Source organism: Bos grunniens, chromosome 18, assembly GCF_055505025.1.
Source record: "Bos grunniens cultivar Pamir isolate PY7600 chromosome 18, Bosgru_T2T1.0, whole genome shotgun sequence".
NCBI lineage: Eukaryota > Metazoa > Chordata > Mammalia > Artiodactyla > Bovidae > Bos > Bos grunniens.
The window spans coordinates 17974423-18046321 of NC_141182.1; the positions used below are offsets into that span (position 1 = coordinate 17974423).

The 71899-nt window shown below is 47.2% G+C and overlaps 1 protein-coding gene across 1 annotated transcript; it reads left to right on the forward strand.

The window, feature by feature from the left end:
* The first annotated feature begins 11456 nt into the window (after nucleotides 1–11456).
* Nucleotides 11457–28330, forward strand: C18H16orf78 (chromosome 18 C16orf78 homolog). The gene is made up of 5 exons (XM_086349485.1): nucleotides 11457–11713; nucleotides 15795–15923; nucleotides 16439–16583; nucleotides 25089–25341; nucleotides 28039–28330. Exons 1-5 carry the CDS (start codon nucleotides 11564–11566, stop codon nucleotides 28184–28186), a joined length of 825 nt encoding a protein of 274 aa, XP_086205611.1. The 5' UTR covers nucleotides 11457–11563; the 3' UTR covers nucleotides 28187–28330.
* Nucleotides 28331–71899: the final 43569 nt, after the last annotated feature.

Here is a 71899-nt window from a genome sequence, read left to right on the forward strand (position 1 = left end):
CAGGACCACTTTATCCTAACCAGGCTGAAACCGCCCCCATCTGGAATCAGCTGCCCATCATATGCAATCAGCCACCTCCTGTCCACCCGCTGGGCCAGGCCTCCAGGCTGGCTTTCCTTGCAGGGAGGGGGGGGTGTAGAGAGGAATGAGCCCTGAGCTGTCCTTCTGGGCAGCAGGACAAGCCCCCAGAGCCCAGGCCAAACCCGTCCTCCTTGCTGATTCTTGCCTCAGTGCCCCTGTAGAGGAGGAAGATGGGGAGACTATGGCCTGGCTGCTTCCCTTGCATTGGGCCCCTTGGTCTTGCCCTTAAGGGTCTTGCCCATTATTCTTGGGATCAGTGTTACTACACCACTCCCACCTTTGGCTATCATAGACCCATGTATTTGTCCACTGCATACACGTGGCTATCATGTATTAAGCACCTACTGTATGCCTGGAAGTAAGCACTTTACTCAGATAGTTGATCAAATGCTTACAGTTACTGGAGCAGGAATTATAATTGGCTTTATTTTATAGAAGAGAAAACTTAGACCAGAGAGTTTAAATGATTTGCCCAAGAACACACAGCTTGCACATGGTGGATTCCCCTACAGAGTCTATACTCTTAATTATGATGCTATAATATGACACTCTCTTATGCCCCAACTTTCTGCAAATTTTCAAAACCCTTGATTGTGCCATGAGCTCCTCCCAAATCCCCATGATCAAGGTGAGGTTGAGGTTAATGCTATTTTACAGATGAGGAAACCAGGGTCTATGGAGAATCAGCCTCCCTGTGGTCATGCACTCAGGAAGCCTCAGAAAAGAGAAGGGACGTAGTCAACCCCCTGACACCCAGCCCAGCCTCTCTGGGAATCCCTCATCACAGGGGTCTCCTGTGCCCTCCTAGTCCCCTGGGGGAACACAAGACCTGAGTCTCAGAGAATATGCTACTTGTTCCCAGCCCCTCAACCCTTCCCCTCTCTCCTCCCAGACAGAGCAGTGGAGTTTGGAGGTGTCATTACCAATAAGATCTGGAAGAACCCTTAGCCTCAGTCATCCCAGGAAGCCCTTGGGGATCAATCTGTTACTTAATACAGACCTGGAAGGAGGGTGGGCTTGAGAGTGTGATCAGACAGGTGGGACCCCAGCCCTACTACAGACCAATCAGACAGCCTAGGGCCCAGACCACTTCAGGTCTTCAAATCTTGGGCTCTACACCTATGGAATTGGATAAGAATCCTTACTTATCCAGATCAAGGATGTGTGTGTGCATGTATGCTCAGTTGCTTCAGTCATGTCCAACTCTTTGTGACCCCTACAGACCATAGCCCATCAGCCTCCTCTGTCCATGCGGGATTCTCCAGGCAAGAATACTGGAGTGGGTTGCCATGCCCTCCTCCAGGGGATCTTCCTGACTCAGGGATTAAACCCACATCTCCAGGGTCTCCTGCATTACAGGCAGATTCTTCACCACTGAGCCGATAGGAGGAAATACGTTTGTTTTTTTGTGACTTTGTAAAATGTTTATTTAGAATTACTGCCTAGGTCAGGGGCCACAAACTCACGTGTCATCAGGAGACAAACAGATCAGGTAAGTGGGTGAAGTTGACCAGGTAGGAGCTGTGGCCATAGATGGCACATACCTCCATCTCAAGGGGAAAAGATGCCAGCCCAGTCGTACCAGATCACCATTTATTAAACAAATCAGAAATCTGATTTTTTTAATGAAATGCCCTGATTTCTAAAACACTTTGCAGACTGAATAACAAACCTCTGTGGACCAAATGTCACTTGCACCGGTTTGTAACTCCTAATGGAGTCCTAGTTGCTAGAAGAGCAAAGAGGCCAAACAGCAAGCCCAAGGTCGCACAGCCAACCTGGCAGAGCCAGGCGAGCCTCAGCCCGCCCTGTGGCTCCCCAACCAGTCCGCTCTCCCCAGTTCCATGCTGCGTGGTGGTTTTCAGCACCCTCTGAGCCATCCAGCCTGAGGTCTGTGCCCCTGGGAAGCAGTGAACTCCTGGGAGCCCTGCAGAGCAAAGGAAGGACACTCCCAGGACAAAGGACACTGCAGGGTTCTGAGTATGTACATCATAGCACATCCATCCTGAGGCCTAATTGAGACATTTGCTTGGAGTGTCCTCAAAAACTAGGGCAGATGTGGCGCTCTGAGAGTCAGAGCCACCCGCCGCGGACACCCCGCCGAGACAGGGAACTGATGGCTGTTCTCTGGAACTTGAACCAGCAAGAGGGAAGCCGGTTCTCACTAATAAGATTATATATTTTTTAAATGGCCCTTGTGTATTGCAAGGAGACTGAGTCCTAAAATGCCAGAAAGGAAGACACAGTAAAAAAAAGACCATCAGCTCATTTCTGCAGGAATCGTTCAGCACCAGGCTAAAAACTCCCTGTGGATTTCACCCCCAGGCATCCCCTAGTCTGAGCCGGGAAGGTTGGAGTTGTGTTCCAACCTATCTCAGCCCTTGAGGCCTCCTTGACTCTTGCGGTAGGGAAGGGGGTGGCGGGGGGGCTGCGTGAGCCCCGCTTCTCAGACTCCTTTCTCCTGGAACTCCACAGTGCTCTCACGGTGCTGGGGGTCAGAAGAACTGGGTTCCGGTCCTGGATGGACATATTCCCAGCTCAGCAGATGTGAGCAAGTTGCCCTCCCACCCACCTCAATTTCATCCTCTGTCCTCTGCGCTGACACACACCCAGCTGTGGTGAAGCTCCAGTGAAGCAGAGGCTACAAACGGGTATCCATCCCCAGGCGTGAGCAAGGCCACATGGGTTTTGCCCAATCAGCATTTCTTTTTAAGTTTGTCTCCAACTAATTTCACATAAACATCTGGATTTCTGGCTTCTCTTGAAAAATAAGAAGATCTGGCTGCACAGGGTTGACCTTCCCATGTGGTCACAACAGGCCATAGCTGAGTGACAGCTTGCCTGTTCCCCCGACACCACCCACTCCTGACTTCCAGTACCCAGCCAGCTTCACTTCTTTATGTTACCTCCTTCACACTTGAATTTGAGACCCCCGATTTAATGCAATAGATATGAGAAGTCTTTGGGGGAAGTCTACAGATTCTGGGTTTCATTATTATTAATGGAATTTCTGGATCCCACTGTTTGGCTTTGATCTTGGGCAGGTCTCTTGGGCTCTCTGGGCTCTGGTTGGCTCCACATCTGTGAAATGAGAGCGAGCACTGGAGGGCTCCAGGAGCATTTCCAGCTTTGACCCTCAGACTGCCTCCGGGAGCTGATCTTGCAAAGTTTTCTCTAATAGCAGTCCAAGAGCCTCTTGACTACTTAGGTTCTGCCATAATATTTGTTAAAGGGAGGGAGACAGGGAAAGAGGAGAGAAGCTGTTCGAGTCTCCCTGGGTACCAGTCACTGAGTCTCTGTCTCTCTTAACCCACCCACCACTTACTGTTCATAAGAGAGAGCCAGGCTCTGAAGCCAGGAAGAGTGAGCTTAGGGGCTGGCCAGCCCAGAAGCAGGACTGCATGTTGCTTCTGATGACAGAAAGCATATAAAAACACTGTCTTCCCCTGACTATACTTTCTCTCTCTTCTTTTGCTTTTTTTTTTTTTTTTTTCCACCACTGTTCCTAACATCTTTTATTAAAGTCTTGATGAACATCATGCCAATGGTTGGGGGTGGGGGTGCAATGGCAGGGCATTATTCTCTACTTCACCCCCAAATTCCCAAGTTTCACTTCTTTCTGCCAACCCTCAACTCAATCCCAGGTTCAGTCTAGGCTTGGCACTTGGGCTTGCCAGCAACAGTGCTCTACTGGATGCTATCTCCACATATGCAAGGTGTCGTCCTGGCTTTCTCCAGCTCAGCCTGCCCACTCTCCTCCCTACCTGCCCCTATTTCCGTTCGTATCACCTGGCCCATCGGAAGCAGTCCAGAGTGGTTGGTTGAATGAAACAAAAGCAGCACATTCTGGCGTCTTCATTCCCTTGTTGTTCAGTTGCTCAGTCATGTCTGACTCTTTGCAACCCCATGGACTGCAGCACGCCAGGCTTCCCCGTCCTTCACTATCTCCCGGAGTTTGCTCAAACTCATGTCAACTGAATCAGTGATGCCATCCAACCATCTCATCCTCTGTTGGCGCCTTTTCCTCCTGCCCTCAATCTTTCCCAGCATCAGGGTTTTTTCAATGAGTCAGCTCTTCATATCAGATGGCCAAAGTATTGGAACTTCAGCTTCAGCATTAGTCCTTTCAGTGAATATTCAGGGTTGATTTCGATTAGGATTGACTAGTTTGATCTCCTTTCTGTCCAAGGGCCTCTCAAGAGTCTTCGCCAGCACCACACTTCAAAAGCATCAATTCTTCAGCACTCAGCCTTCTTTGTGGTCCAACTCTCACATCCACATATGACTACTGGAAAAACCATCACTTCAACAATATAGACCTTTGTTGGCAAAATGATGTCTCTGATTTTTAATATGCTGTCTAGATTTGTCATAGCTTTTCTTCCAAGGAGCAAGAGTCTTTTAATTTCATGGCTGCAGTCACCATCCGCAGTGATTTTGGAGCCCAAGAAGATAAAGGTCTGTCACTGTTTCCATTTTTTCCCCATCTATTTTTCATGAAGTGATGGGACCAGATGCCATGATCTTAGTTTTTTGAACGTTGAGTTTTAAACCAGCTTTTTCATTCTCCTCTTTCACCTTCAAGAGGCTCTTTAGTTGCTCTTCGCTTTCTTCCGTTAGAGTGGCGTCATCTGCATATCTGAGGTTATTGATATTTCTCCCGCCAATCTTGATTCCAACTTGAGCCTCATCCAGCCCCTGCATTTCGTATGATGTACTCTGCATATAAGTTAAACAAGTAGGGTGAAAATATACAGCCTTGACATATTCCTTTCCCAGTTGCTCCAAACTAATTCTCCACTTGCTTCCCCAGGCCTTCATTCTTCAGACACACAGATTATTTCCTCCCTGTACATCTCCATGCTTTGGTGGGTGCAGTTGCCTCCAGTTGGAGTGTATAATCCTTGTTGTCAAAGTCCTCTGCATCCTTCAAGACCTACTTGGCTCCAGTACTACTTTGGTGGTGTCTTCTCTGATCCCAACAGACTTTACCATGCCCTCTCTTGGGCGCCCACAACAGTATTAACCATCTTGTCTGTTTTAGCTATTTGTATCACATAAAAGATTTTGATCACAAGTAACAAAAGACACAACTCAGGCTGAGTTACACTATGAAAAGCTTAAGATACTGGTTTAATTTTTCAGTGAGTCTGGTGGCTCTGCCCTGCTCTTTGAATGAGGTTCATTTCAATGGTAGCTTCCTTCCCTCATCAGCACAAAATGACCACTGCTATTTCAGGCTTCACGGTCGAAATCTCCCACAATTCACAGAAAGTCGGCTACCACACAGGGCTGTCCCTATTCCATGCTGATTGGGCCTCTCTTGTGCCAATCACTGTAGGCTGGGGAATACTGCATGTTGATTGGCTTAGACCAACCTGGTTCCCTCCCTCAAGTTGGAGCAATGTTTACTCACCCAAACCACGAGGGGGAGCAGTGGAGGAAGCTTGGGGAGATACAAAGTGCCCACAGGGCTTTGTAAATGTCTCCCCAAGGAAACAATAATCTCCATGAGCGCAGGGGCTGACTCTACTTCATCTGGGGGTTCCTCCTTTCTCAGAGCCCAGCATGGTGCTTGGCGCCAGAGACACAAGTTTAAATATTCCTTGATTTGAACTCGCTTCTGTCCCATAAGATGATACTCTGAGGCCTGGGTCCTGTCCCCTGGCCTCCGAAAACGACAGTGACGGCTGTCAGATGACTGAGAGCGCTAATACTTATGTTCACAAGAGTAGAGTTCTGCGACCCCAATTTCAACCTCCGAATTGGGCTTCTAGAAACATGTGGCCACCGACCTCTACTGGAGATTTGCGGAAGAGAAACCTGGCATAAAGAGGCTTGAGATTAGTCCCCAGGTATTGTCCATTCACTTGCTCACTCACCTGCTCGCTGTATTGATGCCTATTTATCATTGCCTCCTCAGCCCATAGCCCCCCTGCTGCAAGGGGACAGGCGGTGTGACTGTAGTGTGCAGTTCCCTCCAGCTGGAGTGTATAACCCTTGTTGTCAAAGTCCTCTGCATCCTTCAAGACCTACTTAGCTCCAATACTACTTTGGTGGTGTCTTCTCTGAGCCCACCCCTGCCTGCCTCCACCCATCATGACCATTCTTGATTGATTGCAATTAATTATTTCATTGGTTTTCGGTGGAGTAGTACTATTACTTAAGAGGTATTTGGAAAATGGGGAGTGGGGGGTGTCTTCTATTTTAGTTGTGAAAGTGAAAATCACTCAGTCATACCCGACTCTTTGTGACCCCATGGACTATATAGTCCATGGAATTCTCCAGGCCAGGATATGGAGTGCGTAGCCTTTCCCTTCTACAGGGGATCTTCCCAACTCAGGGATTGAACCCACGTCTCCCGCATTGCGGGCAGATTCTTTACCAGCTTTTAGTTGTGAGAATGCATTAAAATACTGAAATACATCCAAAGGAAAATTATATCTTTTAAATTTTTCTCTCTTTTTTTGGTTTGGAAGATTTTAGTAATTTTTAGAAGTATGTATCTGCAAATAGGTTAAGTTGTATATGAATTTTATTGCAAGATAGCAAACCCCTTACAAAATGTGTTACATAAGGGTGCATTGGCAGAGCACTTCTGCCTCTGGCTGAGTGAAGAGATGGTAAATCCTCTCCCCAAAAAGCAATTATAAAGTTGGGCAAAATTGATGAAAACAACCATGTAGCACTCTGGACATCAACCAAAGGCACATAACAATTGGAGCAACATCTGTGCTTGGAAACTGGAAATCTGGGCAGTAACAGTGAGGATCGATATCATTTTAGCCTGAGTCTTCTCCTGTTCCCTTCCCCCCAGCTCGGTCAGAATGGAGTTTCCACCAGGGTGGGGCACTTTCTCTGGTTTGGTTAAAGGGGGCTCAGTGGATTTTGATCAGTAAGTAGCACTCACTCTTGGCAACATTATCGGTTTAAGGGAAAATCTCCAAGTCAGAGAAACATGAAAACCAACAGTTCCACCGGACTAAGTTTCCAATTGTGATTGGGCATATATATTTCTGGCTAAAGCTGCATGCATGTGCCGCAGAAACTAGAAGAGACTGATCAAGCCACAAGCTCCTGGCCAACCCTGAGGCTGTGCATGTGTGTAAAGGAGACAGGAAATAGGCCAGCAGAAAGTAAAAGACAGGGAACATGTGAAAATGGCCTGAATGTTGAATGTGCTCCTGAGATAGGCTGCTTCTAAAAAGGTTTCCCAATAACCCTTGCCTCTAAAATTAGTGTCCTCTCTTTGGGCATAGTCTGAACATAGTGACTTGCTTCTAGTAAATAGAACATGGGAGAAGTGATGGATGTCACTTCCAAGGCCAGGCTATAAAAGACTGACTTCTTTCTTGCTCTCATTCTCTCTTTAGTTCTTCTCCCTTGCTGTTCTGATGAAGCAGGCTGCCATATTATAAAATTCCTTATGGAGAAGCACATGTCACAGGGAACTGAGGGTGGCCTTCTGCCAACAGCCAGCAAAGAAAGAACCCAGTTCAGTGGACTGCAAGAAACCCAGTCCTGCCAACAACCAAATGAGGAGCTTTGAAGCAGCTCCATTCCTAATCAAGGCTTCTGGGCCAAGGAACCTGGTCAACACCTTGATTTAGCTTGAGTCAGAGGCACCCCACTCCAGTACTTTTGCCTGGAAAATCCCATGGACAGAGGAGCCTGCAAGGCTGCAGTCCATGGGGTCGCTAAGAGTTGGACACGACTGAGCGACTTCACTTTCACTCTTCACTTTCATGCATTGGAGAAGGAAATGGCAACCCACTCCAGTGTTCTTGCCTTGAGAATCCCAGGGACGGGGGAGCCTGGTGGGCTGCCATCTATGGGGTTGCACAGAGTCGGACACGACTGAAGCGACTTAGCAGCAGTAGCAGAGGACCCAGCTAAAGTGTACCCGGACTTCTGACCCTCAAAAGCGTACAATGGACTGCTGACGCACAAACGCGTACAATAGTAATGTTTTTTGTTTTAAGCCATTAAACTTTGGGTTGATTTGTTATGTAGCAACATGGTAACTGATACAGCTCCCCTACCCAGACAGACTAATCAACAGAGGACAGAAAGTTGGCATTTTGAGCACAATCTCTGTCCAGTCAGATATGCAAATATAGACACAGAGAGAATGTTTTGGAAGCTAGACTTAAATACAAAAACAAGAAAATAAAAATTTTAATCAGAACTTCAGCAGCTTCACACCATAGAGAAAACAGGATATCAGACAAGAATTGCCTGATTCATAGAGCCTGGAGAAGTTATTTTAAAAATAACCAAATGAAAAAGTAGCAACAATAAACCTGGAGTGAGGGTAGGGGTGAATCAGAATCCAAAGTTGCTACTATATTTCTTAATGTCCAATTTTCAACAAAAAATTACAAGTTACACAAAAAAACAGGTAAGTGTGAACTGTACTCAGAAAAGCAACTGTCATTATAAGCTGTCTCTGAGTGTTCCCAGATGTTGAAAGACTTTAAATAGTTATTAAAATATGGTCAAATAATTAACGTAAAACGTGTCTTAAATTTTAAAATATGATAATAATGAATCAACAAAGATTCTAAATAAAAAGACAGAAATCATTTTTAAAGTGAAATTGTGGACTTGAAAAGTACAATTGAAATGAAAATTACACTAGAAAGATTCACCAACAGATTATACATGGCAGAGGAAAGATTGATAGATAGATAGAAATTATCCATTCTGAAGAACAGAGAAAAGAATGACTGAAAGAAAATGAGCAAAGCTTTAGAGACCAAGAGGACAACATTAAGCATGGGTGTCTAGAAGCAGAGAAATGGACAGAAAAAAATAATGGAAAAAAATGGCCAACATCTTCCAGAATTTAATGAAAGAACATTAAATACATATCAAAAAACTCAACAAATCCCACGTAGAATAAACATAAAGAGATTCACACTTAGACTCATCATAGTAAACATTTGAAAGACAAAAATAGAAAAATCAGCAAGAGAAAAATGACATATGTAGGAGAGCAACCACCCAACTAACAGCTGACTTCCCATAGAAAACGGAAGGCAGAAGACAACGAAATCATGCATCAAAGTGCTGAGTAAACTGTTAACCAAGAAGTCTATTATCCAGCAAATCTTTTTTTCAGAAACGAAGAGGAAAATATAGACATTTCCACATACACAGACTAAAGATTTTGTTGCTAAAATTCTGCAAATATAAAGCAAATGAATCCAGATACAAAAGATTACATGTATATGATTTTATTTATATAAAATTCCAACAGACAGAACAAATCGATGAAATTAAAAGCCAGGGTGGTGTTTACCCTTGGAGGGAGGTAGTGACTAGCAGGGGCCATAGCGGGGAAATTCTGGAGCACTAGTTATTTATGATTCTGGCACGTTTCTGCATGTAGTTTAAATCAATAAAATTTACTAAAACAAAGAAGGAAGCTTGGCCATGTCACTCCCTCCCCTCTTTTGAATCCCTTTTCTTTTCCCTTTGCTTCCCTTTCCTTTCCAGACTCAGCAGAACAGTGGCCTCCAAGGCGCTTCCTGGTGTGGCCTCTGCCCGCCCCCCAGCGTCATTTCTCACTGCCTTGTAATCTAGTGTGGGAGGAAAGGGACAGGCCGAGCTGCCTCCGTCTTGAAAAAGAAGGAAACTCCATCTCGCACTTTCAGTGAGCTTTGGACTATGTGTCTAGTAGCCATGGGGATAACATACCTACGGCTGAACTGACCTCCCAGACTGATAAACACCAGATTCCATACCAAGATTTCCCATCGCCAAAAACAATGTGATAATCCCCTGTGCATTCAATCACCTTTGTAATCTTCATGGCACCCATTGGTGTAGGCTACAATGTATAACCAGCTGACCCTTCTGATTATGAATCATGGCTGTAACCTGATTGTATCTCCCTTTAACAGTTTCCAGGCTAGGTTTAAGGAATCTGGGGATGTGGGCTTGAGCAGTACACTTAAGGTATATAAGGTTTTCACAAAAGTCAGTCGGGGTCCTTGGCTAAGAGGAGACTCTGCCTTGGGCCTGCCGGTGTAATAAACTGCACTCCACTATTGGCATTGTCCTTCTGAGTGGGTTTGTTTCCCAGAACGCATGGCTACAACACTAGCTACCTTGGCCTTCTGCTATTGTGTGAGTGTTCCCTGCTTCTATCCTGCCATACGGCCTTTGCACATGCTCAACCTCCTGGTCCAGAGACCCATTAAGAGCAGTTTACCCTTTAACTTCAGCCACTCCCCAAGTGTGATCCACCCACTAACCCATCCAAGTCTAGTTCTTTTGTTTAGTTCTTAGAATTATATTTCTTTCCTTCAGAGTGCTCCTCTTAATTTTTCCTTATGGATTCACAGAGTAATTATTGAACTGCTGTCTTTCCCACTAGCCCATATGTTTTAGGAGTCCTGATGATGTTTTTATCTTGCCTTATATCCCCTGCACCATGCTGGCATATAGTAGGCATCCGATATCTAGTCAATGAATATAAAAGTAATTAAGCCTATACATATCTTCATTCTAATTAGAGCACATTGTGGAAAGCCTACCAAACTAAAAAATTTAGATTTTTGTATAAGCTGCAGGGGGCCACTGAAGGTTTTTGAGGAGACATGTGAGTTGACAATTGTTTTAGGAAGATCTCTATGGAAATGGAGGTGGAGAGCCCATACTGGAGGCTGTGGCAGAATCCAGGAGATGGACAGTGACTAAAGAGGTGAAGGAGGAAACAGAACAGGCTCTGTCTTGAAAGCAGGACTCCATCTCGGGCCGGATTGTGGACTTTGAGCTATATGTCCAGTATCTATGGAAATGACATACCAACTGGAAAACCAGGCCCCCGGAAGGAAGAGCCCCAGGGTTCTCCTTCGCCTAAAAGAATACCCTAATTATCTGTGTAACCAGACAGAATCATACATTCTATTATGCTTACTGGGGTATGACCACAGGCCTATTGATAATTGTCCACTGTTAACTACCTAGGCTTAAAGCATATGATCACGGGTGAACTTTGATTGTATCTTTCTTTTTCCTTTGTTCAGACTAGTTTCAGGGGACTTTATACACTTAGGGTATATAAGGTTTTCACAAAAGCTGGCCGGGGTCCTTGGCTAAGAGGAGACTCTGCCTTGGGCCCGCAGGTGTAATAAACTGCACTCCGCTACCTGCATTGTCCTTCTCAGAGAGTTTGTTTCCCAGAACCCATGGCTGCAACAGAGGGACAGGATCCACATGGGGAAGCCTGCTCCACTCTGACCCCCACCGACAGCCTGACAATGACCTCACAATCAGCCTCTGGCCCTCCTACCCTTGGAGGCCAGTATCCCCGGCTCTGCCCCAGCACTGCCCTTTATGTTCGCATATATGTTCAGGTCTAGAGGAAAACACCGTACCATCTGAGTCATCCAGGACCAGCGACCGGAGGCACAGGGTTCAACAAAGTGGGAGTGGGCCACCTTCCCGCCCACGGCAGGGCCAGGGCTCCACGATGACAGAGCAGTCAGAGGACCTGAAGAACTCCCTGCCTACAGAGAGGAAGCTTGTGTGGAGGTCGGCCGAGGAGAGGCGCATGTCAGACCTGACTCGAGTGTTGGAGTGGCTGGAACGGAGGCAGGGGAAGAAGAAGCAAGCTCTCCAGGTGTGTACTGTCACCAAAAACCTGCAAGCAAGGCTTCATTCAAGGCGACTGAAGCCTGACGTAATGGGGTGAGGGGCAGGTTTGCAGCACGGGGGTGAGGGGTGGATTTGCAGCACGGGGGTGAGAGGCAGGTTTGCAGCACGGGGGTGAGGGGTGCATTTGCAGCACGGGGGTGAGGGGTGGATTTGCAGCACAGAGGTGAGCCAGTAAAAGAGTGCTGGAGGGCGTGGGGGAGATTGCCCACGGGATCAGGCTGTCCTTGTTTGCTAAGGATCCCCACGTAGTTAAGCTCCTACCCTGCCCCAGAGACTGGGAGGTGGGGATGCTGTCTTTCCCGATGTTCGCATTTCAAAGGATGGCTCTTGGCCTGCTTGTGCTCATTGTGTCTGACTCTCTGCGAACCTGGACTGTAACCCACCAGGCTCCTCTATCCGTGGAAATTTCCAGGCAAGAATACCAGGGTGGGTTGCCATGCCCTCCTTCAAGGGATCTTCCTGACCCAGCATCTGGAGAAAAACATTCCTGGATCGTAAACCTGGGCGAGAGGCTGAGAGAAGATTTACATCTCAAAGGGGCAGAAAAGGAATTTACAAGTGTAAATTTTCAAAAGAAATTGTTCTAGGAAAGGGGAGGTCGAGGGTCTACTGTCAGGAAGAATCCTGTCTACTTTCACTGAGGTTTCACTTAATGAGAGACATTAAAGCTGTTTCTGTCAGCGTTTCAGAAGGGCTGAGGGACAATTGCATTTAGGGTCTTGCTGATGTGTCCTTCCCATTGTCCCCAGGCACTTCCAGCCTCGCTGTAGCCCCAGGGTCAAAGGGCATCTTCCACCTCCACTGTCCTCAAGACTCCTGTTAACACAAAAAACCTCAGACGCCCAGTTGAGTCCGACTCTTTGGGACCCCATTGACCTTAAGCCCGCCAGGCTCCTCTGTCCATGGGATTCTCTAGGCAAGAATACTGGAGTGGGTTGCCATTCCCTCCTCCAGGGGATTTTCCTTATCCAGGGATCAAACCTGTGTCTCTTCCATCTCCTGCATTGGCAGGCAGGTTCCTTACCACTAGCACCACCTGGGAACCTCTTCCTTTCTATCCTTCATCGGAACTTAGTTTAACTGCCTGTCTTAGTCCATTTGGGCTGCTACAATCACATGCCATAAACCAGGTGGCTTAGAAACAACAGAAATTTCCTTCTTCCCAACTGAGAGATTGGGAAGTCCCAGATCTTGGTGCCAGCAGATTTGATATCTGATGAAGGCCTGCTTTGTGGTTCATAGATGGCTATGTTCTCATAAAGAGGAGGAGACAGGAGTGCTCTCCAGGGCCTCTCTTCTAAGGTCCTAATCCCATTTATGAGGGCTCCACCCTCATGACCTCACCGCCTCCCGAAGGCCCCACCTCCCCAACATTATCACATTAGGAATTAGGATTTCAACATGTGAATTTAGGGGGAGGGGGCACACGAAACAGTCTGCAACACCAGTTTTCTCTCTTTCTCCAGGAACAACCAGTTTTGCCCCAGTTTCCCTCAAGAGTTCCCCTTTGGTTCCTTCATCTACAGAAGGTCAAGCCACACCCTTGGAAAGTGGTCTCTTCAGCAGAGGAGGCCACCTGATCTTGACTCCCCTGGCCCCCAGATAAAAAAAATGGGTGAAAATGGCATTACTAACAACAGTGATAATTTTACTAAGCATTTGCTGCGTGCCAGGCCCTGTGCTTGGCATTGTAGTGAGTTGTCTGGTCAGCTGCTCCCAGCAAGGCTACAAGGTAGGCACTGATCTTACCCACCAGCTGAAGGATAAGGAAGCTGAAATGAAGAGGAGCTCACAGAGCTAGTGAGGGTCGAAGCCAGGGCACAAACTCAGACGTATCCAGTTCCCAGCTCATGGGCTGTCAGGCCCACCCCCCACACACCTTTGCCACCACCTGTCCTTTCCTGCTTCTCCCAGCTCATCTGCCCCTGCCTTTCACGGGAGCTTCTGTTCTGGTTATGTGTTTATTTATCATTATAGTCATTTACTGAGGGTGGCTCAGATAGTAAAGAATCTGCCCTTAATGTAGGAGACCCAGGTTTGATCCCTGGGTTGGGAAGATCCCCTGGAAAAGGGAATGGCAATCCACTCCAATATTCTTGCCTGGGGAATCTCATGGACAGAGGAGCCTGGCAGGCTACAGTCCATGGGGTCACAAAGAGTCGGACGCAACTGAGCGACTAACACACAATCAGAGCGGTCTGGAGTGCTAGTTTCATCAGATACACATAAACACATCTGACAAACGTATTTTACTCTAAGGATTTACCTACCCTACCAATTACTCCTCATTTTCGGGGGGAGGTGTTAGGGCTTGACTGCTGGGCCTCTCAGAACTCAGTTACAGAAATCTTACTCACTCCTTTGATGAACATACTTGATCCCATCTCTTCCTGCTAAGTTTATATTCTAATAATGTTTTCACAGCTGTCGCTTCTATGTGGCTTTTCTTGTAAATAATTTTGGACCCAGAAAGGGAACAAACTTACTTTCAAAATACAATTGAATCTTCAAGCATCGTTACCCTTTCCAGAAGCATTTGGATTTTGAAAGAAGCTCCTGAGAGAGAGGGTGATGCTTCCGTGGCAGGTCTCGGATGGCAGGTGGCAGGGGACCCTTTAGTGAAGACAGCTGGAGGGGGGCTCTCTGTGGCCCTGTCTCCCTTCTCCTGGCAGTCCAGGCTTCTCCCCTCTTCAGCACTATAACCTCTGGGTTATAGTCTACCCAGAGGGCTGTGCCCCTTGTGAACATCTGTCATAAAAGAAGACCCCTGAGATTTAAGGTCACGGGCACAGGGCCTACCAAGTCAGTTTCTGTGACAGTTTCCTGATGGGTCTGTGGTACCAAATCAGTTCCACTCAGCTTCCTTCAAAAGAGGGGACTGCAGCTACTCGGGCAGCTGTTGAAGAGAGGTTGAAGGTTGAGAGGGGAAGGAGGGAGGTGGGCCACTCTCGGAGTAACTGGACTTAGTTTCTCTCTAATCAACTAGGAGTATCAGCCCTGGACCCAGCTTGCACCCCTTCCCCCACTAAGCCCCACAAAACCCTGAAGGTAACTAGTACCTGCTTCTTAGATGGTCTTTGGACAGCTTCCTTCCACACACCCAGACTGGCTTATCAAAACCCTCCTTCCATTCACAGAGTGCTGCTAACAATCAGGGAGCGCTAAGCACCTCCCCACAGTAATTCATTATTTCCCACCATAACCCTATGAAGTAGCTTCTGCTACCATCCCCATCCTCAGATAAGGGAACTAAACTGCACAGAGAGCCGTCCCTTGCTCAAAGTCACTCGGCCAGACAGCCATAGAGCAGGACTGCAAGCCAGGCCATCAGCCCTGGAGACCAGGTCAGTCATCTGCACAACCCTCAGAACCCACAGCATACCCCAAGGGGAGATCCAGTCAGTTCAGTTTCCCCGCCAGGCTCCAGCACCCCAAGTCTACCCGTTAAGGATGGGCCTGGACGCACCTTTGTGGGCCCCTCCCCTCCTGGGCCGTGATGAAACTTACTAATGAAACTTACTCTCTTACCGGGTTCTCCTGGCAGCTGTGAGAGCCAAGCATACATGCCTCGAATGGACTCGTTGCACTTACCTGGCCTTCCACCAGGCAGACTGGAGCATCTGGGGAAAGAAAAAGGCGGGAGGATTGTGATGACCGCTCCAGGAGGACAAGATGGGATGGGGGTGGGGTGAAGAGAGGAGGGAGCACCCTGGCTGGGCTCGAAGACTGGAGGTCATGTAGGGAAGTGGCAGCTAGCAAGGCCATTTGAGGGCTGGAACGAATTCCTCCCAGGCTGGAGGGTGGGGCCCTCCTGTGGAGGGTGATAGGGAGCCGGTGATGGACTCTGAAGTGGAGAGGGACAGCCACGCCTGGCGCTGGAAGTGGGATGAGGACGCCAGGTGTGTCTGGAGGCAGAGGGGCCACAAGGGGAACAGGAGGACGAGAGTAGGTACTCAGGCTGGGTGGTCCTTCCCCTCTGTGGCGTGCAGGACCAGTCTGTGCCCACTGAGGCGGCCACAGGGCTTTTCTCCCTGTTGTTTCAGAAGAGCAAACCCAAGGTGGTGATAGCCTCGGCAGAACCTGCGAAGGAAGAAAAGAAAACCAAAACTGCCCTGAAACATCAGGGAGCCCGCCGCAGGAGCCAAGGGAATCAACAGGTGGCGTTCTCTGAGCAGGTGACATCACCCCGCCTACCCCAGCCCCTCCACACGAAGAAGGGGGCGCCCACTCTGCTTTTGCACGGAATTGGCTACTTTTTCTTCTAAGTGTGGGGCTCTAAAATTCATCCCTGCCTCACAGTAGCACCCACATAGATCACCCACCCCCTCCAGCCAGCCAGCTCCCACCCAACACACTGTGCAATCCCAGTGGGAAGACCTGCACCCTTGCTGTAGGGCTCGTTCTTCCTGGGCACCACCTCCCTCCCCTAAACCACTCAGGAGTGCCATTGGAAAGGGGGGACAACCAGCGATGGCTGTGGTCTCCAGGGTCCCTCATGAGCTCTAGGGACAGAAGAAAGAAGTTGGTGAGCAGACACCAGTGTGCACTCCTATCCCAGGGACCCAGCACCTAGAGTCAGCCTCTCCTTGGGTCCCCCTCATCTGCCCTTCAGCCAACCCTTGAACTCACTCACTGGGGAATGAAGGAAGCAGAGCCAGAACCCATTACCTAGCCTATAACATCTCTCCAGATCTCCTCCCAGGCCTCAGGGCAAAACTCCAAGGAGGACGAAACCTCTGCCCTCTACCGAAGGCTCTACAGAGTGGAAGCAAAGGGAAAACGCCTCAGCAGCCTGACCCCAAGCACCAACCCCAAGGACACACCCAGGAGATCTGGTAAGGGAAGTACCTCGGTGGGGGGATGCCAGAATTGTCCTCACCGTTGCCTTCCTATCAGAGGGGCCCAGAGACCGCACCATCCTCAAGGCAACACCGTCTATGTCAGCCCCACTCTGTGGATGCAGGAGCCACCATGACTAGGGATCACAGCATCAGGGGTGTGACCTGGACAGGAGACAAGTGGGTGTCAAGCCTCAGCTGGCACCAGGGGGATGGGGGCGTTTCTTCTCAGGAAGCTAGTATCCTGTCCCCAGGCTTCCTGAAGTCATTTTGGTGACATCACCCTCAGGTCCAAATGATCTAACTAGCTTAGATACTGTGACAAGGCACTACAGAAGGTACCACAGCTGCTGGCCCGAAACCTGCCAGGTGATGCTAGTACCCAAGAAGAAGTGGGCTTGGGCTATGCCAGATACTTATTGCTAAGACTGACGATGTTTGAGTCCCAGCCCCACTGATGGGTAACAAACTCAGAGTTGCATAATCCCAAGCAAGCCATTCCATCCATGGGGTCTAGTTTTCACATCCGCAAAATGCGACAATTACACAACCAGCCTCACAGTATAGTGTGGTATTTTAGCAAGTCGAGGCACAGACCACCCTCCACCAGATGCAGAGTAGATGTTAGCAAGGGGCTGCATGCGGCCTCGGTTGCTCAGTCATGTCCGACTCTTTGTGACTCCGTGGACTACAGCCCTCCAGGCTCCTCTGTCCATGGGATTCTCCAGTCAAGAATACTGGAGTAGGTTGCTATTTCCTACTCCAAGGAATCTTCTCAATCCAGGGATCATACCCGCGTCTCCTGCACCTCCTTCATTGCAGGCAAATTCTTTACCACTGAGCCACCTGGGAAGCATATGGAACTTCCCTGTAAACATTTTGCTAACATTCTCAGGTGGGCTGTGTTGGAATAACAAATGCATTTATTGTACCTGGCCTCTTGGGATGGAGGTATATGGTTAAAAAAAAAAAAATTCTGGAGGGGATTTCCAATTAGCTCAAAGGAAGAGGGGCAAGAGCCTTGGAGTAGGGGTTGCCAGTTCTCCTGTGTTTCCCTCCACTCTGCCCAACAAAAAGTTCCTATTTCTTTTTCATTTAATGTACCAAATCCATTGTAACCAAACTGTGGTGACTTGCCAGTTAGAATTAAATATGATTGGCTCTAAATGCAATGCGAGATCCAGGACTGAATCCTAGGCTAGTTATTCAGTGAAAGAATTGGTGAAATCCAGGAAAAAAAACTCTGCAACATGCCCATGTTAATCTGTCATTCCTGGCTTATGTAAGATGTTAACATTGGGTAGGGGGGATGTATAGGAGCTGTCTGTAAGAGTTGTCTTTGCAATTCTTCTCTTCTATAAATCTAAAAGTTTTCCAAAATAAAAAGTTTATTTTCAAATAAGTGGAAGGAGTTCAACTTATGCCCTATGGGAAGCCCCACCCCTTCCCCAAGTGTCCTGTTGTTCTCCCTGTCCTGGTCCTGCCGGGAGGCTGAGCATCTGTGGATCTCACTTCCAGGACTATTTCCTTCTCCCTGCTCTCTGCCAACCCAGACAGGGAACACATCCCTTCTCCCCAGACCTCTCACATGAAGCCATTGTGTGTCAGCAAACTTTACTGAAAGTTTGGGGCAGCAAAGGTAAATAATTACATCATAGATGTACACAGCAAACATATTAGAAGTCTATTATGATGCCCTCTCGTTCTTCAAAGTCCTTTGTCTCCTGCCATCAGGAGATTTCCCTGATGGCTCCATTTCCTGCAGGGCTGGTTTCCAGATGCTTTGCTCAACTCCAAGACTAGGACTAGGGTCAGACAAGCTAGGCACGCAGGACACAAAATTTAAGAAGGTGGTCTCTCTCAGGCCCACCTTGCCCTTGCATGAGCCTGAGAGCAAACACCTCCGTTAGTTTCGCCCCCTAAGTTCCTTGTTCGTCTCACTCTAGTCCTGGTTCTGCCCAGCTCTCCCTCTTTTTCTCTCTTTCCTCTCCCTTCTCCTCTATCCTCTGCCTTCCCTGCCCCACACATTCCCATTGCCTTCTTACCTCAAGGGATCATTTTGTTCCACTGTTTCATTCCACACTCAATGTAGTCTGTGAAAAAAAGTATTTTTTTTCAATGTAGTCTGAAAAAAGATATTTTCCTAAACAAAGGCAGTTCCTTCCCTAAGAGAAACTCTCACACAAGTTGATATTTTTTCCGTCTCATTGCACAAGAATGCCAGCAGGGCAGGCTGACTCACCAGCCCTTTGGTCCTCTGCAGTGCCTCCTGCATCTATCTGCCCAGCCCTGTCCCCCACAAAGCCACCCTGTCGAGAGCAGGCGTCCCTCTCCAAATGTAATACAACCAATGGCCACTGGGGGTCAGCAGGAGCTCACGCAGACAAGTGGGCCGTTGTTCATAGGCATCCAGCAACCACCCGGGCATCCACGTGTGGCACCAGGACTGAGTCAGGGCTGAGTCTGGGCACAGCAAGGGGAACGTACTGTGAAAGCTGTCAGGAGGCCAGACATGAGTGAGCAGGATCTGGTTTGGGAGTCAAGATCAAGACAAAGCAGCCTCTAGGAAGGGTGTAGAGGGAGTTAAGGGCTATGGCAAAAGTCTAAGAAGGATAAGTGTGGATCAAGAAAAAGCTTTCTTTAAAAAAAATTTTTTTTTAAACTTTTTACTTTATACTGGAGTATAGTGGATTAACAATGTTGTGATAGTTTCAGGTGGACAGCAAATACATATATGGGGATACAGAATACATATACAGGGATTCAGCCATACAGATACATGTATCCATTCTTCCCCAAACTCCCCTCCCACCCAGGCTACCACATAACATTGAGCAGAGTTCCCTGTGTTGTACAGTAGGTCCTTGTTAGTCTTCCATTTAAAAAATAGCAGTGTGTACCTATCGATCCCAAACAAGGAGAAATACTCTAGCCAGAACATCTCTTACTAACCTCCCTCAGCCCCACTCAGCACCCAAACAATTGGCGTCATTTTCAAGAACCAGCTGTTTTAGGGTCTTGTCCACCAGTTCTGTCTGTGTAGTTTCCTCTCTGCACATCCCATTATCAGCTTAGAGAAGCCTGTGCAGATTTCTGCAGCTCTCCATGCTACTCTGCCCTGTAGATTCTAGCTGAATTGCCTATTCTCTGTTCTCAACTCAGAGAAATGGCTAGACTCCTGTCTAGGTTTTCTCTACCCATGCTGCAACCCTAAAGCATCTTCCAGCCATCAGCTGGGGCTCTCGTGGGACTCACCCCTTCTGTTTCATTTTCTAAAGGATCACTGCCCTGTATTGCCAACGTCTGAAAAATGCCATTTCACCTATCAGGCCCCAATGTTTAATTGCTTGAGACGTACAGGTAAATCTAGTTCCTATTACCACACCTTGGCTGAAAGCAGAAATCTCAGACTGGCCTTTCCAAAACACAGCCCTAAGTGAGTGCAATCACAAGACATGGAAAAAGTTTACGAAGTTGGATCTGAATTCTTAAAAGGTGACTGTGGCTAAGGGCCACTAAAAGATGCTGGGAAAGCATTGGGAACACACTTGCAAAGTAAATCTTGACAAAATCTGAGCATCTAGGCTAAGAAAATGGAATTCATTTGGCTTTCTCTTCTTGCCCACCTATGCTCAGGGCATTCTATCAATGCCAGGCAAGTGCATATTCCTAATGCAGAGGGTTGGGATGCAGTTACCCCCTCTGTCTCTGGGTGATTATAGAGTCAACCCCTGGAGTCCCAAACACAGCTCACCAGAAACCTAATGTATTTGTTCAGCCATGGACTCAGAAATATGGGACATTTTGTCCAAAAGGGTAGCCAGGACAGGCTCCCAGAAAAAGGCATTGATAACCTGGGTTCACGTTTTCCTGGCATCTTGGTCACATGACTTAATCTCTCTGAGCTTCCACTTTATTATTGGATCAATGGGCGTGATATGGTTGTGAGACTGTAGTGCCCCCTCCCTAGAAAGCCTTTAGAAAACGGCCTGAAATGTGAGTTACTCAATAAGTGTTAGCCAATATGTATAATTCTCATTACCATTCATTTTAGTACTCATCTTCCCTGCATGAGACCTACTTTGATCTAGAAGAGGATCAAATGTCTCAAGAAAGTCCATGGCCCTTTCTCCAAGGGATTTCCATCTGTGTCAATGGAGATGTGTACCTCACGATTCTCCTGAAACATGGTAGCAATTTCCACCATGCATAAACGGACTGCTGATGCCTCCTGACTCCATCACTCTCTCAGGGGCCTGCTATCAGTTTAGAGAGCTGTACTGGACACAAAGATCCCAGTTCAGCCACGGACTCGTTGTGAGCCCTTGGGCAAGTCAGAGCCTCTCTAGGCCGTTGTCCCTCCATTTATGTTATAGAATGTCTAGACTTTCCCAGACGTATTCTGGTAAAATTTCTGCATTTTATTCATGAATTCTTGCAAGTTTACAGGAAGAACAACTTACTTACAAAGAAAAGTCAGATTAGCATCAATCTAGAAATGACATTTATAGACTACTGATTATTACAGTCTCACAATCCTATTCTTAGTCCATATATAAGTTACTGTTAGGGTGAATGAAAGATATTTGCAAAGTCAGAAATATAGGGAGTTTCTCAGCCACTTATTCATTTATCTAAAGAAAATGCTCTAGAAGAGAACAGAGACATCAAATTAGGAAATAGTTGGTTTAAAAATAAAAATCTTGATATGCACTTAAAATCATGTGTTTTTAGAAAGAACAAAAAAGGATAGGCAAAGAAATATGCAAAGAGATGAGGTGGATTTAACGCAAAAACAAACAACAGGGTGAAAGAGAGAGATTTTAAAATGCTAGAGAGAGTAAACTGTAAACCTACATACAACAAAAAACAGTAGTTAAATAAGCATTTAGAAGTGCAAAGTAGGTCTGACAAAAATAGTTAAGTAGGAGACTGCAATATACCTCTTTCAAGACAGATCAAATAGATAATTTCAGGAAGTGCCTAGAAGAATTAACAATGCAATTAACAAACCACAACTTTATATTTGAATAGAGAACACACATTTTTATATGGCCAAAGCATATTCACCAAAAGAAAACTTTAACATTCAAAATAGTAAAGATTTTAGGGCCATTTACAACTCAATAATTAGAAATAAAATTTAAATTAAAAGATAATCTCAACAAAAATTAAGAAACACACTTCCAAAATACCATGATTTCAAAGATAAAAACTAATGGAAATAAGACTGTTTCATACCAAAATCTATGGGATAAAGGCAAAATCTATGCCTAGAAGAAAATTTACAGAGAAAACTGAAAGCAATGGTTCTTGTCTTTATTAAAACAAATAAAAAAGTAATACTTTTATTAATTTAATGACATAGAAGAAATAATTACTATGAAAAAGAGAATTCATCCATTTAATACCAAATAAGATGAATGAAATACAAAATTAAAAGTAGCTAAAAGCATAAATCCAAAGATAGCTTTTTAAAAAAACAAGTGACAAATAGTATGTATAGCATAAGCCTTGTCAAAAGAAGAGTCAAAAATATACAAGATTTTATATGAGAAAGGGTGCATAAGCAAAGGTAAGAAATATATTAAGTGAATTATAATAGAGTGTTGGAGAAGACTCTTGAGAGTCCCTTGGACATCAAGGAGATCCAACCAGTCCATCCTAAAGGAAATCGGTCTGGAATATTCATTGGAAGGGCTAATGCTGAAGCTGAAACTCCAATACTTTGACCACCTGATGCAAAGAACTGACTCATTTGAAAAGACCCTGATGCTGGGAAAGATTGAAGGCTGAAGAAGAGGTTGACAGAGGATGAGCTGGTTGGATGGCATAACCGATGCCATGGACATGAGTTTGAGTAAACTCCGGGAGTTGGTGATGGACAGGGAGGCCTGGCATGCTGCAGTCCATGGGGTCACAAAGAGTCAGACATGACTGAGTGGCTGAACTGAACTGAACTAAAACCCAACATAAATGAATAATTTCTTCTCATACTATAAACTATCAAATGGACATAATAAAGAGTGGAAAAGTTGACTAGAGCAATTCCTGAGGTAAAAATTGGAAGATGGGAGACACCTTCCCACTAAAAAGGCACAGGGACAAAAGGTTTCACACCACGTTCTACCTAACATTAAAAATCAAATAATCCCGGTGTTACTTCAGCTATTTCAGGCTACATAAACATAGACATTTCTATTTTCTCATTTTCCTTGTTATGATTTTTAGATAAAGGTCTGTAATTTAAAAGTGCACATTTCATTTTCTTTCTTTTTTTTTTGCTGGAGATTCAGTTAATTAATTTATTTTTTTTAGTATTTTAAAAACAATTTTAATTAGAAATTACATTCTACATACAGGTCAACACATTTCATTTTCAAATACATAGTTTTTTAAGTATTTTTAATATAATGTATCATTTTGATATTAATTTCTCACTTAAATTATTTCTTCTCTGCAATCACCCTCTGTGTTTTTTCAGTCTTTTAACTTTATTGAGGCTTCCAATGGCTAAGGTAAATGTCACATTGCACTTGAAAATATGTAGGTTATTTTTGAATATCTTTTGATATTGATGTCTAACATAATTCCACAGTGAGAAGAGAACAGACTCTGTATGATTCAGCATCAGTCATTCAGATCATGAAATCTTTGCACCTTGTTTTATGTTCCTGGATATGTTCCAGTTTATGGTCTCCTGATTTATAGTCTATGGGAACTTGAATAGAATTTGTATCCTGTTGTTGTGTGAAAATTGTATAAATCTTAATTGTGTTGAATTGGTTCATAGTGCTTTTCAGGTCTGCTATATCCATCTACTTTTCTGTCTGTTCACTCTATTAATTTTTGAGAGCTTGATAGTGAAACTTCAACTAAAAGTCTTAATTTATCTACTTAAAAAAAGAATTGTAATATAGAGTGGAACCATATGTAACTTGGTTCTGTATTTTCCAAGTCTCCTGTAAATGTGTTACTGTACTTTCATAATTTAAAAATAAGAAAATATAGGTACTTTTGCATTAATTTGACAAGCCACCATGCTGGATGATGCAGGGAACCTGAAGCTGGTGCTCTGTGACAATCTAGAGGGGTGGGATGAGGAGGGAGGTGGGAGGGAAGTTTGGGTGGGAGAAAGCATATGTACACCTATGGCTGTTTCATGTTGCTATATGGTGGAAACCATCACAATATTGTAGAGTAATTATCCTCCAATTAAAAATAAAATTAAAAAAAATAAAATATTAGGCAAAAAGCAGGCCAACCTCACAATAATATGGATGCAAAGTTATTTTTAAAACTTTAGCAAATAGACCTAATGTTTGAAAATATGGCAAATATATCCATCTATGAAATGAATAATAAGCCATGACCAAGTAGGATTTATTATAGCAGCTTGCAAATGGTTAGGATATCAAGGTATCTAATAACATGATTTATCAATAAATTAAAGGAAAGCCATATGATCATTATCAGTAGATGATAGAAAAGCAATAAACAGACAACCAATTATTGCTAATAAAAACCTTATGTAGACTAAAACTGCTGAATATTACAAAGCATTCTAAAAATTCTGGCATACATCATTCTAAATGATGGAATGTTAAATCACTTTATTAAAATCAGAAACAAAATGAAGGATGACTTCCTTCATCATTATTGACACTGTTTTGGAGAGTGTCAAATGCAACATGTCAAGAAGAGTACATAATTTTTACAAATATTAAGGGGAATATGTTTTCATTTTTCTCCTGATATGACTGTCTTTCTGCAAAACTCCAGAAATTCTAGGCCCAAAATGATACTATATGATGTGGTTGTTTGTGTACTAGAAAAACAAAAATTTTACCAGTAGTCTTTTCTGTATACCAGTCCCACCAGTTAGAAATGGGAAGAAAATACTCGTGCAAGCAAAAGTCTGTAAAATACAGAAGAGTATATTTAACAAGAAAATAATTAAGGCCGCCAAGCTCTAGTCCCAGCAGTATTCCCCTCAGTACAAACTCCATATTTGGGCAGCAGCAGACCCTCACTATTTCATTTAATTTATGTGTGCCTTTCTGCACACTGTTCCTCCCGCCCAGCCATGCTCCTCCTCCTGCCTGCAGTACTTTCCTTCCTTTTTATCATATGATAAACTGTTCGTCCTTTAAAATCCCAGTTCAAAGTTGATCTCCTCTGATACCTTCTTCTAAACCCCCTTTAGGCTAAAGTTCACTTTAGGTGAATTTTCTCTAGGGAAGGAGAGAAGATTGGGAGAAGGAAATGAATGAAAGGCGGAAAAGGGAGAGAGTAGAGAAGAATGAGAGACAAGGAGAAAGTAAGGAGGATAAGATGAATAGGGATTAAACAAATGCTGAATGAGAAGCAGCCAAGTTCTTGGCAAGACGTTAGATCCGGTAAGGTTTGAAGCCCATGCAGCCTTCCAGGCCCCATCCCCTTCCTGTCCACCTTACCACCACTCCAACCAGGACCTAACTCCCTGGTGACATCTAATTTCAGACTTAGACATCAAGGATGCAGTCGCTCAAGAATCCACTCAGCGCCCAATGCAATACCGTCGACAAAGCGTCATAGAACCCGTATTACAGGACACTGCCTTTGCCCAGCGGAAGTCAACCGTCTTCAGAGAGTGGGGGGGCAAGATACCTGATGCCTCTTATGAGCGTAAGCTGAAAAGCCTCATGGAGAAGGGCACAGAGCCCAAGATGGAGATAATGAAGATGCTGAAGCCGGAAGAGGTGCTGAGCTGCCGGTAAGCAGCCCTGCGTGGGTAGGGCTGGGTGCTCCCTGTAAGACCAGGCTCTGCTCACGGCGGTCTGTGGCTCAGACACCTGGGCTGAGCCCAGAGCAAGGGAGGGTGGCTGCGGCATGTGCGGGCTCCGCTTTGAGTCCCAAAGAGCTGAAGCCGGTGGGTCCACTAACGAACACGACATTTAGGTGCTGGCGTTTTGATGCCCTGCCTTAGGACACGTACACATCTTTCCCCAAATTTCTGTTTGACAGAAGAAACCATAACTGTTACTCACAAAGGAAAGAATGAGTTGTTTGTGGCCTTTCCTTTTAACAGGAAACTCCCCTAAGTTCCTTTATGCTGTCGAATTGCTGGGACAGTAGCCACCATTCCCAGGGGCTGCCTGCTGTATGTTTGGGGTTTCAGACTCTAAAGTGACCATAAACAAAGTCGGAAACCATTTGGCATGTATGCTGTTACCAAGGGGTCTCCCTTCTTGCTGTTCTTTGTCCTAGTTATAAGACCCACTGGTTTTCAGCAACACCAAACAGCAAGGCTTCTGCCCCCAATCCAAGCATCCCTCCCCAGCCTGATGTTACTCTTTACTGTAAAGATGTATCTGACATGGTTCAGAAACTTCAGTAGAGGATATAGGACAACAGAATAAGGTAGTCATCTTTGTAGAGTTCACAGCAGTGAACTCACCTGCAGGTTTCAGACACCCGGCATCCACAGGCCCCACCACACAGTCCTGGTCTGCTGGCTGACTGGCTGGTGGGTGGATGGGTGGAATGGCTAACCAGCTAAAAGATGGGCAGCAAGCCTTGTTGACTAGAGGGGGTTTCTGCCTCCTGCCACTTCCATGGCTGAATGACTTGGCCATGGCTTTCAGATTGATAGCATGGTTTTAATTGACTCTGGTCAAAGATAGTCTTCCTGGGTTCCATTGCGGGGAGAAATGAGACTTGGACAGCGTAGGGGGGAGAGAATATTTGGAGATGGCAAAAAACAAGCCATTAGAAAAACATCCAAAAGAAGGATGAGATTGTCTTTTGTGATCTTAGTGAGGGCGCACAGGTAGCTGTGTGTGAGATCCTCCCCCCAGGGGCTGGGCTGGTCAAGGAGGGACGGGGTGGACTGTGGCTGGAGCCATCAGGGAAAGGCAGGACTGGTGGGAGCTGCCAGTGAGACCAAGGAAGCTCTGGGCAGATCTTGAAAAAGAAGGGAAGTTCACTGGTGGCCTACTGCTTAGGATTCCAGGCTTTCACTGCTGAGGGCCTGGGCTCAATCCCTAGTCAGGGAACTAAGATCCTGTGGGCCGTGGGTACGGTCAGAAAAAAGGAAAGAGACGGGAGACCATTTCCAATGGATGGAAAACCCAGTGTCTGCAATATACTACTCTTTCCCCACCATGTGTAGCAAAGTAACCAACCAGAAGGTGGCCTAAAAGCAGCCTGAGTCGGGGGCCTCCCTCCTTATGCTAAAGCTGAGAGCAAGGCCAAGGTTGATGGTGGGACAAGGGACATGATGGCAGAGATACTCTCTAAACCGCATGGCAGAGACGGCATCAGTCCTATCCTTCAGTTACAAGTCAGAACGCTGGGGCTTTAGCTAATATTTTAAAATGATGCTTTAATTTTAATTGTTTGAATACTATTAAAAAATACTCACCTCTATTTCTACAACTTTCTCAGCCTTTATTTCCACTGTCCTGTATTTCCCCCAGCCCTTGGCCTCACTCAGATTATACACACGTGGCAGTGACAAGAGAAAACACCTCACAATTTGCATTCAGGTTTTTCCTCCCCACTTGGCATGACGTCACAGCCGTATTGCACCTTCTTCTCGAAAATGATATTTTAACATTAAAAAGATTTCTTGAAATGAATATTCCATTGTTTGCTTGACATCCCTCTACTGATGGAATTTATTATTTTCTTATTGTCAATAACCCCAAAATAAATACTTTTATTGATATGGATTTTCTTCCATTGACTTCTCTTCTTGGGATAAGCTGAGGACCAGAGTGGAACTACTGAATCAAAAATACTGAACTTTTTTGGGTGGAGAGGCAACTTGTTTGGCATAAACATTGCCAAATTTATTTCCAAAAGAGTTATGCCATTTTTCTAGATTCCATATATATGTGTTAATATACGATATTTGTTTTTCTCTTCTAGAAAAAAATGTTACTTATGAACCTATTTGCAGGGCAGGAATAGAGACACAGATGTAGAGAATGAACTTGTGGACACAGTGGGGAAGGAGAGGTTGGGACAGTTTGAGAGAGCAGCATTTGCACATACACACGACCATATGTAAACTAGAGAGCTAGTGGGAAGCTGCTCTAGAACACAGGGGGCTCAATTCAGCGCTCTGTGATGACCTAGATGGGTGGGATGGGGTGGCTGGGTGGGAAGGAGGCTCAAGAGGGAGTGGGTATGTATATATTTATGGCTGATCCATGTTGTACAGCAGAAACCAACACAACATTGTAAAGCAATTATTCTTCAATTAAAAACAAATTTTAAAGAGTTATGCCAGTAAAAACTCCCACCAAGTCTTTTATGAGACCTCTGTCAGCTCCAGAAATGTCTGGAGAGCCAGTCCTTACAGAGGTCCCCACACTGACGCTGCTTAATCTAAGCTCTTTTCAATAAAGTTTGGAGCTGCGGTGACTCCACCCTCAACTGACCTGTTTGGCCTTGTCTTGCACAGATACCTGAGGTTATCCAAGAACAACATTCGAACCTTGCTCAAGCTGTGCAAGGATGCGGGAATGAACGTGGACATCCACCCCCACATGATCGAAGGAGAGATAGATGCTAAAAAGGTGTTCAACCAAAACATCAGTGTAGCCCTCTAAAGAGCCCCTCTCCCTGGCCGCCTCGAGCTCCCTCTGCTGTTGGATCCTCAGCCTCCAGATGCCACCCTCTGGTACACCACACTGGCCCTTCAGACCTGGGCCACCCCCTTTAGACGGTAGCAATTAGGAAACAAGGCTAGACTGCTTGCATCATTGTGTTGATGTAGTATTTTGTCCTTGTCATCAAGTCAGAACCAACGCAGGAGAAACTATGGGTTTTCTCCCCACCTCCCAAAGAACACTCCTTAGAAAAGAAATCTTCTAAGAGAGAAATGGGAGTCCAAAGTCTCCAGTCTCTGTACAGAAAAAGTCTTAATGACCCAGATAAAACGATGGTGTGAGCACTCACCTAGAGCCAGACATCCTGGAGTGTGAAGTCAAGTGGGCCTTAGGAAGCATCACTGTGAACAAAGCTAGTGCAGGTGATGGAATTCCAGCTGAGCTATTTCAAATCCTAAAAGATGATGCTGTTAAAGTGCTGCACTATACGCAAGCAAATTTGGAAAACTCTGGAAAAGGTCAGTTTTCATTCTAATCTCAAAGAAAGGGAATGCCAAAGAATGTTCAAACTACCATACAATTGCACTCATTTTACATACGAGCAAAGTAATGTGCAAAATTCTCCAAGTTAGGCTTTAACAGTACATGAACTGAGAACTTCCAGATGTTCAAGCTGGATTTAGAAAGGGCAGAGGAACTAGAGATCAAATTGCCAACATCCACTGGATCACAGAAAAAGCAAGAGAATTCCAGAAAAACATCTGCTTCTGCTTCATTGACTATGCTAAAGCCTTTGACTGTGTGGATCACACAAACTGTGGAAAATTCTTAAAGACGTAGGAATAGCAGACCACCTTACCTGCCTTCTGAGAAACCTGTATGCAGGTCGAAAAGCAATAGTTAAAACTGGAACAATGGACTGTTTCAAATTGGGAAGGAGTCCATCAAGGTTGTATATATTCACCCTGCCCATTTAACTTCTATGCAGAGTACATCATGAGAAACGCCGGGCTGGAGGAAGCACAAGCTGGAATCAAGATTGCCGGGAGAAATATCAATAACCTCAGATATGCAGATGATACCACCCTGACGGCAGGAAGTGAAGAGAAACTAAAGAGCATCTTGATGAAGGTAAAAGAGGAGAGTGAAAAAGTTGGCTTACAACTCAACATTGACAAAACTAAGATCGTGGCATCTGGTCCTGTGACTTTATGGCAAATAGATGAGGAAAAATGGAAACAGTGGCAGATTTTCTTTTCTTGGGCTCCAAAATCACTACAGACAGTGACTGCAGCCATGAAATGAAAAGACACTTGCTCCTTGGAAGAAAAGCTATGACAAATCTAGACAGCATGAAAAGTAGAGATATTACTTTCCTGACAAGCGTTCATACAGTCAAAGCTATAGTTTTTTCAATACTCATATATGAATGTGAGAGTTGGACCATAAAGAAGGATGACTGCCAAATAATTGATGCTTTTGAACTGTGATGCTGGAGAAGACTCTTGAGAATCCCTTGGGCTGTAAGGAGACCAAACGAGCCAATCCTAAAGGCAGTCAATCCTGAATATTCTTTGTAAGGACTGATGCTAAAGCTCCAATACTTTGGCCACCTGATGTGAAGGGCTGACTCATTGGAAAAGACCCTGATGCTGGGAAATACTGAAGGCAGGAAGAGAAGGGGGTGATAGAGAATCAGGTTGTTGGAAGGCATCAGCGATTCAATGGACATGAGTTTGAGCAAACTCTGGGAGATAGTGAAGGACGGGGAAGCCTGGCATGCTGCAGTCCATGGAGTCGAAAAGAATCAGGCACAACTTAGTGGCTGAACAACAGCAAGGGTCTCCAGAGGGATTTCACGGGGAACAACCTGGTAAGGGGCTGTTAGGGACACACACACTCCAGGTCTGTCCAACCATCCCCACCACGTCTCATGGGGAACATGACTCTGTGGGAAGCTGGTCCTCTGGTGTGCAGGGTGGAGAGTGGATTGGGAGAATGGAAGAGGGAGGAGTCTGTTCAGGTAAACATGGGTTACTCCAAGAAGTCACCGAGGGCAAGGAGCTGGCTCAGAGGCACACAGGCAAGAAGCAGCAGGCTGGGGTGGAAGACTGTCCTCGCCTGGTCTCCCGCTCTGTGATGGAGTCTCTGGCAAATCCTGCGGGACGGTTCAGAGCCACTTCCTTCCCACCATGGAGCAAATGCCAGTTGACACCCCTGCAAGCATTTTGAGTAAGGTCAAATGCCAGCGGTCCCACTGACTAGCTGTGTGACTTTGGCAAGTTACCTTCCCTTTCTGGGCCTTTGTTTCCTCATCTGTCAAATGGGGCTAATGATAGAACCTGCTGAGGGAGGATCCTGAGAAGAAGAAACAGAAGTTTATGTGTGAAGCAAAAGCACAGACAATGACACACAGGAGCTCAGCAAACGCGTGCTGCTCCCACAGCTCCTGAGGTGGACGAGGAGCAGCTTCAGCCCTCTCAGCCCTGGCTTCCTCAGAAGGTGTCCTGAAAACGGGGCCGATTGGTGTTGAGTCTAGGATGCTGATTCTAAACCCCTGGCCTTTGTGATATGTCCAAAAATTAAACTGTCCCTCAGCCCCCAGGGGCTAGCGCTCACCCCAGAGGGTGACATGTGGCCATGCTCCAGACGGGCCTCACTAGCCAGGCTTTACTTTCTGCTTCCATATTCAAAAAGGGCTTGGATCCCACCTCGCCCCTACACTATGTTTTTTATTTATTTAAAATATGGATTTACTTTAAAAATACTTGTTTATTTATTTATTTGATTGTGCTGGGTCTTAGTTGCATCATGCAGAATCTTTCAATGGCAGCATGCGGGATCCTTTCTTTTTTCCTTTTTTAGTTTCAGTACATGGTGTTTTCAGTTGCAGTATCCACACTCTCCGTTGCAGCATGTAGGATCTAGTTCCCAACCAGGGATCGAACTCACATCCCCTGTCCCCTGCTGGGGGAGTGCAGAGCCTTAGCCACTGGACCACCAGGGAAGTCTCCACCACATGCTTTTTAAATCTCCGTGCCCCACTTCACAGCTCCAAAGCGACCCCTCAGAAGTGAGTGGCTCTCTCCGCTGAGAGTCATTGCCCTTAGGAGTCAGATTAAAGTTAGAGGCTTCCAATTCTCCTGTCCACCACCCTGCACCCACTCAAGTCCCCACTGAGGGACTTCCTAAGGGAAGGCAGAGACCCTTAGGCTTGCAGGCAGGTCAGAAACACATGCGCAGAGCACCACACCCTGGTAATCCCTAGACAGAAGCCACAGCCAGAATGTCAAGAAACCAGTTGTAAATGATTAGGTAATAGTTTCTCTCCAGTAAGTACCTGTTCTTGGGGAGAACCAGCTCTTCAAAAATGGGAAAGAAAGGTATTTCCTGAGCATTACTGAGTGGCAGGCACTTTATCCATGTTGTTTCATTTAAAATCAGAGCCCACAACCATCTTCAGAGACATCCACTTTGTCCTGCAGACTCAGTGGCCTGCATGAAGCACTGCCAACTGTTTTCCTGCATCAAGGGTCCTGGCCTCCAGGAAGTCCTTCTGCCTGTCTAATCTGCCTCTCCCTTGCTGCAGTGTGAGCCTATTTTCTCTCCTTTGGGCCACAGTGGAAAGAGAGGAGAAGCTGGTCTTCATTCTCTGATAAATATTCATATTCTGGAGGATGTGTACTGAGGAACAAATGAACAGATGAAAGGCCCGGAGAAGTTAAATGTCAGATGCATCAATAAGAGCAGCCTCTGATATGACAATGACCATTTTTTTCAGCTCTCTGGCATACAGTTCCATTTGATTATTTCTCCACTTTCCTTTCCATAGCCCTCTTAAAATGCATTAATGAAGATGGGTCTAGCCCTGTTTTCTAACAAGATGCCAAAGACCGAGTTCCTTTCTGGAACTCAGGAAGGATTGACTCTAAGATGGCTATGGATTGCATTCATTCATTCATTTTCTCTCCCCTCACCAATTGTGTTATATGGCAAGCGTTATGTATTCCCCCTGTGGTCCACTGAGATTGCTGGCTCCTTTTCTGCAGGGCTGGGGCTGTACATCAGCCTTTTGTCCATGACTCACTAGGAGGCCCAGATGCAGGGAGGTGCTCAGGGAGAGGCAAGCCCAGCTTTTCTGGTGTCACAAAGGGGCCAGGGGAGGTGCCACCCTTCCGACTTCTAATCTGGAGCTCTCTCACCTGATGGAGTGGTCAGGTGATTCATAGAAGCACATCTGTGATTCCAACACTCGAGTAACTATCTCCACTGCATCACCCAGCTCCTCAAATCCACCAGGGTCCACATTCTCCCTGACGCTTCAAAGGTTTGGATATACCACCGGGGAAAGAGCAGAACTTTAGTTCACCTGCTTCATCTGCCTCTGATCGTATCACATATTTACAGAATCCCACCAGGTCCTATGGGTGGATCAGGAACTCAGTCATTAAGAGGGCAGGTCCTGCCAGCCTGGAGTATACAGTCCTGAAGACAGAGGAGTAGCCAGTCAATCAGCGCAGAGCAATGAGCTTGTGGAGAGCCAAGGGAGACCTGGAGGAAGAGGACCCCACTATGGGCTGGGAATGGGACACAGAGGAAAGCTTCTCTTCTTTTCCTTTCTTTCTTTTTAAATGCAAATTTCTGTATCAGATATTACTTGCAGCATATATGAGCTTAGTTGTTACATGTGGGATCTAGTTCCCTGACCAGGGATCAAACTCAGAGTCTCTGCGTTGGAGTGCAGAGTCTCAGCCACTGGATCACCAGGCAAATCCATCCCTTCTTTTCTTTTTAAATTGAAGTAGAGTTGACAGATCTAGGCAGTGTATTAAAAAGCAGAAACATTACTTTGCCACCAAAGATCCGGCTAGTCAAAGCTATGGTTTTTCCAGTAGTCAGGTATGGATGTGAGAGTTGGACCATAAAGAAGGCTGAATGCTGAAGAATTGATGCTTTTGAACTGTGGTGTTGGAGAAGACTCTTGAGAGTCCCTTGGACAGCAAGGAGACCAAATCAGTCAATCCTAAAGAAAAGCAATCCTGAACAGAAATTAGAAGGACTGATGCTGAAGCTAAAGCTCCAATACTTTGGCCACCTGATGCAAAGAGCTGACACATTAGAAAAGACCCCAATACTGGAAAGGATCAAAGGTGGAAGGAGAAGGGGATGACAGAGGACTAGATGGTTGGATGGCATCACTCTGGGAGATGGTGAAGGACAGGGAAGCTTGGTCTGCTGCAGTCCATGGGGTCGCAAAGAGTCAGACATGACTAACGGACTGAACAACAACAAATAGTTGATTTACAAAGTTGTGTTAATTTCTGCTGCACAGCAAGAATTATATATCCATATATACATTTTTATATATACATATATACATACATACATTTATGTATTTATATATACATATATACATTTTATTTTACATATATACATTTTTTCATTACATTTTACCACAGGATGTTGAATATAGTTATAGTTCCCTGTGTTATACAGTAGGACTATATATTATAATTTACATCTGCTAACACCAAAATTTTTAAGAAAAGCTCCTTGAAGGACAAAACTTCTAACGCGATGATGATGAAATGGTCACCAATATTTTTGTATGGGAAGGAAGGGCAGGCCAAAGGAACAGCGTATACAGAAAGCTCTGAGGTCAGGGGCAGCGTGATGGAGTAACTGCAGGTAATCTGTCTGGGTGGTGCAGAGAACTGACGAGAAGAGCAGCAGGAAATCATATGCTTACAAAGGATTTGTAAGCTATGCCACAAAGGTTGTTTTTTTCCTCTTGGGCTTGCTCATTTAGCAAATATTTATTGAGCACTCACTATATGCCAGGAACTATAATTACTGGGAATAGAGCATTAAACCAAAAAAGACACCGTTCCTGCTTTCCTGTTGCCTCGTGCTCACGTTTAGTCACTCAGTCATGTCTAACTCTTTGCGACCCCATGGACTGTAGACCATCAGGAACTCTCCAGGCAAGACTACTGGACCGGGTAGCCATTCCCTCCTCCAAGGGATTTTCCCAACCCAGGCATTGAACCTGGGTCTCCTGTGCTGCAGGCAGATTCTTTACCATCTGAGCCACCAGGGAAGCTTATGTTCTAGTTAAAGGAGTTAGTATGTCCCTCAACACCTTTCAGCAACTGATGAGGAAATAAAAAGGATGCAATGAAAGTAGAGAACTGGGCAAAGGATGGGGAGGAAGGATGTCTTTGGCTAGACTGGCCTCTCCAAGGAAATATTTGAGTTAATACATGGCTGTGGAGGAGGCAGCCATGTGCAGACATAGGAGGGTCTGCTCCAGCAGAGGGGACAGCAAGACCAAAGGCACATGGATGGGACTGAGAGGATGGTCACTGTGACTGAAGGAGAATGAGGAAGGAGAGGAGGGAATCAGTCAAGCCTTAAAGAGCAGAGTCTGAAGTCCAGAGTTTGGAGTTCATTCAATTGCAACAAGAAATCACTGGAGGGTGATAAATAGAGGAGAGATCACTCTTGTTTCTGAGAGGCGAGAACATTGTGAGAGGGGAAGGGAGAGCCTGGTGACTAGTTAAGGAGGTGTATCAGTTAGCTATGGCTGCATAACAAATTACTCAAAACATGGTTTAGAGCAGAGGTCTCCAACCTCCAGTATCTAATGCCTGATGCTTTGAGGTAGAACTGATGTAATAATAGTGGTAGAAATAAAGCACACAATAAATGTGAGGTGCTCGAATCATCCCCAGACCATCTCCCACCCTCCCTCAATCTGTGGGAAAAAAAAAATGTCTTCCATGAAACTGGTCCCTGGAGCCAAAAAGGTTGAGGGCTGCTGACTTAAAGAACCTCATTCTTGGTGAGTTGACTGGCCAGTTGAACCATTCTTATACGGGCCAGGCTTGGCCTGTCTAGGCTGGGCTCATGTGTTGGTGGGTTAGCTAGTGATTTCCTGAGGGTTGGCTGGTCTACAGTGGCCTTGGCTGGGATGTCTAGTCCCCGCTCTGTGCACGTCACCCTCTAACAGGCTAGCCCGGGCTTGTGTGCATGGTGGCGGCAGTGTTCCAGAAAGTGCACAGAGTCTCCTGAGATCTAGGTTCAAAACTGGCACACTCACCATGATGTCACCACATGTTCTCAGTGGCCAAAGCAAGTTCCAAAGTCAGCTCAGAGTTTGGGGTGGAGAAGGAGACTGCCTGTACAAGGAAGGCACTGCAAAGCCACATTGCCAAGGGTCTGCACATAGAGGGGAATAAAGGATTATAGCCATTTTTTTGCAATCAACCTACCACAGGAAGCTGTCATGTAGTTCAAGAAAGAGCAGTTGCAGTCTTAAAATACTGTGATCATGGTGGAAGCAAAGAACTGAGAACCAAGAATACACTTTGGAGGCAGAGTTGATAGAATTTGTCACTGAGTTAGATGCAGGCATGAGGGAGAGGAGTCAAGGACGGCCCCTGAGCCATCCTTTGGCTGGAGTAACTGTTGAGTGTGCCTAAAATGAGCTGGGCAGGGGCCAGGGATTCAGCTGGGCTGGTCAGGTGGGAGTCTCCATCAGCATTCTCGGTGGTCTCAGTGGCTCTAGTGGTCTCAATGGGCCACCACTGGCAGGTGTTCTGTGGTTGGTCACAGAAAACTAACCAAACTGATCACATGGACCACAGCCTTGTCTAACTCAATGAAACTATGAGTCATGCCATGTAGGGCCACCCAAGAAGGACGGGTCATGGTGGAGAGTTCTGACAAAATGTGGTCTACTGGAGAAGAGAATAGTAAACCACTTCAGCATTCTTGCCTTGAGAACTCCATGAACAGTAGGAAAAGGCAAAAAGATATGACTCTGAAAGATGAACTTCCCAGGTCAGTAGGTGCCCAATATGCTACTGGAGAAGAGTGGAGAAATAACCAGAAAGAATGAAGACACAGAGCCAAAGCGGAAACAATGCTCAGCTGTGGATGTGACTGGTGATGGAAGTAAAGTCTGATGCTGTAACGAACAATAGTGCATAGGAACCTGGAATGTCAGGTCCATGAATCAGGGCAAATTGGAAGTGGTCAAACAGGAGATGGCAAGAGTGACACCGACATTTTAGGAATCAGTGAACTCAAATGGCCTGGAATGGGTGAATTTAACACAGATGACCATTATATCTACTACTGTGGGCAAGAATCCCTTAGAAGAAATGGAGTAGCCCTCATAGTCAACAAAAGAATCCAAAATGTAGTATTTGGATGCAATCTCAAAAATGACAGAATGATCTCTGTTCGTTTCCAAGGCAAACCTTTCAATATCACAGTAATCCAAGTCTATGCCCCAACCACTAATGCCGAAGAAGCTGAAGTTCAATTGTTCTATGATGACCTACAAGACCTTCTAGAACTAATACCAAAAAAAAAAAGATGTCCTTTTCATCAAAGGGGGCTGGAATGCAAAAGTAGGAAGTCAAGAGATACCTGGAGTAACAGGCAAATTTGGCCTTGGAGTACAACATGAAGCAGGGCAAAGGCTAACAGAGTTTTGCCAAGAGAACACACTCATCATAGCAAATACCCTCTTCCAACAACACGAGAGAAGACTCTACACATGGACATCACCAAATAGTCAATACCAAAATCAGATTGATTATATTCTTTGCAGCCAAAGATGGAGAATCTCTATACAGTCAGCAAAAACAAGACTGGGAGCTTACTGTGGCTCAGAAAAAAAAGCAAGAGAGTCCCAGAAAAACATCTATTTCCGCTTTATTGACTGTGTCGAAGCCTTTGACCATGTGGATCACAACAAACTGTGGAAAATTCTTCAGGAGATGGGAATACCAGACCATCTGACCTGCCTCCTGAGAAATCTGTATGCAGGTCAAGAAGCAACAGTTAGTAATGGACATGAACAACGGACTGGTTCCAAATTGGGTAAGGAGTACGTCAAGGCTGTATATTGTTACCCTGCTTATTTAACTTATATGTAGAGTTCATCATGTGAAATGCTGGGCTGGATGAAGCACAAGCTGGAATCAAGATTGCCAGGAGAAATACGTATAACCTCAGATATGCAGATAACACCACCGTTATGGCAGAAAGTGAAGAGGAACTGAAGAGCCTTTTGATGAAAGTGAAAGAGGAGAGTGAAAAAGCTGGTTTAAAGCTCTATATTCAAAACACTAAGATCATGGCATCTGGTCTCATCATTTCATGGCAAATAGATGAGGGAACAATGGAAACAGTGATAGACTTTATTTTCTTGGGCTTTAAAATCACTGGAGATGGTGACTGCAGCCATGAAATTAAAAGATGCTTGCTCTTTGGATGATAAGCTATGACAAATCTAGACAGCATATTAAAAAGCAGAGACATTACTTTGCTGACAAAGGTCTGTCTAATCAGAGTTATGGTTTTTTCCAGTAGTCATGTATGGACGTGAGAGTTGGACTATAAAGAAAGCTGAGCACCAAAGAATTGATGCTTTTGAATTGTGGTGTTGGAGAAGACTCTTGAGAGTCCCTTGGACTGCAAGGAGATCAAACCAATCCATCCTAAAGGAAATCAGTTCTTAATATTCATTGGAAGGACTAATGCTGAAGCTGAAGCTCTAATACTTTGACCACCTGATGTGAAAAACTGACCCATTGGGAAAGACCCTGAGGCTGAAATTTGAAGGCAGGAGGAGAAGGGGATGACAGAGGATAAGATGGTTGGATGGCATAACCAACTCGATGGGCACAAGTCTGAGCAATTTCTGGGAGGTGGTGATGCACAGGGAAGCCTTGAGTACTGCAGTCCATGGGGTCACAGAGTGGGACACAACTGAGTGACTGAACTGAACTGACAGGTGTTCACCAGGAGAGCGATGTGATGATGGACAGGTGGGCAGAGCCAGCCCAGACACAGGCTGTGTTTGTTTCCTAGGGCTGCTGTAAGAACACCATAGAGTGGCTGGCTGAGAACAACTGACCTTTGTTTTCTCAGAGTTTTGGAGGATGAAAGTCCCAGATCAAGGTGTCAGCAGGACCAGTTTCCTTCTGCAGCCTCTGGAGAAGGGTCTTTCCCCTCCTCCTCCAGCCTCTGGTGATCCCAGGTGCTCCCAGGCACATGGAAGCATCACTCCAATCTCTGTCCTCATCTTCACATGCCTGTCTTCTCTGTATGTCTCTGTTCTTCCTGGAAGGACACCAACCAGATTAAATTAGGGCCCAGCCATGACCTCATCTTTCCTGATTATATCAGCAAGGACCTTGTTTCCGAATGGGTAACATTCCTAGGTTCCAGTAGGTTGGGACGTCAACATATCCTTTTAGGGACACAATGCAACCCACGACACAGAGAGACCAGAATGAGAAGTTAGAGGCCTAGAGAGGGGCGAGGAGTTCATCTAGAGCTCCCTGAGCTCATGAGAGCTGTGATACCCACACCCCTGACCCAGCCCTCCCACTATACCCTGCTGCCCACACTGCCCATTACTGCCAGGGGACATCCCAGAGCTTGGGCCCCAGGTTGGTGGCCTCAGGACCAGAGCTGCTACTCTCTGAGATAGAGAGCCAGGGCCTCCAGGAGATGGTCCCCCACCACCATGCCCCCAGGCCCTGGTTGCTGGATTTTCTTATCAACATGCAACCCCTTTGCACAAAGTAAAGTAATCTTAGCAGGAGGGCAGCTCCAGCCCCTGCTGAGAGGAATGCCACATCCTCAAGGGGCTGATTGGTGCTCCTAGACCCTCAGGTGGGGAGTCCTTATGGGAACCCCACCTCTCAGACTCCAGGTTCCCCTGCATGGCTGGGTGTAGGCTTCCCTGGGGTCCAGCATGGATGGGGAAATGGGAAGAGACTTCGCCTCACCCCAGCTTCTAGGGACTCATGAATGTTTCTCTGGGGGTCCAGGAACCTTACAGGGAGCACTGAGTCAGGTTCCTGACTTTCTGGTCAAATGAGCCCCAGTGAACCCCAAGATAACAAAGAAAAAGTAATGCTTGTCAGCAAGCTCAAGCCAGACAATCCCACCTGCTGCATGCTGTATTCTAATAGTTTAAACTCAGAAATGACCTCATGTATGGGACCATGACACTGCATTTTCTGAAAGAAACAGGCACATACACCAGGAACAGACTCACACAGGTGCCATCCCCTGGTTTATGACAAAGGTGACACTGCCGTCAGTGGGGATCTTTTCCATAAATCAGGCCAGTTAAATATCCATATGGAAAAAGTATTGACCCTCTGCCTCCCACCAGATGCAAAAATCAGTTCCAGATGGGTGCAGACTGTGAAAGCTTTTAGAAGAAACAGAAGACAATCTCCATGACCTTGGCATAGGCAAAGAAAAAATGTTAATAGAACACAATACGCCCTAATAGTAAGAGAAGATATTAATAAATTATATTATAGTAAAAGCCAGGATTTCTGCTCATTAGAAGACATCACTGAGAGTGAAAAGGCAAGTGACCCAAGTGGGAGAAAATATTTCTAAAAATGTGCTCATATCCAGATGACATGTGTTAAGTCCTATATTTCAGTAAGGAAACAGGACACAACTCAACAGAAAAGTGGCCAAAAGACAATTTACAGAAGAGATTAGTCAAGTGACCAGTAAACATAAGAAATGTCATTAGTCATCAGGACTGCAAATTAAAGACTAGGCATCACGCATTCTAGAGTCTGTGTGCCACAGCTGCTGAGCCTGCATGCTCTAGAGCCCCTGCTCTGCGACGAGAGAAGCCCGGGCACCACAACGAGAAAAAGTTCAAGGGTTGCAACAAAGAGCCCGCATGCCACAATAAAGACCCAGGGCAGCCCAAAAATAATAATGATGATAATTTTAAAAAATAAAAATGCTAAGCAGTACCACTAACACCAACCAGAATGGCTAAAAACAGGACAAGGGTAGGGGAGAATGCAGAGCAACCTACACCACACAGCCACTGGGATGGCAACTTGGCACAACCACTTTGGAAAACTGGCAGTGTCTACGAAAGTCGAATGTACACCTTCCCCACGCTCCATTGTTTTCATTCCTATATATAGTGAATTGGCTCAGTCGTGTCCAACTCTTTGGGACCCCGTGGACTGTAGACTGCCTGGCTCCTCCGTCCATGGGCTTTTCCAGGCAAGAACACTGGAGTGGGTTGCCATTTCCTTCTCTAGTTTCCATTCCTAGACACAAACATAATAGAACTGTATACCTAGCTGCAACAAAAATCTGTGGTAGAATGTCCATAGCAGCTTTATTCAAAAGAGCCAAAATTCTCAGATCAGCCCAAATATCCATTAACAGTGAGAAAGCTAACTTGTGGTATATTCACATAATGGAATACTGTACAGAAGATGGATGCATGATCCACACACAATATTGTACAAAAACAGCAAGACAGAAAAAGGAACAGATGTCTAATTCCAAGTATACAGCAGTCAATCCAGCAAAGGAATCTAGAATCTCCAGCATTAGGAGTCAGGATGGTGGCAGGAGGGGCTGGAAGGGGTGCCTTGAGCCTTTGTTACACAAGTGTTCACTGGTGAAAATTCACTGAGCTGTACCTTTGGTATCTGTGTCTTATGCTCAGTTCAGTTCAGTGGCTCAGTTGTGTCCGACTCTTTGTGACTGCAACACGCCAGGCCTCCCTGTCCATCACCAACTCCCAAACTCATGTCCATTGAGTCAGTGATGCCATCCAACCATCTCATCCTCTGTCGTCCCCTTCTCCTCCGGCCCTCAATCTTTCCCAGCATCAGGGTCTTTTCCAATGAGTCAGCTCTTCTCATCAGGTGGCAAAGTATTGGAGTTTCAGCTTCAACATCAGTCCTTTCAATGAACACCCAGGACTGATCTCCTTTAGGATGGACTGGTTGGATCTCCTTGCAGTCCAAGGGACTCTCAAGAATCTTCTCCAACACCAGTTCAAAAGCATCAATTCTTCAGCACTCAGCTTTATAGTCCAACTCTCACATCCATACATGACTACTGGAAAAACCATAGCCTTGATTAGATGGACCTTTGTTGGCAAAGTAATGTCTCTGCTTTTTACTATGCTGTCTAGGTTGGTCATAACTTATGCTGGTATATTGTATTTTATTGAAAGTCCCTTTAAGAAAAGGTATACTAAATGTTTTGATGAGAGTTCTAGTTTTATTTGCTAAAAACAATAGAAGCCTCAAAATAGACACAGTTCAGCTTCTCTTCACCTGCAAGGTGGAAGTGGCAGGGGTCCAAACTCCCAGTCATGAGATAAATAAGTCTCGGGGATTCGCGTATAGCATGGTGACTATGGTTGATGATGGGGTGCTGTGTATTTGGGAGTTGATCTTGAAAGTTCTCATCACAAGAAAAGCTTATGTTGTACATCTGAAACTAATATAATGTTGTGTGTCAATTATATCTCAATTTTAAAAATTTAAAAACAGAAATCAAGGAGAGCCTGAAAAGTGATCAGTTCAGGTGCCCTCCCCTCCCGTCCGCTCTCGTCCCCGCTACAGAGGCAGTTCCCTCTCAGCCCCACCAGGTGGGGCTCGATCACAGCGGAAGACGCGCATCTGCTCAAGTGTGACCGGCTGCGGATAGAGCCCTCAGCCCAGACGAGGGCCGCTGGACCGCGTCTGCAGCTTGAACCCAGAGTGGGCGGGTGAAGCCCAGCTGCTCTAACACCAGCTGAGAGCCCCTGGGCATGTCACTTCTCTGAAGCTGCCATTCTTCCCTGCCCCCCAGGTGAAGGCAAGGAAATGCAATTTAAAGCAGCAATGAGAGATTAGTTCAGTTCAGTTCAGTCGCTCAGTCGTGTCTGACTCTTTGGGACCCCATGAATCGCAGCACGCCAGGCCTCCCTGTCCATCACCAACTCCCTGAATTACTCTATACCTAATGAGACAAGAAAATACTACTTAGCCACGGAACGCCAAGATTGGTCCAGATATGGAAATGAAAGAAGCCTCAAACCTTGATGTAGGTACTGTAGATCATCGCCGCCCGTCCTGGTGAAGTCACACACAGACGCTGCAGTGACCAGCAATTCTGCGCCTGCGTGTACGTTCCCAAGGTCTGTCACTGGAGACACGTTCGAGGATATTCACTCAGTGTTGATAGGGGTAGCTGGGCGCTAGAGGCCCTCCACAAGAGGGATGGTGGATGGCAAAATGTGGTGGGGGGAAAGATGGGAAGTGGGATGAGATGCGACACACTAAGCATCATATAAACTAAAGATATGTCTAAACAGTGCACTGTAAGAACATGTATAAATGCATTGGGACAGCCGGAATAGGATTAGGAAGGAAAGAGGGAGCGGGGAGAGGAGGCAGAAAGCAAGGAGGGAGGGAAGGAAAGGAAGGAAGAGAAAATGTGGCTGAGAATACCAGGTTTCTAGGCTCGTCGTAGAAACTCGAGGGAGTTTCCGTAAGTCTCTAGCACGTAGTGGTGCATGCTGTGTGCTAAGTCGCTTTGCTGCTAAGTCGCTTCAGTCGTGTCCGACTCTGTGCAACCCCATAGACAGCAGCCCACCAGGCTCCCCCGTCCCTGGGATTCTCCAGGCAAGAACACTGGAGTGGGTTGCCATTTCCTTCTCCAATGCATGCAAGTGAAAAGTGAAAGTGAAGTTGCTCAGTCGTGTCCGACTCTTAGCGACCCCATGGACTGCAGCCCACCAGGCTCCTCCGCCAATGGGATTTTCAAGGCAAGAGTACTGGAGTGGATTGCCATTGCCTTCTTCGTAAGTCACTTTAGCCATGTCCAACTCTGTGTGACCTGCTAGGCTCCTCTGTAATCCTCCAGGCTTCTCTGTCCACGGGATTCTCCAGGCAAGAATGCTGAAGTGGGTTGCCACACCCTCCTCCAAAGGATCTTGCCAAGCCAGGGATCAAACCCATATCTCTTACATCTCCTGCACTGGCAGGCAGGTTCTTTATCACTAATGCCACCTAGGAAGCAGAGCACTTATTGGGCGGCCCACTACTTTATTTTCTACCTGTGCCTTTATACATTAATACTTATTGAGCACCTACTGTGTGTCGGGCAGCGTACCAAACCCTGTAATACAATAATAAATAAAAGAAAAAGAAAAGTTCCCTCCACCATGGAGCTGACATTCTAGTAGCTTTAAGTCTTATTCCGCAAACATAGGTGCAAAAGAAATGGAATGTTTTCCTCAATTACTATGAATTCATTTTGTGGATTAAGTTTTGTGCCTCTGCCTTGCTGGTCTGGTGGGAAATTCCATTTCAGTCATGGGTGGGGCTTCCCCCAGGAGCCCAGACGTTACCTAGAGCAGTACAGGTGCAGACTGGTGCCAATCTACACTATTCATTGCTGAGTTATAGAGGTCACAGCCCACAAAGCCTACAGGTGCCCTGCAGGTGGACAGCTCCACTGGCTCTGCACCGAGTGGGCTCCAGGATTTCTGCTGGGAGGCCCCACAGCCACAGTCCTGCCTCCTGAGATGGGCCACACTGCTGGCTCTCCCAGAAGGGGCTTGGCACCTCCAAGGTGCTGACAGCAACAAAGGTACCTGTGCATCTTGGCCGTGCTGGCCGTCAAGGCTGGGCTGGCCCTCTTTTTCCTGCCTGTGCTTTCTTGTCACCCCAGAACTCACCTCAAAGAGCCCAGGCTTCCAGGCAAAGGCAGGCGGGCCCGCGGATTGCAGACACCTGCTGCTCCCGGCCTGGCCACAGGTAACCCAGGGCTGCTCTCCTCCAGGAAGGTGTGGAGGGAGAAATGCAGAGAGCCAAGCACACAGAATTCTCAGGCTTTTAACTTCTCCAAGAGTGCAAACAAAACACAAATTAAACTCACCATAGATAGCCCTGACAGCATTCATACGTCCAGGTTTTTTTATCCTACACACAATGGTTGAACACTTACGGAATGGTGTGTGCTCTCGGCATGGTGGGCGGGGGATGATGACTGCAAGGTAGCTGTGCCAGTCCACGTTATTTGATTGCCAGTAACCAACTCTGGCACACTCACAAAAAGCATGTGTGTATGTGGGGGTGGGTGGTATCAAGCGGTTTCTGCTGCTGCTGCTAAGTCGCTTCAGTCGTGTCCGACTCTGTGCAACCCCATAGACGGCAGCCCACCAGGCTCCTCTGTCCCTGGGATTCTCCAGGCAAGAACACTGGAGTGGGTTGCCATGCCCTTCTCCAATGCATGAAAGTGAAAAGTAAAAGTGAAGTCGCTCAGTCGTTCCCGACTCTTAGCGACCCCATGCAGCCTACCAGGCTCCTCTGTCCATGGGATTTTCCAGGCAAGAGTACTGGAGTGGGGTGCCATTGCCTTCTCCACAAGTGGTTACTAGGATCACCCTAACCACTTCCTGATCTGGTATTTCTGCCTGACAGACAGATTTCAGGGTCTGATTGTCTTCTCCAAGATCAGGTCTGCATCCCTTGGTCCAGGGAAGATGCAACACCCTCACAGACGGTTCCAACAAGTCCACATGCAGCGGACAAGGGAGAAGGTAGTTCCCCCAGGGGATCTGGGGGCCTTGCTGCTGCTGCTACTGCTGCTAAGTCGCTTCAGTCATGTCCGACTCTGTGCAACCCCATAGACGGCAGCCCACCAGGCTCCTCTGTCCATGGGATTCTCCAGGCAAGAACACTGGAGTGGGTTGCCATTTCCTCCTCCAATGCATGAAAGTGAAAAGTCAAAGTGAAGTTGCTATCAGTCATCTATTGCTGGGGAAGGGTTTTCCTCCAACAATAATTAACAGAGATTGTCTCACCATTTTTGTGGGTCAGCAATCAGGGAGCAGCTTGGCTGGCATGGCTCCTGAGGTTGTAATCAAGCAGTCAGTCAGCTGAGGTCATCTGAAGGTGTGGCCTGGGCTGAGGACCCGCTGCCCAGGTGGCTGACTCACATGGGTGGCTGGTGAGTGCTGGTGGCGGGGAGGAGGTCCAGTTCCTCTCCACGCTGGTCTCTCTCCCTAGGGCCGCTCGCCTATCCTGATGACATGGCGCCAACTACCTCTGAGCAAGGCAGGAGCATCCTGCCCCTGATGCTTCCACCTCTGAAGCCACACAGACCATCACTAACGCAACATCTGCTGGTCACACAGCTCTGCCTTATTTACTGTGGGAGGGGACCACCCGTGGTCGGGAGTCGAGAGTCACAGAGGCCATCACGGGACTGGTTGCTGCAAGCGCCGCACTAGGAGGTAAGATAAGCAGAAAGAACAGGTGCTCACACAAGGATGATGCCCTTGGAGCTCGCTGTCTAGAGGCAGAAGGTAAGACGTCAGAGCTGATTAGTAACCACTCAGCTGAGGGCACCCCCACCCCTAATGGAAGAGGAACGAAGAGGGTAGGAACCCAAAGAGGCAGCAAGTAACCTCGGCTGGAGGAGTCACAGGAGGCTCTCTGAGGAGGTGACGTGTGAATTGCATCTCGAGCATAAGTAGAAGCTCACCGGGCAGATGGGAGGAAGGGCAGGCCAGGCAAAAGCAGGAGGGTGGAGTCAGTTCTGCTGAAGAGAAAGCCTTTGAAACGACCCAAGGGCTGCCTGCTCCCAGTCTGCCTGGGCTTTCTGCTTGGTTTCTCTGCTGGAAGGACACACTTTCCCCCAGCTAACTGGTCCCCCAGGGGGAGAGATCATGGGCCTGCCATTCCAGAAGAAAGACTGGACTCCTGATGGCCACTGCCCTCCACCCCAGCTGAGGCGGGTGGGGTTGCAGCAGCCAGTCGGGGCCCTACCACCCCACAGGGCCATCCCCAATCCCCCACTCCGCTCCCCAGAAACACATGCAATTTCCCACAGGCTGCAGGGCCAGGGGACCTGCTTTGCCTAAGGCATCTGCCTCCCCCAGGACGCATTAGGCAGGCTTCAATGGTCAGAGCACGGTGAGTCTGCAGAGAAATAGGCTCTGAGGGGGTAGGACTCACATCTCCAGAGCAGAGGGGGCCATCTGGCCCCAGCCATAGAAGCCACAAACGGGGGTTCACAGCACCCTTCTCAGCACCCCCACCTTGGTAGAAGGGAGATGGAGGAAGAGGAAGAGAGGAAATTAGGATCCAGGCAGAATGGCACTACTGCATCCTCAATAATCAGGGGCCAGAGTCAAGTCCATGCTTCCTGCCAGCAGAGCCCAGTCCTTGGGAGCCGAGGACCCCACCCCAAAGGGTCCCAGGAGTTGCAGGGAGTCCCACCACAGACCCAAGTGGGAGAGTAGGAGCTGCAACTCTGCTCCCTGCCCCCAGGACACGTCTCCTGAGCCTACACTGACCCCCAGCCCACTAGGTCCAAAGTAAACCAACTCTCAGGTTCAAGATCAAATTTCCATGGTTACCAAGCTCAAAGGGACAGGATTTGTCCCAGATCTGCAGGAAACCCCCGAGATGGCAGGTTTAGGCCTTAACAGCTTAAACTCTTAACCAGTCTGAGCCCTGGCCAGGAGAAAGGCAGGACTGGCTAAGTGCACCTGGTTAGGAAGTTGCCGAGTTGGGATTCATCCCAAGTTTTTTGACAAGGAGGGGGGTGCTTCCCAAGTGGTGCAGTCGGTAAAAAATCCACCTGCCAATGCAAGATATGCAGGTTCGATGCCTGGGTTGGAAAGAAATCCCCTGAAGAAGGAAATGACAACCCGTTTCAGAATTCTTGCCTGGGAAATCCATGGACAGAGGTGTCTGGTGGGCTACACTCCATGGGATCACAAGGAGTTGGGCATGACTGAGCACATGTGTGCACACACACACATTTTGATGAGGAAGCCTGGGTTGTCTCTTTAATAAATCATTCATGGCCTAAAGTATTCAGTCAACTTGCAGCAAACATTTACTCGGCTGTTCCTATGTTACAAAGATTGCTTAGCTGTGAGATTCTGTGATGAGCAAAACCAGACATAATCCCACTGCATGGAGTTTAGGGTAGTTGGGGAAACAGGCATTAAGTAAGTTAAAAATACATAATGGCTAAGTGTGACAAGCATTGTAAAGAATGGGTTTATTCATAGAAAACAATTGGGGAAGGGATTACCTCCTTTGGAGGGTGATCAGAGAAGATGTTTCTGAGAAGGTACTTTTAAATCCTGCTTAAGTATAGCAGAAATGAGATTGAAAGTGAAACTGAAAGTTGCTCAATTGGGTTTGACTGACTCTTTGTGACCCCATGGACTGTAATCTGCCAGGCTCCTCTGTCCATGGAATTATACAGGCAAGAATACTGGAGTGGGTACCCTATCCCTTCTCCATCGGATCTTCCCGACCCAGGAATCTAACTGGGATCTCCTGCATTGCAGGTAGATTCTTTACCAGCTGAGCTACCAGAGAAGCCCATAAATGAGATTAAATGAAATTAATCAAGATTGATTAATAATGTCTGTCACGGCCACTGAATTAGGAGGTGATAGCATGCTTGCCAGACACTTGTTGTACCTGGTTTATGCCCTCACCTAGAATCCTTATTACCCAGAGAACTAGATGTAATTCTAATTCTCCTAAAGTTCTCCGTGAGGTAGAGTGGATGAACATTTGCAGAAGAAGCCATGATACAAGGTAGCTCACTAGTTTCATTAACAGAAAAATCAAGGACGTGAGATAGATACAGAGAGGGAGTTATCAATTACCACTAGGGTGACATTAGTGAGGCTTTGAAGGACATGGCACTTGGGAGAAGGGCCTCATTTTACAGGAGACAGCACTTGGCATCAGAGAACACCGGAGCCTCTCTGGCCTCAGTCTGATTGCCTCCACATTCATAACAAGCCCTGCTTCTGGCAATACGTTCTCAGAATACCGGCCTCACTAGAGACTCTCAGTGAGAACTGACCTTCCATCAGTTCGCTACACTGAGCACCCTATCAAGAGGTCCATCAAGACAACTCAGGGCTTTCAACATCCTCCACAGCTGCACAGCTGGCTCACACCCACCACGTGGAAAACAATGTCCTTGAGAAGCAATTTTAGGACCATCAGAATACTCCTGGAGCAGCCTTCACCTACCCTTCCCTGCATTTATCACAACTGTAATCAAGCTTGTCTTTGGCTCTCAACTCATGGTAAGTCCTAAGAGAATGGGGAACAGTGTTTGGCATATCCACCAGTGCCTGGCACATTGTGGGCCACTTAACAATTCTTTATCGATGGAGTGAACTGTCACAGAACAGAAAGAGTTGAAACAACGTTGAGAAGCTGAGAGTTTTAGTCTGGCCCCAGGGATCATCAGTCCTCTACAGCAGTTGGCAGAGGGTGGCAGCCCCTTTTGAGTCCTGTTCCCCAGCCTCAGGAATGGAAAATCCCTAGGAGAAGGTGCTGAGGCTGCATTCTCCTGCCCACAGCCTGGCCACTTCTCCCAGTTTACAAAAGGCCAGCACTTCTTGGGCCCACTCTGTATGTCCTGTGCCTTGTGCTGCCACCTACAAGGCCGAATCCTTAACCCAAGGAAGCTGACAGTCCTCTGGGGAGAGTAAACTAGAATGACAATCAGTGAAGTGGGTCGAATGCATTTGGAATCAGTGTGTGAGAACTCACCAAGGAGTTCAATGAGGATGGGCTAGTCTCAGGAGGCTCTTGGGAGTCAGGTCTGCCAGGATGTGTAGACTTTGGACAGCCAGGGGGAGAAGAGACTGCTCAGAGAAGGGGGCCTTCCATGGAAGAGGGAAGAATGAAGTGGGATGGGCGAGGATGCGGGTGTAATGGGAGTAGAGGTCATGGTAGGTGTGGGGACTGGGAAGTAAGGCAGAGTGCACCCAACTCACTTCACGGAGGACCAGCCTGGGACTTGGAAGTTGAGCCTGTGAACAATGGAAAGCTACCATGACCTTCCAGACAAGGAGTCCAGAGCCAGTCGTCTGGGGCTTCAGGAGTGATGGGCAGACAGATCCATGCCCGCTTGGAGGCCAGATTTTGTAGACAATGGGAGAAAGAACCCAAGGAGTCAGCAATGGATGACTCCTCCAGACCTTGGTTTGCAGACGTGCCTCTTCAAAGGAGCTGGTTGCCTTGTTAGTTCCCCAAACAGTACGTCTTCCGTAGATCAAGACTCCAGTGGAAATACAATGGCCACAAAAGTAGGGTTTTTTGTGTCTTGGTTTTCTGGGCCTCCAACTCGCCCCCTCCCTCCAAAATCTATTCTCCATTACTGGCCAGACAAAGACCGTCCCAAGATGCCCGTGTCCCCGTTGCGGCTAACATCTGTCCTCTCTCACCCGCGCCTGCCCATCTGTGCTTCCGCGAGATCTTTCATCCGATCCCCAGTGTAAGGATTCAAAGTAAGGAGGTTCGTGTTGTCAAAGGAGCCTTGATCTGAATGCCTTCCCCCCACTTTCTCCTTAAATGAGTTGTTAACAGGAACCCAAGTGTCTGTTGAACCTAAAATACTTTAAAAAAATAAAATAAAATAACATTTCAAGGTAACTTACGGCGCGCACTTTAAGAGGCGAGGGCTCAGCGTGTCCCCGACAGCTTCCTCCTTGAAGCTCCGGTCTTCAGGGCTGTGGGAGGGATCCAATCAGACAGGCCGCCGCTGAGGGCCAGGGGAGGAGGGCTGCGGTGGTTTTATTTCAGATTCGAGCTAAGACCATGAAATGGAAGGCAGGGAGGAAAAGTGAGTGAGCGAGTGAGTGTGTGTGCCTGTGTGTGTGTGTGTGTCTGTGTGCGCACGGCCAGAATAATGAGTCGCACTAATTCATAGAATTCCATTTTGGCCATCACACACAGCTCCCTTTTCTCTTGAAGGCCACTTTGAAAAATCCCGTTTTCATAAGTCATTTACTTCCCCTAGGAGGGCAGGCCTTCTAAAAATATTCCCCATTTCTTACACCTCGGAAGCAAATTATTTATGCTAAAGCAGCTTCGTTATCCTGGCCCCACTGGGCCAGCGTGGAAATGGAGGTGACTTCAAGAAGGCACCATTGTCAACAGCGAAGTCCTCGGAGGGGTGTGTCCCCGACGAGGATGGAGAGGTTTTCCACCAGACCCACAGGGCTGAAAGAGCATTTGCAGGTCGGTAAGGAGAAGGTCTGCCTTGTTGTTCCACAAATATTTAGATACCGACACAGAGCTAGGCACCAGGCAAACCACAGTGAACAGACAGATGGGTCCTAGGCACGTCTCAGTGAGGGAGAGAGATGCTTGCTGAATACATGTTAATGACACGTTGAGAGCGTGAGAGTAAAGTGAGGGGATGCCTCTGAAGGGTGAACTTGACAGTGTACAGAGCGGGTTGTCTGTGTCATTGGAAGCAACATCTAAATGATAGCAAGGGGTGAGCCATGCAAAGATCGAGGAGTTGTGTTTTGCATGGAGGGAACCGCTAACACGCAAGGCCTGGAGTGGATGAGCAGGAGGGCAGCGAGGTCAGCATGGCCAGCGAGAAGGGAGCGAGCGAGCAGCGCAGGGAGTGGGCCCGGGTGAGGTCTGCAGAGGCAGATGCGCTTCCACAGGGCCTGGAGGTCAAGGCCAAGCCAGCGAAGCTTTGTGCCACGGTTTCCTCCTCACACTGACCCCATCCACGGATTTACTGAGAACTCAAGCCCTTCAAGGTAAGTGAGCCCCACTAAACGGGGGATGCTGGGAAAGTGCCCGGGACTGGCCCACCCTGCCCCGCATCTCAACGCCCTGTCTCTGCCTGGGAAAATGCAATTAAAAATCAGTCTGTCTCACAGAGTGAAGTAAGCCAGAAAGAGAACAGCAAATACCATATAATAACACAGATATGCAAAATCAAGAAAAAATGGTACAAATGAATGTATTTGCAGGGCAGGCATAGAGACGCAGACATAGAGAATGGGTATGTGGAGATGGGGTGGGGGTGAGCGGATGAACTGGGAGATTGGGATGGACATAGACACCATCATGTGCAAGATAGGTAGCTCATAGGGAGCTGCTGAGCACCGGGAGCTCAGCTCTGTGCTCCGTCATGACCTAGAGGGGTGGGATGGGGTCGGGGATGGGAGGTCCAAGAGGGAGGGGATCTACGTAAATATGATTTGCTTTGCCTTATGGCAGAAACTAACACAACACTGTAAAGCAATTATACTCCAGTTTAAAAAAGGAAGAAGAATCACCTCTGAGAAGTCAGGGAGGAAGCGAGTCACTGGGTATGGGATGTGCTCTAAGTGGAGGTGGAACCTGTCACTAGCCTGCAACAGGGGAGCTTGTCTCCCTCCTCTAGTCTGTCCCAGGCCCTGTCATGATCCAGCAGGGAGGGGGAAAGAAGCCAGGCGAGGACCGCTCCCTGGAGAAGCCGCTCCATTCTTTCAGCGTCCATAAGGCAATTAAGTCTTAACATTCGCAGACCTGAAGTCTTTCATGGGCTGTGCCAATTGGTGTGTCCCCGTCTCCATAACGAGGAGGGCCTTCTGCCCACCGGGCACACGTTCCCAGCAGCTGGTCCTGGCCCCGCAGACAGACAGAGGCTTTCCTGTGAGGTGCACAGCCCTGGGCTCCAGGCTCCGGGTTCAGGGTAGGGAGAGGGCCGAGGCCCTGCTTAACAAGGGGGTGGCTCTGACGCGCAGCCAGGGTGGGGGCCGTGGAGCCCCAGCCTGGGCCCCGGCCTGGGCCCAGGATGAAAGGCCGGCTGTGAACAGCCTCATTACCAGCGAGCCCCAGATTAAGCCTTTATTACGGGCCTAATTGGAGAGTTAATTATTAGGTGCTATTGTGTGCTGGGGAGAAGCCGGGATGGTTCACCCAGACGTCGGGCCTTTACTCGGAGTCTCCCTGGTTATCTGGCAGCCCAGGCCAGGCGTCAAGCCAGGTGAGGAGGTTTTACCTAGAGGTCGGGGATACAAGGGGAGCAAAGCAGCACCCCGCATCTCTGTGAGGCACCTTGGGTGCTGGGAAGATGCAGGGGAGAAGCCATCAGAGCTAACGACAGGGAAAGACTAGTTCAGGGCGGGCTAAGGGTGAGTGGGAGAGGCCCCTGCTTCAAAGTGGGGGATGGGGAAGCCACAGGAGGCCTCAGGGGAACAGACGGGAGTCGGAGTGAGGGGCTGTGTGCCCCAGTGGAGGGAACGGTATGTGCAAAGGCCCGAAATGGGGCTACAGGGGCAACAATGCCAGGCACGGGGAGGCGACACCAGAGCGAGCCAGGCTCGTGGAGAGAGATGGGCTGGGAACAGGGAGTCGGGCAGGAAGTTCTTGGGAGAGTAGCCCCAGGTGAGGGCCCAGGAAAGGGAGAGAGTGACGGGGCTGCTTTGGTGCTGCTGAGGGGAGACACACAACTCAACTCCTTCCCTGCCAATCTCTCCCCACCCCCAGCTCTCTGTCAGGTGCCAAGAGAGCCATCCGTACAAGCAAGGATGGAGGACCCATGTTCCTCTAAAACCCACGCTTGCTTGGGCGCAAGCCTGAGGGCCGGCAGAGAGCCAGATCTATGGAGAGGACAGGCTTAACTTTAGCTCTCAGGCGCCTGCCTGGAGGAGGTGATGGTGAACGAGAGTAATGGTAAGACATTTCCGCAGTGACCCAAAGATGATAGCCAACCTCCCGCCCCACAGACCCTGAGTTTTCAGGAACCACAGAGACTGACTGGACTTCTTATGGGGCTCGAAGCTGTGTGTTTCAAGGCAGGAGTGAGTGACCCAGGAGTCAGCATTGGCTGGGGGTGATGCGGACTGACCTTGAGGAATGTGAGGACCCTCCCAGTCCTTAAGTCCCAGGATGCCCCCGAGTCTGTGAGTCAAAGGGTCGGGGAGGGGGTGGGGGATATCACCGCCCCTTCCCAACCAAGGGGACTGCCCTGCTAAGGGAGGGAGCCCAAGCCCATGTCCTAGGACCCTGAGATTTTACACTGTGATTTTGGTGGTGATATTTGACCCATTACTCTCCCGGGACTCCTGGACTGGAAGCCCACTGCTTGTTAAATAAGGATACAGTGGCCAACACAGAGCCCACATACCCTGCTATCCCCGTTACAAGCATTCACCCTCCATTCCAGTTTACCAGTAAGCACCAGGCTCAGGAAAGTGGCATGGGTTGATGACAGTCCAGTGGTGAAGCTGTCTGACGCCAAATGCTAGGCTTTTAGCCTCCTGGTTAAGTCACAAAAGATGGCTTGGTGTCTGGTGACACACATGGTCCCTTTGTACTAGGACACCAATGGGCATGTTCCCAGAGCCAGCAGGGAGCTGGGCCCCCACTAGATGGTCTCCTCCTGCGGCGCCAGGGCCTGGCCATGCTGCAGACCCCCTCTGTGGGCCCACGCTTTCATCACACCCACCCGACACCCCAAGCCGGCAGGGCCCTGGCTGGGCGTCATTGTTCCTAACAAGTTAATTGTAATGGTGGCAGGCATCTCTCCCAGGCCCGCCCAGCCCCCATTAAAGCGTTCCCGTAATGAAACGGGACCATGAATGGAAACTTGCAGGTGGTTAAATGAGGTTTCTTGCCTCTGCAAGGCAGTGGGGAGGGGAAGGCTGTTGTGTTTGAGGAAACACTTTGATGTGAAGCTCATTTTCTCACAGAGAAGATGCTTGTGAGTGAAGCCAGCACCAGGGCACATGGATGCTCAGAGCCTCGCTCTCCCCAGCAGGTGGAGGCAACAGGCAGAGACAGGCACGAAGCACCGCCAGGACAGGTGCGGCCAGCACGCTCTCCCCGTTCCTAGAAGCCCCCCTAGTGAGGCTCACTGCTTGCCTTTCCTCAGCTCAAAAACATGCAGTGGCTCCCCATGGTCCCCTCAAATGGGTGTTCAAACTTCCAGTGATGCTGGAGCCATTAGGTTTGCAAGTGATGAAAACAAGAACCCAGAGTGGCGAACCGAAAAGAGCAAGGAGCCAGCTTTTATTAAGGGACAAGCCCACAGCCAGTTTGCCTTCAGACACAGCTTGATCCAGGAGCTTAATGGTGTCCCCAGGATCCACACAATCTTTTCCCATCTCTCAGCTCTCCTGCTTTTGCGGGGTTTGTCCTCTAACAGGTTCTCTTGTCAGATGGCAAGGGGGCTATAGCTGCTCCAGATGTTCCCCTCTGGGCTTGGAGCCCAGGAGGAGGGAGACCCAGCGCTGCACCCTGGTCACTCAAGCACACCCTGGATTGTCTCTGAGGGTTGGCTTGGGTCCCATCAGGTTAGCCAGGGCAATGGAGGCTCTAAGTGTTAGACCTGGAAGCCGAGCTTGGAACTTCTAGGCTAGCACTCATCCTGGGACACCCCCAGTCCTCACAGTCCTACCTGCTCTTGCTGGAGCCCAGGAGGATGCATCATCGGATGTTCAATCACAGACCAGTTTATGCTTTCAGCCAAGGCTGCCGCACCTTGCTGTTATTGCTGTTTAGACTCTTTTTTGATCCCATAGGCTGTAGACCACCAGGCTCCTCTGTCCATGGGATTTCCCAAGCAAGAATACTGGCGTGGGTTGCCATTTCCTTCTCCAGGGGATCTTTCCAACCCAGGGATCAAACCCGAGTCTCCTGCATTGGTAGGCAGATTCTTTACCCCTGAGCCACCTGGGAAGCCCCATGGTACTTTAGGAAAACGTTATTTTCCAGAGAGTAAGGCAGGTGTTCTTTTATCTGTCATGATCAGTCCTCCTTCCCCTCAAGAATGTGGTTTGGGTCCAAGGCAAGGCGACTTTTATGCTTTCACCTTTCCAAGCCCCTCCAGGGTGAACCCCACCCCTGCAGGCATCGAGTCTCCCCTGTAACCAGCCCAGAGGAAAGAGAACAAGTGTTTGATCCCTCAGATTCTTTGATCAAGTCTCTTTTTAAATTTTTTTAAATTAAATTTTTATTTTATATTGGGGGTATAGGGCTTCCCTGGTGGCTCAGCCAGTAAAGAATCCACCTGCAATGTGGGAGACCTGGGTTCAGTCCCTGGGTTGGGAAGATCCCCTGGAGAAGGAAATGGCTGCCCAGTCCCATATTCTGGCCTGGAGAATTCTGTGAACTGTATCGTCCAGGGGGTTGCAAAGAGATGGACATGACTGAGCGACTTTCACTTTCATAGTTGATTTATCTACAGTCAAGTCTTGGTTCTACCAGGAAAAATATTTCACTCCAGCAACCTCTGTTTCCCCATTTCTAAAATGGGGATAATACGAATATCTAAGTTATAGCATTGCCATAGAGTTCAATAAGATCACACATATGAAGCACCTAGCCTGGTGCCAATGTGGACTAAGCACTCAAAGAGTAGCCCTTCTGCAGAAGGAAGTCCCTGCTGTGCATCTCAGCAGGACCATGGTGGTCATCATGACAAGGGAGGGTTGGCCACACGGGGCTGGGAGATGAGCAGCTGGGAAGCAGTGCCCCGGCATCGTTCCCCTTCTCCTGATAACTGGTCCCAATTTTATCGGTAAAAACCAACCCTCTGCCACTCCAGGGGAATAGTGGGCAATAAGTGAAACAAATTGGATCACTTGAGAAATATTTGTGAAGTTCCAAGCCAACAGTAATGAATAGCTACTGTCTGTTGATCACTGAGGAAGGCTTTCTTACCTCTCCTTGCTATTCTTTGGAGCTCTGCATTCAAATGGGTATATCTTTCCTTTTCTCCTTTGCCTTTCGCTTCTCTTCTTTTCTCAGCTATTTGTAAGGCCTCCTCAGACAACCATTTTGCCTTTTTGCATTTCTTTTTCTTGGGGACGGTCTTGATCTCTGCCTCCTGTACAATGTCATGAACCTCCATCCATAGGTCTTCAGGAACTCTGTCTATCACATCTAATCCCTTGAATCTATTTGTCACTTCCACTGTATAATCATAAGGGATTTGATTTAGGTCTTACCTGAATGGCCTAGTGGTTTTCCCAACTTTCTTCAATTTAAGTCTGAATTTGGCAATAAGGAGTTCCTGATCTGAGCCACAGTCAACTCCTGATCTTGTTTTTGCTGACTGTATAGAGCTTCTCCATCTTTGGCTGCAAAGAATATAATCAATATGATTTCTATATTGACCATCTGGTGATGTCCATGTGTAGAGTCTTCTCTTGTGTTGTTGGAAGAGGGTGTTTGCTATGGCCAGGCATTACGTGTGGCATGGTACACACGTCGCCTCCCTTAAGCACTGTGCCTGATTAAGTGGAGACCATCAGTCTTTTTTTAACTTTTTATTTTTTGTTGGGGTATAACCAATTAACAGTGTTGTGATAGTTTCAAGAGAACAGCGAAGGGACTCAGCCGTACATATACAGGTATTCATTCTCCCCCAAACTCCTCTTTCGTCCAGACTGCCACATAACTTTGAGCAGATTTCCATGTGCTCAAGATACAGTAGAACCGTGTTGCTTATTCATTTTGAATATAGCAGTGTGTACATGTCCATCCCATACTCCCTAACGGTACCTTCCCCCTGGTAACCATAAGTTCATTATCTAAGTTGGTGAGTCTCTCTCTGTTTTGTAAGTAAGCTCATCTGTATCATTTCTTTTTTTATTCCACATATAAAGAATGTCATAAGATATTTCTCCTTCTCTGTCTGACTTACTTCACTCAGTATGACAATCTCTGGATCCATCCATGTTGCTGCAAATAACATTATTCCATTCTTTTTAATGGCTGAGTCATATCCCATTGTATGTACCACATCTTCTTTACCCATTCCTTTGTTGATGGACGTTTTGGTTGCTTCCAAGTCTTGGCTATGCTAAGTCAGTGCTGCAATGAACATTGGGGTGCATGTATTCTTTTGGATCATGTTTTCCTCTAGATATATGCTCAAGAGCAGGATTGCAGGGTCATATTTTTAGTTCTTAAAGGAACCTTCATGTACTTAGTCGCTCAGTCATGTCCGACTCTTTGGAACCCCATGGACTGCAGCCTGTCAGGCTCCTCCATCCATGGGATTCTCCAGGCAAGGATATTGAAGTGTTTTGCCATGCCCTCCTCCAAAGGAACCTCCATACTGTTCTCCATAGAGGCTGTACCATCAGCAGTGTAGAAGGGTTCCCCAATGGGGACTATCATTTTCCAGACTAGAAAACAGGCTCAGAAAGAGAAGTGGCTGGCCCAAAGTTGCAGAGGTAACAGGGTGAGCTGACATCCCCACCCAGCACTATTGCCCTCCAACCATCGGTGCTCTGTGGCCAAACAGGAGAGCCACAGAGTGGAGCAGGCCCTCAGCCAGGTGGGCTGTGCAGCCGCCCCCACCTCCGCCTACCTCCAGGAGCACTAATTCTACCTTTACAGCTCTGACCTGCAGGAAACTCCAGGCAATAGACTCAGTCCTATCTTGCTGGTGTTCCTGGCCCCACTGAAAGCCACTGGGGCTCCCTCTGCCCATCTGACTACACAAACAACACGCCTTCCTCCCCAGGGCACCTGACTCCCCAAGTGGACAGAGAGAACCTGGACCGCATGGGTTCAGGACCTCCATGACTCAGCATTGCGTGTGTGGCTCCGTGGCGCCCCTGCCCATCCTGCCCAGGCCAGGGCCCGTTTAGCTCACCCCATGCCTCTTAGAGCCCCCGTGCCATGGAGTAGGTGTGGTGTGGCTGCTGGACAAAAGTCCTGAAAGCTTCACTGAGCCTTCCACCCTCCAAGTCTGCTCAACCCGGCTCAGCCACGGCACATCCTTTGGGAGCCATGGAGGGTGAACTGGCCATGGGGACAGGATACACTCACCCCGCCTGCCCAGGCTCTGGTATGAGTGTGGCAGACGGGGGCTGCTTTTCAAGAGCATCAGCAGCAATGGTATCTGTCATCCCCCTCAAAGTCCAGGCTGCTCCAGTCGCCAGAGCTCTTTCTTACCTGCTTCTTCATTACTTTTATGCATAATTTTACAAGCTAATATTAGTAAGTGTGTGTCCTGTGCTAGGATGTGGACTAAGTGCATTCTATACACTATTCGCTCCCTCACCCCTGAGGTTGACAAGCGTGTTTAACTCTTCATTATGGAGATGTTCAACACCCCCTCCCCACCAAAGAAGAAGAGTAATGTAATTAACCCACATTGTATTCATTTCCTAATTTGAATAGTTATCAACATTTGGCCATTTTTGCTTCATCAACTCCTATTTTTCCTTAAACTGGAATATTTTAAAGCAAATCCCAGGATGCCATGTTACCCATAAATACTTCGGCTTCTTTTTTTATTTCATCGTAACCTCAATAACACAATCACACTCAATCAAATAAACAATAATTTCTTGTCTAATACCTAGTTCTTACTCAGTTATTCTCCAAAATGTCTTTTCACAGTCAGCAAGTATTTTCGAGCACTAACTACATGTGAGGTGCATGTGGGCAGCAAATAAGAAACAGAGTCCTCACCCTCGTGGGATACACAGCACGGCTGGGCAAGCAGACCACACACTAGAGAATCCATACACAATGCCACTTCATATAGCAGCACAGACCAGGAAGGAAAATAAAGCAGGGACAAGACACGAGGCACACGCATGGGCAGCGTGCCAGGCAGAGGCATGGCAGGTGCAACGGTCCTGTGCAGGAGTAAGCTCAGTGAATTCCAGGAAAGTGGCAGGAAGGAGTATGGGTGGAGCCAGGGAAAGTATAAGTGAGGAGACAGGGTCTTACCAGCTGCTGTGAGTTGCTGCATGAGATGGAAATGACCGAAAGGTTTTGAAATGAGAAGGGCATCCCTTCTATTTTCTGGAAAGTATGGTCTGGTCACAGGAGAGGATGTGCACTTGGGTTCATTCCTGAAAAAGCAAATGTTAGTCGCTCAGTCATGTCTGACTCTTTGCAACCCCATGGACTATAGCCTGCCAGGCTCCTCTGTCCATGGAGTTCTCAAACACAGGCAACAAATTGCAATGGTGTCCCCAGTCCTTGTGACTTTGTCACCAAGAGAAAGCATAGACAGTTTTCCAGTCATGCCACAGTTGTTGCAGATACATCAGAAAAGCATTTTTGCTTATCACTGCTTCAAAAAGCATTGTTAGATCTGCCATATTACATAATAGGCCAACAAATGCCCATCACTAGATAATAATTTTTAAAATATTTTCATAACTGGCTTTTTATATAATTGGCTGCCTTTGCAAGGCCATATCTTAGACTTTATGCATTTAAAAGCATCATTCTGAGACTGCCAGTGGATCCCTAGCACAATAGAGGTTAAGAGCCCCACCTCCAATCGGTGAGTACAGTGCCTGATGCAAAACTGGAGTCTGAAAGGAAGGGGGAGGCGGGCGAGAATGTTGGGGTTGTGTGTGTACCCTGTTATAAATGTAACATCCCCCCAGGCATCACTGGCTGGTCCTCTGCTCACGAAGCCCTTGGCGCCCCACGCCTCCCCTGACTAAGCATGTGCAAGCTCCCCTTCCTCCCCTTCACTCTGGGCTTTCCCTTCTATTTCTATTCTGTTAAAATTATCCGAGACTTCCTGTGCTGTTAGCTGACCCATATCCTTTTAGGAAAGTGATAGAATCTTTTTTTTTTTTTTGGAACCAAACTTGTAAAGAGGGAAAGGCATTTTTAACCTGATTTTACTCAGAAACTGACAGTCAGAACTTGGGAATTGACTTAGTAAAGATCTCACATCAAGTAAGGACTCTCCGGGGCCAGTGGTCCAGCGGGGGGAGTGGTTCTATGCACACCCCGACCATGTCCCACAGGAAGCAGAATTCGGCTGGCTGCAGCCAGGGTCTAACTCAACATTCTCATGAGGGTTGCGGGTTCCAGAACGTCTGAGATGGGACCAGCCAGCCATTGTCCTCTTCTCCACTTTCACCACCAATTAATCCTCTTGCCACTATCTGAAGATAAGGCAGACACCTGGCTGAAGAGAGAGAGAAAGTGTGCGTGCGTGTGTGTGTGTGTGTGTGTGCACGCGTGCGCATAAATGCACAGTAAGATGCTGCTGTTTCTAAATCATTTCCAACTCTTCAATTCAAGAAGCCGTTGAGATCTGACATCACCTTTTCTACTATTCTGGGAGCTGCCATAGCTCTTGCCACACTTTGGCCTGGACCATGATGGGCAGGGAGTCAGGCAGTGAGGTTGATGGGCTGGACCAGAGCAAGCAGAGTAAGACACCCTGAATCGCAGAAGCACACAGTGGATGCTTAGGAGGAGAAGGGCAACCTTTACGAGGTGGCCTCTGAAAAGCTTTGACAATTCTCTCTCTCTGAGCTCGTGCTGGGGAAGTCTTCTATATTACCCAGATAATAATGTATTAAGAGAGATTTTGTATTTGGTGTATTTAATGAGCAAGCAACTCCCCAAAGACCTTTCAATAAAGCCAGTAAATTTAACAGGAGAAACGCATCAATTGACTTTGCTGTTCCAGTTAAGAGAGCTGCTGCTTTCCGCTTTTACCGACGCTGGCATGTAGTATGCTAAGAAAGCCCTGGAATCAATCTTCGAGAAGAGGGCTTAAAAAGTGGGTGCAATTAAGCAGCTAACATTCAGGTTCCACCGCCCCAGATAAAATGATGATTTTAATGTAAAAGCAATGAAGTTGATGAGAAGCCCAAGTTAGACAGCTGCCCACTTACCATCCAAATGTCCCCACTCTGAAGGGTCTCTGAGAGCAAGGTTATTCATAAAGGAAGGCCAGAGACCGAATCAAAGACTAAATACATTAAGGCATGCATGCCCCCAAACAAAGTGCTTGAATGAAAATGACTTATGGAAAGCAATATTGTAGGTTTTGACAAGATGGGAGAGAAGATAAAATATTCATATCCATCATCTCTTCAGTGTAATTGCCTGCCACCTTGGTCCCCTAGTGGAGAGGATTGGACAGAGGATAGAGATGGAGGTGGAGGTTGATCAGGACTCTGCACTGGGGCAGAAGACACGGGTCTGGTCCTGTTTCTTTGTCATTGTTGTTATTCAGTCACAAAGTACTGTCCGCCTGTTTGTGACCCCATGGACTATAGCACACCAGGCTCCTCTGTCCTCCACTGTCTCCCAGAGTTTGCTCAAATTCACGTCCACTGGTTGGTGATGCTGTCTAGCCTAGCCGTTTCATCCTCTGCTGCTCCCTTCTTTTGCCTTCACTGTTTCCCAACGTCAGGATATTTTCCAATGAGTTGGTTCTTAGCAATACTCTGGTAGCCAAAGTATTGGAGTTTCCGCTTCAGCACTTATAATGAATATGCAAGGTTGATTTCTCTTATGATTGACTGATTTGATCTCCCTGCTGTCCAAGGGACTCTCAGGAGTCTTCTCCAGCACCACAATTCAAAAGCATCAGTTCTTTGGTGCTCAGCCTTCCTTATGGTCCAACTCTCACATCCATACGTGACTACTGGAAAAACCATAGCTTTGACTATATGGACCTTTGTTAGCAAAGTGATGTCTCTGCTTTTTAATACACTGTCTAGGCTTGCCATAGCTTTCCTTCCAAAGAGGAAGTCTCTTTTAATTTCATGGCTGTAGTCACCTTCTGCAGTGATTTCAGAGCCCAAGAAAATAAAATCTGTCATTGCTTCCACTTTTTTTCCTCTTCTACTTGCCATGAAGTGATGGGACCAGATGCCACAATCTAGTTTTTTGAATGTTGATTTTCAAGCTAGATTTTTCAACTCTTCTCTTTCAGCCTCATCAAGAGGCTCTTTCGTTCCTCTCCACTTTCTGCCAAAAGAGTGCTATCATCTGTGTATCTGAGGTTGTAAATATCTATCCTTGATAAATATTTACAGCAGATTGAATCAAGCTGAAATCTTGATTTCAGCTTATGATTCATCCAGCTCAGCATTTCGTATGATGTACTCTGCATATAAGTTAAATAAGCAGGGTGACAATATACAGTCTTGTCATATTCCTTTCCCAATTTTGAACCAGTCTATTGTTCCATGTTCGGATCTAACTGTTGCTTCTTGACCTGCATACAAGTTTCTCAGGGAACAAGGTTGTCTAGTACTCCCATCTCTTTAAGAATTTCCCACAGTTTGTTGTGATCCACACAGTCAAAGGCTTTAGTGTAGTCAATGAAGCAGAAGTAGATGTTTTCCTAGAACTCCCTTGCTTTCTCTATGATCCAACAAATGTTGACAATTTGATCTCTGGTCCCTTCACCTTTTCTAAACCCAGATTGTACATCTGGAAGTTCTCGGTTCACATACTGCTGATGCCTAGCTTGAAGGATTTTGAGCATAACCTTGTTAGCGTGTGAAATGACTACAATTGTACAGTAGTTTGAACATTCTTTAGCATTGTCTTTTGGTATTGGAATTAAAACTGACCTTTTCCAGTCCTGTAGCCATAGTTGAGTTTTCCAAATTTTCTGGTGTACAGCATCATCTTTTCAGACTTGAAATAGCTCAGCTGGAATTCCATTGCTTCCACTAGCTTTGTTCATAGTAATGCTTCCTAAGGCCCACTTGATCTCACACTCCAGGATGTCTGGCTCTAGGTGAGTGACCACATCATTGTGGTTATCCAGGTCAGTAAGATCTTTTTTGTAATAGTTCTTCTGTGTATTCTTGCCACCTCTTCTAAATCTGTTCTACTTCTGTTAGGTCCTTACCATTTCTGTCCTTCATCAGGCCCATCCTTGCATGAAATGTTCCCTTGATATCTCCAGTTTTCTTGAAGAGATCTCTAGTCCTTCCCATTCTATTGCTTTCCTCTATTTCTTTACATCGTTCAGTTAAAAAGAACTTCTCTTCTTGCTCCTGTCTTTACTCATAAGTAAAGTGGAGACTTAGCTGATTGCCACATCAGCTTCCAGTACCCAATGGGAAGCTCTGGTGATTTGTGTGTGTATAAGTGTGTGTCTTTAATTAATAAACTTCATTTTTAGAGCAATTTTAGGTTCCAAGCAAAACTAAGCAGAGTCTAAAGTCCCCATACCCCCAGCACAACTTCTCCACCTGTCCATATCCCATACCAGACTGGTACACTGGTTACAGTTGTTGAACCTACAGCGACACATCCGTATCACCCAAAGCCCATCGCCTTGTGGCAAGTTTGTAAGTGAAATTCACTTATTCTTTCTACAAACACTTACTAAGCACCTACTACATGCTGGGCTCCTGTTCATGTGATATAAAAAATAAAAGCAAATAAAAGGTACTTCCTACCCTTAAGTAGTTCCCATCAAGTAGACATCCCAAGAAGAAAGACTCATGAACTCTAATACAAACTTACAGATATATTGCTCATCACTAGGAATTTGAATTATGTAGAGTATGTTACTTGGGTTTTTCTACACAACAAACCACCCCCAAAGTTAGTGGCTTAAAATAATGATTTATTTAGCTCCATGATTCCATAATTTGGCACTCTGGGCTGGACTCAGCCAGGCGGGTCTTCTGATCTGGGCTGGGCTCCATCGTGTGTCTGTGGTCAGCTGCAGGTCAGCAGGGTGGAGGTTCCCGGAGGTGAACTGGCTCTTGGCTGGGGCCATGAGGAGTAGGGAAGGGGGCAGCTGGACTACAGGTCTTTCATCACCCAGCAGGCTAGCCCGGGCTTGTGCACAGGTGTCTCTGGGTTCCAAGAGCAGGGAGATGGAAAGCACTTTTCAAGCCCTTGTGTCGGGTTTGTGTTGTCCATTGATGACAGCAAGTTTCAGGGCCATTAGATTCAAGAGACAAAGAAAGACTCTCCTTGCAGGAGAAGCTATAAGATGGGCATGGATACTAAATTTTAGATGGGTATGAAGATGAAACAGGGAAGAATTTGGGGCACCTTTATGATCTGCCACATATATACATTTGAGAGAAAACACAAAAGCAGGAGAATCAATGAAATCCCTCTCTTTTGTTCAGCATTTCTTTCCAGCCACTACCCTTCTTTACATTGGAAACTTCTCAAGTTGTTGTATGGCAGAAACAATAATCGGCACAATATTGTAAAGCAATCATCCTCCAATTTAAAAATTAACTAAATAAAGGAAACTTCTCAAAAAAGCAGTTGACACTCACTGTCTTTGCCCTGGCTGCTTCCCTGTCCTCACTGTGGTACAGACACCACCCTACCCAGCCTGACTCAGTGAGGACAGTGGAGAGCCTCCTGTCACCAAATCTGGACAGTGCTCTTGAATCTTTATCACCCTGACTCTTTTGGCTGTGTTTTACATGATGGATCTTTCATTTCTTCTTGAACTCTCTATTTGTGGTCAAGTGTACTTGTGGTTCAGGGTATCTGTGATTTCATTCTGGGGAGGATTATACTTCCTTGTCCTGTGGACCTCAGACTTGACCTGGGTCTGACTTTGGTCAATGAAATGTGAATAGGATTGATATCTGTCACTTTGGAGTGAAAGTTTCAGGAGGCAGTACACAGTTTTAATGTCCCCTTTTGTCTCTGACATGAGGCTGGTGATGTTAGAGGGACTGGCTATACCATCAGGCTGGGTCCTGAGAGAGGGCAGTAGTTGACCAGAGGTGATCAAGTAGCTTACACTATAAATCTGTTTGGGCAAGCCACTGAGATGTGGGGCTTGCTTGTTACTTCAGCATAACATAACACATCCTGACTAATGCAGAATTCCCATGACTTCTATAGCCCCACTTTCTGTTTCCCACCTACTGCTCTCACTACTCTTTCTTTCAGTCTCTTCCCCCCTCTTCCCCTGTCCACCCCAAAAATATTGGTGCCCCATTGTTCTGTGTTTGACCAATTGTTATCTCACTCTCCATGCTCCGTGATTTCACTCTCTTTCCAAAGACTCCCAGGTCCACATCTTCAGCCCAGATCTGTCCCCTAAGCTTCAGTCTTCAAAGTTTAGTCATCTGCTGAGTATCCCACTGCCTTCTTCACAGGTACCCCTAAACCTATCCCTTCTCCCCACTTGAGATCTCCACTTGTGGCTCTTTTGTCCACTTAGTCCTCAAGTTGTCCTTGACTTCTCACTCTTCTATTGCATTCCAGCAATTGAACATTGGAGCACACTTGATGTCCCAAATCCATGCTCTCCTCCTCCCCCACTTGTCCCATTGTCATTTGCTTGGTTCTAGACACCCTCCACTTTCCCCCAGATGTTGACCACAGCCTCCAATAACCTTTACTATTCCCTTCAGTCTGGTTTTCCCACTCCCAGCTTCTGCCACCCAGCCCAGACCTTTCAGAAATGGTGTAAGAACTATCAGAATTTTACATCTGGCCATGTCAAGCAGTTTATACATGCTAAGGTTTCCTGTTGCCCATATCATTATCCAAACTCCTCACCAAGACCCATAATATCCCCTCATTCACCCCATCCTCCAACTGTACATGCCAGGACCCTTGTCCCATCACCCTATTGCCTCCATTGCTACTGCCCCTCTTTCTAGACAGTTTTTAACCAGCTCCCTCCTACCTGTGCCCTGAGTAAGTCCAACTTGCTTTCTAACACTCAATTGGATATCATCTTCTCCAAGAAGCTCTCCCTTGCCATCACCACTGCCAATACACACATACACACACACAGGTAGAGATTGGACATTCATCCTCCACATTCCCCATGCAAATCTCCAGCACTGTACTCACCCCACTGAAGCCTACTTAAATCCCAAGTGTCCTTCTTGCCTTTCCAATCCTGAGCTTCCCCTGCCATCCTGGTATTTTCAATGTGTCTGTCACATGGCAACTAACTCACAGAGCTCATTAAATGTATGTCCAAGTAAGTGTATAACAAATAACAAATAGCCATTTTCTACAATGTCTGGCTTTCAACTCATCTGTGAATCCAGGTTTATGTCTGCACTTACTACTCTTTCCATACTTCAGGTTGTAGTTCCCGCAGCTGGTGAACTACTCACAGCATCCCAAATCTCGTCATAATAACTAGAGCAAAATACCTCTGAGCATCCTCACTTACATGACCACTGGCACATATGACCACAGACACAAAAGGCTGGAGAAGTCTGATGATGCATGTGAGTCCTCCTCTGGACTGCTGGCGGGTTCTTTGTGTGCAGATGCCCCGGTGTCGCATCCCCCATGAGTGCATGGTGCCTAGCTCCAAGTCAGGGCATGTGTTTTGAGTGTTCTCCATGGGCAAATCTACGTGGCTTGTAATCCTGACAACAATCCATTGGCTGTGCTATGATTAGTCCCCTTTGACATGTTAGGAAAGGAAAGCACAGGGAGGTAATGTAGATTTCTCCAGGCCACACAGGTTCTAAGTGGTTGAACTGGGATTCCAACCCACGAGGTCTGTATTCGGAGGCTTTGCTCTCACCCACTTCACTCTGCACCTGTATGAGCACAGAAAAAAACCTAAGGACTTGAGTCTGGGATAGATTTATTGGCTACATAGATGTAATCTGTGCCATCATTTTAGCCCAAAGCCTAACCAGATTATTTTAAAAATGTGGCGCTCCAAGATATGAGTTGTGATGAAAGGAACTAGGACTTGGGGTCAGAAGAACCAGCTCTAAGTCTTAGCTGGACCACACAGTGGTGTGATTAACCTCTCTGACCCTTGTCTCCTGACCTGTAAGATGGGCTGATGTTATGGATGCTGCAGGGAGAATCCTCAGAAAGGTGTCAGGAGTATCCGTGGTACCACACACCCCATTCGGGGTTGCCCTGGGAGAATTCCGCTCTCCATTTCCACTGGACAAAAGGCAGTGGCAAGTTGCCCTCACCTCACCTGAGCTTGTGACACCCAACACAATTAAAAAGCAAAAGAGGAAAACAGTGACCAGGTGTTCAGAGTGCAGAGCACTCTAAATGGACTTGGCCGTTCTATTTCTTTCCTCAGCCGAAATGATTGATTGTCCTGGCATCATGGGGATAACCCAGACTGGATGCCAAAGTATCTGATCGGTTCCATCAAACCAGGTGTTGGGCTGCCCAGCGCCAGCCGCCGGCACTCAGGTGGTCAATTTCTCACAACTGGGTCGGGACCTGGTTGGCCAGTTGACTTCCATTGGTAACCAGGTACGAACTGACTGTTCCACTGGAACCAGTTATTTTTGCTGTTATTTCTCCTTCAGTGACTGACTCTGTGTCTTGCATCAACAATTCCATGTCAAATGAAACCAGCTTCTTTGCCCAAGGAGCTCACATTCAGTGGGAAACTAAGCAAGTAAAATCTTAGCTGATGAGTAGACAGCAGAAAACATCCAGCCCAGCCTCGCCAGCTCCGACCTCTAGCTCTGACCCTCTGGCGTGTCCACTGAGCCAGGACACAGACAGTCTGCTTTCTGCCCTCCCAATGCGTCCTCCTCCATCTTCCCAGAGCCTGCTCCTACTCCCAAGCCCACCACCCGTCAGAGCCTCCCCGGGCCCTGCAGCCTACCAAGTCCTCCTCCTCTGAACGCTTGGCACACTTGGTTGGACCAGTCTCACAGGAGGGTACATGCACTGCCCTGTACCACAGGCTGTCCTGGATTAAAACAAGCAAACCTTTTGCAGTAAGCCTAAGCTCTGCATGTGTACTGGATAATCTGGAGGCCACCTATCACTGTGAACTTCTTGATGTCTTCCCCTCCAGTCTCTATTTCTGTAAACACAGGTGCCCGTGTGGATATTTTTTTTGTGTCATGTTTCTGAACTGCTTTCCAAGTGCAGAGCTCATGACCCCGCCCCACCTTTGCACCTCCAGAGGACCTCGCCTCCAACAGATACTCATAGTCCATTGGTGGCTATTTTCAGTGACAAGAGCTCACAGGCAGAGGACTTCTCAAGCCCAGGTTCATGACTAATCTGGGGCTCCAGATCCCTTGTGAAGGAGCTTATTTTGAGCAAGTTGCACTGGTTACCCCAGGGAGGCGTCAGCCAATAGGCCGCTGAGCTTCAGGGCCCACGAAGGGCTCCTCTCAGGGGATCTCACCAACCAACCAACCAGTGGGACCTGAGCATCCAGACATGCCTGACCTCACACGGGCACTGGATGGTTGGTCCCTGACCACCTCCACTTGAGGCACTCTTCTCTCACAGGGGACAAGGGAAGCTCAAAAAGGCAGGCCAAGTGAAAAGAAGGACCTTAGGTCCCCACCCAAGTAGGGTAATGGTGAAATTCACCTGGGAGCTCACCTTGCCTGTGGTCAGACCTCCTCCTCACCTTGATGTCTTACACAGCTCTTTTAGGACCAGATCTTGCTCATCTGTTTATTTTCATCCTACAAATGCTTACTCCTTGGAAGGAAAGTTATGACCAACCTAGACAGCATATTCAAAAGCAGAGACATTACTTTGCCAACAAAGTTTTGCCTAGTCAAGGCTATGGTTTTTCCAGTGGTCATGTATGAATGTGAGAGTTGGACTATAAAGAAAGCTGAACGCAGAAGAATTGATGCTTTTGAACTGTGGTGTTGGAGAAGACTCTTGAGAGTCCCTTGGACTGCAAGGAGATCCAACCAGTCCATCCTAAAGATCAGTCCTGGGTGTTCATTGGAAGGACTGATGTTGAAGCTGAAACTCCAATACTTTGGCCACCTGATGCAAAGAACTGACTCATTTGAAAAGACCCTAATGCTGGGAAAGATTGAGGGCCGGAGGAGAAGGGGACGACAGAGGATGAGATGGTTGGATGGCATTATTGACTCGATGGACATGGGTTTGGGTGGACTCTGGGAATTGGTGATGGACAGGGAGGCCTGGTATGCTGCAGTTCATGGGGGTCGCAAAGAGTCAGACACGACTGAGCGACTGAACTGAACTGAACTGAACTGAACAAACATTCTTGAAGTACTTACCACATGCCAGACAATTTTCTCAGCTCCAGGGACACAGCTACAAGCAGCACAGATAGAACCATGCCTGCATGGTGCTTATGTTCTCATGAGAGAAGACAGGTACATACAAGTAAATGAATAAGCCGAGTTCTACAAACTAGCGTAAATAATAAATGGGGAGACAGGCTGGGGAATATGAAGTGGGAGTAATACAGAAGCTACTTTGTTTTGTGTGGTCAGATGTAAGCTGAGGTCTAAATAATAATAAGGATTAGCCAAGCAAAGAATGGGGTAGAAGAAACAGCATATGCAAAGGCCCAGAGGCTGGAACAAGCTTTGCATATTTGAGAACAGAAAGCAGGCTCTTTTGACTGGAGTGACTTGGATGAGGGGCTGGAGATTGGGTCAGTAAGTAAGGGCAGGGAGAGCTATCAGAAGGTCTTACAGACATGGTAAGGACCTGGATTTTATACTGGGAAGCTTAGAACAGAACTGAAGGGTTTCTTTAACTCAGGTTTTATGAAATAACACATCTGGACCAGAGCTGAATGTGGCCCTAGGGTGAGGTCTGGATAAGATGGAAATGGAAGACAGATTAAATGGTACAGTTGGTTCTATGAATATCTTTATTTTTTTAAGAATGGCACCATGGCTAGAAATCTATGGCACTGTCTTTCCAGAGCTACAAATGCCCCTAAACTCACTGTCTCCCACGGGGTCCCAATACATGGTTCCCTATTTATGCCTTCCCACAAACTTCTGTGTCACCCACCTTCACTCATCGCTGGCACAGATCTGGCCCAAAGGGCCATAGTTCATTAGACTGGTAAATCCATACAGACCAGACTCAGGGCAGGGGTTCCACAGTGAGAATAAACCATCGCCCAGGACCTCATGAGGCTGTACTTTGGCAGGAGAGCAGGTACTGAGCAAATGCTCACATGCATGTATCATTTAACCTTGGAAGGGAGTGATGAAGGTGATAATGCAGCTTATCACGGGGTCTCGTGTAGATCACAGCTTGGGAAAGGAGACATCAAAGGCCAGTGGAGAGGAACTAAGAGAGGCTGAAGGAGTATGGGGGCAGGAAGGTCAGATTTCAGCAAAGAACAACACGTGTCAAGCTCAGGGGAGAGGATTTTTGAACAAGACATAATTGTTCCCTGTCTTCAAACCAGGAAGAATACATGAATTCAAGTTCAATTTCAGATCAAACGCAGAAGCCAGCACCCCTCCCACTACCATGGAGGCCAACAGATGGCCTGGGTGTCCAGGCCTGACCTCAGCATGAGCCAGTCGAGCTTCTTAGAAACATGTTTCTTTAAAGGGAAGAACGGGTTTGGGGAAGGCAGATAGCTGTCTCAACACCAAGACCACCTCGCTCAGGTTGGACACAGGAACTGTTCAGACGCAGACTTCCTTCCACTCAGAAGGTGGCCCTTTCTGGGCCTCAGTCTCCCCATCTTTCAAACGGACAGACAACCTGACCTACTAGGGACATTTCATGAGGATCAAGTATGGTAATAGTGTGAACACACTTTGAAAAGGCACACTTCTAACGAGCAGCCCAGCACTTGGAACCAGGAGCACATGGAAGCTATGCTGTTCTTTAACAGTGGGCTCCCAAACCCTCCTGCTGGTATTCACTGACCAAAGAAACCCCACGGGAAACAGAAATCATTGTAACACAGACGATCTAGGAGCATACATTTCAGAACTGGAGGAAGGTCACTTTGGGCAAACGACTCTACCTTCCTAAACCTCAGTTTCTGCATCTGTAAAATGGGATAGTAATGGTGCCTGTCCCATGAGTTATGATAAAGATTAAACAGAACTGCGCATATGGAACCTTAGCTTACAGTGAGGACTCATCCATAGTGATCACTATTATGATCTGATTCCCCCTAGATCTGACATTTCTGAGCCTGGCATAAGCCGGTCTGGTGCTAACAAAGTGCTCCTACCCCACCTCCTGCATCCCAGTGTAACAGCCATGTCAGGGATAGGGTGGGGGTGAGTAAGGGGTGGCAGAGGAGCCAAGGCAAGCTGATTGCAAGGTTTTATCTTAAAGAGAACCCCCACTGTCCCTTATCTGGCCGAGCCTCACTGTGATAGCCCAGGTTCTGGGCTCCCCATGGAACAAGCCTCAGGCTAAATCTGCCGCAATAATTCCAGGAGCCGGAAATGGGAGGAAGATGTAGGCGGGGGCGGCAGCTGCGCCGGCCCTGGGGGCCCTGCTGAGGACAGTCTCAGCCGAGGCTGCAAGCAAACCCCAGCCAAGGGAGCAGCGAAGGCAAATGGAAAGACTCCAGGACTTGAGGTCTTGCTGTTTGTTACAATCAAGATAAGAAACGCAAAGGCTCTTTAAAGAGATGGCACCTGCTCTCCAGACTCGAGCAAGAGTTTCAAATACAGATGGTGCAAAGGAAGACATGAAACCTAAGGGGACATGGGCCCGAGTTTGGGGCTTCAGGAGTGGGACTCTTCGTGTGATGAGTGTGTGTGTTGGTGTACTGGTATGTGCGTGTGTGTGAATGTCTGTTCACCAGGAGGGTGTTGTATGTGGCAGCGAAAGAGAACTTTTCCCAAACACAGCCTTGGAAGGGGGTGCGTGCTTTATTTCAGACAAATGATAGGAGGCAAAGGGACCCGTTAGGACTCTTCACCCTTGACTTTCCCTCCTTGTTCTGTCTCTGTCTCTAGTATTTCCCTGTTGTCTGGCCCTTTCTGTGTCTCAAGGTCTTTTTTTCTCGGTTTCTTTTAGTCTGTCTCAGCCTCTCTGCTCCCCTCTCTTTGTCTGTGTCTGTGCGTGTCCCCGTCTCTCACAGTTTCTCTCCTTTGGACTACGTTTCTCCCTCCCTCCTCACATCTCTTCTCATCTCTGCCCCTAACAATCATCTTTTCCTTCATCCCAAGATAGCCTTTTCTTCCAGCCCCCCGGGCTGCTTCCTGCTCCTTTGTGCTGGGAGAGGTGCTGTCTTCCAACAGAGTGGAATCCTCGGGAGACGGGTTTCCGGGTCTGAATGCTTAATTTCACATTCCCGCTCCGCAAGGGCGAAGATTCCAGCCACACTGTATCCTGGCTTATCAGACATCCCCCACCGGCCCGGAGAAACCTCTTTCCTCTCCTCCCCAGGTGAGGGCTTGGCCAGTCCCCCTGAGAAGGGGGCACATTTCCGCGGCCTTCTCAGTGGTTTTGCTCCCCTGAGAAGGACACGTGGAGGACGAGGCTGGGAAATTCCAGCAGAACCCTCACCCCCTCACCACCCAGAGTGAGCCTAGGCTCAGGAAGGGAGGGTCAGCTTAGATTTTCTGAGGATCCAGAAATGGCAGCCCACTCCAGTATCCTTAACTGGAGAATCCTATGGATAGAA

Coding starts and splice junctions, on each gene's coding strand:
- C18H16orf78 (XM_086349485.1), top strand. CDS start 11,564: ATGACAGAGCAGTCAGAGGACCTGAAGAACTCCCTGCCTACAGAGAGG. Junction 11,714..15,794: donor AGAAGAAGCAAGCTCTCCAG/GTGTGTACTGTC, acceptor TTGTTTCAGAAG/AGCAAACCCAAGGTGGTGAT. Junction 15,924..16,438: donor AGGTGGCGTTCTCTGAGCAG/GTGACATCACCC, acceptor ACATCTCTCCAG/ATCTCCTCCCAGGCCTCAGG.